The 70,899-nt window shown below is 38.9% G+C and overlaps 8 protein-coding genes across 12 annotated transcripts; all 8 read left to right on the forward strand.

Annotated features, from left to right (window-relative positions):
- The first annotated feature begins 8,296 nt into the window (after positions 1-8,296).
- Positions 8,297-9,936, forward strand: LOC118479487. The gene is made up of 5 exons (XM_035974030.1): positions 8,297-8,368; positions 8,936-9,099; positions 9,263-9,383; positions 9,470-9,741; positions 9,831-9,936. The coding sequence occupies exons 1-5, from the start codon at positions 8,297-8,299 to the stop codon at positions 9,934-9,936; spliced, it is 735 nt and encodes a 244-aa protein (XP_035829923.1).
- Positions 9,937-12,710: 2,774 nt separating this feature from the next.
- On the forward strand, positions 12,711-15,575 carry LOC118479488. Its single transcript, XM_035974031.1, has one exon. It carries the CDS (start codon positions 12,711-12,713, stop codon positions 15,573-15,575), a length of 2,865 nt encoding a protein of 954 aa, XP_035829924.1.
- On the forward strand, positions 15,572-17,303 carry LOC110944322 (ATP-dependent DNA helicase PIF1-like). The gene is made up of 3 exons (XM_022185983.1): positions 15,572-15,779; positions 15,890-16,711; positions 16,813-17,303. The coding sequence occupies exons 1-3, from the start codon at positions 15,572-15,574 to the stop codon at positions 17,301-17,303; spliced, it is 1,521 nt and encodes a 506-aa protein (XP_022041675.1).
- A 2,657-nt stretch (positions 17,304-19,960) lies between these two features.
- LOC110863709 lies at positions 19,961-21,891 on the forward strand. Its single transcript, XM_022113052.2, has 5 exons — positions 19,961-20,150; positions 20,236-20,399; positions 20,483-20,926; positions 21,542-21,598; positions 21,722-21,891. The coding sequence occupies exons 1-5, from the start codon at positions 20,004-20,006 to the stop codon at positions 21,795-21,797; spliced, it is 888 nt and encodes a 295-aa protein (XP_021968744.2). The 5' UTR covers positions 19,961-20,003; the 3' UTR covers positions 21,798-21,891.
- Positions 21,892-26,025: 4,134 nt separating this feature from the next.
- Positions 26,026-38,393, forward strand: LOC110864529 (protein NRT1/ PTR FAMILY 7.3). Of its 3 annotated transcripts, none has more exons than XM_022113618.2 (5): positions 26,026-26,169; positions 26,793-26,904; positions 35,564-35,781; positions 35,863-36,422; positions 37,136-38,393. In XM_022113618.2, exons 1-5 carry the CDS (start codon positions 26,140-26,142, stop codon positions 38,007-38,009), a joined length of 1,794 nt encoding a protein of 597 aa, XP_021969310.1. In that variant the 5' UTR covers positions 26,026-26,139; the 3' UTR covers positions 38,010-38,393. The 3 variants fall into 3 exon arrangements, with proteins under 3 accessions (XP_021969310.1, XP_021969309.1, XP_035830242.1); XM_022113617.2 differs by having other exon boundaries at positions 26,033-26,169; positions 26,790-26,904; XM_035974349.1 differs by lacking the exons at positions 26,026-26,169; positions 26,793-26,904 and adding an exon at positions 28,575-31,673.
- A 7,726-nt stretch (positions 38,394-46,119) lies between these two features.
- LOC110944323 lies at positions 46,120-47,196 on the forward strand. The gene has a single exon (XM_022185984.1). It carries the CDS (start codon positions 46,120-46,122, stop codon positions 47,194-47,196), a length of 1,077 nt encoding a protein of 358 aa, XP_022041676.1.
- Positions 47,197-50,333: 3,137 nt separating this feature from the next.
- Positions 50,334-54,093, forward strand: LOC110864530 (ribose-phosphate pyrophosphokinase 1). The gene is made up of 8 exons (XM_022113619.2): positions 50,334-50,565; positions 51,966-52,124; positions 52,382-52,630; positions 52,724-52,867; positions 52,948-53,115; positions 53,332-53,401; positions 53,545-53,626; positions 53,705-54,093. Exons 1-8 carry the CDS (start codon positions 50,434-50,436, stop codon positions 53,883-53,885), a joined length of 1,185 nt encoding a protein of 394 aa, XP_021969311.1. The 5' UTR covers positions 50,334-50,433; the 3' UTR covers positions 53,886-54,093.
- Positions 54,094-55,382: 1,289 nt separating this feature from the next.
- Positions 55,383-60,185, forward strand: LOC110864531 (tobamovirus multiplication protein 2A). Of its 3 annotated transcripts, none has more exons than XM_022113621.2 (7): positions 55,383-55,500; positions 56,519-56,783; positions 58,219-58,318; positions 58,905-58,985; positions 59,063-59,167; positions 59,243-59,455; positions 59,925-60,185. In XM_022113621.2, exons 2-7 carry the CDS (start codon positions 56,551-56,553, stop codon positions 60,030-60,032), a joined length of 840 nt encoding a protein of 279 aa, XP_021969313.1. In that variant the 5' UTR covers positions 55,383-55,500; positions 56,519-56,550; the 3' UTR covers positions 60,033-60,185. The 3 variants fall into 3 exon arrangements, with proteins under 3 accessions (XP_021969313.1, XP_021969312.1, XP_021969315.1); XM_022113620.2 differs by having other exon boundaries at positions 55,397-55,496; XM_022113623.2 differs by having other exon boundaries at positions 55,415-55,492.
- Positions 60,186-70,899: the final 10,714 nt, after the last annotated feature.

Below are 70,899 nucleotides of genomic sequence, written 5' to 3' on the forward strand. Positions count from 1 at the left end.
CATGTTAACAAAATCTATGTAAAAATCAAAAAATAAATATTCTAAAAAGGATATAATTTTTTAATAAAATACATGTACTTCATAAAATAACATCAAAACACTTTAAAATAGATTACAATACGAACAGTAATGATTACAGTGTCGCTAAAACTGACAACGAAAAGAAAAGCAAGAACCTAAACGAAAATGTTGGTTGAGACTTCGTATTCAACGCAGTTTCTGTAAAATAGATTATGAATCTCCTCTAAGAGAGCTCATTTGTCGTTTAGGGTTAAATGCCTATGCTTAAGCTGGAAATCTTTATGTTTTAATTGCTTAGTAGTAAAATACGAGCCCTTATGGCAATAACCTACAAGTAGCAAAAACTGATCAGCTAAGTAAGAATGATCGAACCTGCGACCATCCATATCCGTTTTTCACATCATTTCCATTTTAAATACGCAAATTTACACATCACTTTTTCATTTTTCGCATCTCCATTTTAGACACGTTTGGTTCATTGCGAAGTTTTATCAAGAAGAATGAAAAGACAATACATAAAATATGCTTTATGGGTGTATATGCAAGGTTAATGAAAAGCCATATAATTTTTATCAAGTCACAAACCCTTTTCATAATATTTACAACAAACAATACATAGGAAACTACCTAATTTAAAAAGAAAAGTTACAAGTTAACCTGAAGATATTTTGAGTTAGCATTTATCCAAGTGAACTACTATAGAATAATTCATATATAATATGACACCGTACGTATATTCCATTATTGAGAGATGAGCTAGTAAATGCATAACGTGGCCTTGATGTTGTCATAGCACTTGCAAAGACACCTTGAGTAGTTGCGTGGTTTGGTTTCCTTTAAAATCTCCTTTTTCATTATCTACTATTGGTACGATGTTTATGCTCAACAGTTGTAATCTATTTAGCACAACAAAAAAGGTATGATATTAAAGTAGGTAAATCACATTTTTATGTGGTAAAATGATTTAAATTGTATAGTCGTTTTCAATTCTCAAATCCCCACTTATTCATAACATTTGTAGTAATAACTCATCAGCAGGTGTCTATCGATGAGTTGATCCGCTCTTTACCTTGCTATTATAGATTGGTTCGGTAAAAGTTTAAACTGAAGCAACCTCGAGCCAAACACAAGCCTAAATTAAAGCAGTTTTGATTAATAAGTTGAAATTTGAACTTCATACGAGTATGATTACGCGCGTGAGCCTAAATGAGCATATCAGTTATTTAAGTATGATACTTTTTATAATATGTAGTTGCATGATATATATGTGTGTGAACGCACACATATATAATACAAAAAATATATGTTGTATATAAACGAGTATAACATGATGTAAGCTTGACCTTTAGAAACGTGACTCGAATCAAGCATGTGTTAACCTCGTTTAACTTAAACGTCTTGAGCTTGATTACCACTCCTTGCAGCAAAACGCTTTCGAGTAATTTATAAATGACTCAATTCATATGCACCACTAATCACCAGTCGTCCCATTTGTATAATTCTTAACCAAAATATAAAAGTATCAACATCCGTTGCAAGTTTTAGATGATATCTTAAATATTGGGTTATTGGTCGCAACCACCCCCAACTATCACTTTAACATCCGTCACCCCCAATTTAACACTTAATTAGTATATTCTGTCACCACGTCGTTAACTGATCACTCATTTTTTATCCTGTTACTATACTTTTGTGGGTGTCATAGGGATCTTAGGAAGGTTTTAGGAATCTTAGGACACTCCCAAAAGTATAGTAACAAGATCAAAAGTTAGTGATCAGTTAACGGCGTGGTGACAAGATACACTAAGTATTAAGTTAGGGGTGGCAAGCATCAAAGTGATAGTTATGGGTGACAGCGACCAATAGCCAATAGTTATGAGTGATAAAATCCAATAACCCTAAAATATTAGTTATCCTTGCATAATTTAATCAAAGCTTTGCATTTGATGATATGGTCTAAGCTACCAATAAATTTTATAAAATATCTGCCGATAATTTAAAAAAAAAATTGATAAGACTCTTATTTTTCAATAATAGAGCGTGACATAAAACGATAAGAAAGATTGCATCACAATGGAGGAAAAAGCACCCAAATCAGAAGAAGAAAAGGAAGTGATTGTGAAAAAAGGGCCCATTTATTTAGGTATTTTTAGTGCCACAACAATTGAAAAAAGAAACACAATAATTTTTTTTTTTTCCAATTATTATGTAAAATTTAAGATATTATGACTTGTGATTATAGCCACTGTATTACTTTTGTACAATTTTACTTAAATTATTTTAATCAGGTTGAAGATTATCATTGTCACTTTTTTTTCATATCTTTCTTATTTTAAATGTGATTGGAAATTTGCAAACATGTAATTTAAATGATTTCTAAGGAGTAACTTCAACAACAGTTTTATTGTTTAGTTAAATGTAAAGTTAGCACAAAATATTTTGAAGATGAATCTTAAAGTGATGGTATATGGGAATTTATCAAAACAAAGATATCAACAAAAACTAAAATAAAATAAAACGGTACAAGAAAACTCAAATAATTAAATTTAAAACAACTACCACTACTTTGAGTCTTTGATAGCAAAAGAAAAGTGTTTGATATTTAGAAAAATCTCAACAAAACAAAATAAATAATATATATGGTCAGAAAAATAGTTTTTTTTTGTCGACTTTGTTAAGGGAACATATCGCCTCTATTAAAACTTTGGACGCTCACTTAAAGTACAACTTCTTTTGTGTTCTTTTACTCGTATTGGTTTTAATATTCATTCACTAGGTTAAAACTCCGTGTATTACACGTGTTGCATAAATATAATTTTATATAATAAACTAGGTTAGAACCCCGTGTATTACACGGATTGAATAAATATAATTTTATATACTAAATTAAAACAATTATTCTTTAAAAATCTCGTTTATTACACGGGTTGAACAAATGTAATTTTATATATTAAATAATAAAAAAAATTATATCTCTAAGAACCTCATGTATTGTATTGAATAAATGTAATTTTATATACCAAATAATAAAAACCAGTGTATTGTACGGGTTGAATAAATCTAATTATATATACTAAATAATAAAAAAAAGTTATATCTTTAAAAACACTGTGTATTACACGGGTTAAATAAATGTAATTTTGTAACCTTGTATATTACACGGGTTGGATAAATGTAATTTTATAAACTAAATAATAAAAAAATATATCTTTATAAACCCCGTGTATTATACGGGTTGAATAAATCTAATTATATATACTAAATCATCATCATCATCATCAGTAAATCCCACAAATAGCAAAGCTAAAGTAGGGTCTGAGGAGAGTAAGATGTAGAGGCTACTTTCAGTAAGACCCCCGACTCGATAATAGTTTTGCATCAAGCTTTGGACATAATGCACATAACACTTAGCAACCGGGACAAAGACCGATTAGTGCATGTTCCCTTTTGTCTTTCTGCTATCAACGCCACCACATGATGATGATGCATGATTAACCGTCCGCCGCTTTTAACGTTATTTTCACAAATTTAGTGAAATAACGTTAAAATTAATGCAATTTCACTTTTGCCCTCCGAGCGTCCACACATATATACATTATCAAAAGTTAGATTAGATTATATATGAAATTAAGTGTATAACAAAAAGTATTTATAAATTTCACGTAGAATTAATTGGAATCCTTTATTAAAAGTAGGTTAGATTATATATAGGCTTATACGTGTGAGTAATTGTGATTATTGAATGGTTGAATTTTGAGGGTTTTGAAATGTGAATTTGATTATGATAGATTATATTTAATTTTAAAACTTCTAGAATGATTGTATCAAATAAAAGGATTATGATTTCCTAGAAACAAATATAACTGAGTTTTTTTTTTCTGATCATTTTGAACATGAGCAAATAGAAGATAGCATCTGAATAAAAAAATAACTAATTACAAATTACAAATGTGAAACCCAATAATTTTACTTTTGTCTCATTTAAACGGAAAAGATAAGTACAAACTAAATTTTTAAAAAAATGCAATATGAAAATAAGAGATAGAATAATCAATATATTTTTTTTTCATAAAATATGAGATAAGGGTAAACTAAATAAAAAAGTGTCAATTTGGTAAATAATAATATTAAGTATGAAAAGGTAGCAAATTACAAATGTAGACATCTTCAATGAATAACACGTGTCCAAAATCAGGTTTCTTTTATTATATAGTATAGATAATAAAAGTCTTTCTATACTAATAAATGAAAATCTTTTTTGAACAAATGTCATTTTCTGGTGTTTTCTCACCTTATTTCCTATTTATCTCTCATATTAAATAATAATAATAATTTTGAACAAAAATATTATATAAGAATAAATATTTAGATAAGGATAAAACTTTATGGTGTGTTCTCACCTTATTTTCCTATTTATCGCTCATATTAAATAATAATAATTTTACACAAAAATATTAGATAAGAATAAATATTTAGATAAGGATAAACATTTGTTTTTATTATGATCGTATTAAACAATAATAATAATAATTTTAAACAAAAAATTAGTTAAGAATATATACCTAACAAAGTAAAATCTATATATAATTAAAAGTTTAGTTACATGTTAGTGTTTTAAAGCCAAAATTAATGATGTTATAAATTCATCAATATTCATTGAAAAATATATTCCAAATTATAAATTTCAAATACATTTAAAACAATATTCATCAAAAAAAGAAACCCCAAAATCATAACCCGCATCCATCACCCACCATCTACTCGGTCCATCTTCCTCTCTACCTGCCCTTCTTCTTCGTTCCCCAATTGCAGAAACCTCGGCCCCCAGTAGCAAGACCCTTGGCACTTACCGTCGCCCCTCCGTCCGCCGCCCGAACCTTCGCTGCCCGGCGTTCGCCGCCCGCCGGCCGTTACCCGCCGCCCAGCCCAACCATCTCGCCTGAAAGAGGTAAGCTACTGATTTGAAATGCTTTGATACTTACAGTTATCTTTTTAACCATAGATGTTTCTAATTTGAATACATGTTTTGGTCCGATTTGATTTAATTGATTTTGTGATTTAGTAGATTTAGCCATGGGGTTTGTGGTTACATCTCTTAACTTTCATTGTAACTCGGATCTTGCTTGCTTTTGAATACAAAAAGGCCCTTCTGTCAACCTGTATGCTTCCATTTTATTGTTTTTGCTTCATATTTAGTAATAGTTTTGTTGTGTTTAGTAATTGATAGGACATCTTTTTGGTGTCATTTGCAGTGAACTTGCAGCAGTAAGGTATGGACCACAAATTTATGATCGCTGGCAAAACTAAAAACAAATGCGAGAAAGGCCCCAAATTTATTCTTTTCAACAAATGATTTGAGGTTATGAATCCCCCATGGTTAAGCAAGCGCCTATGGCGTTTCTCAACTCTCGCTCCACTGTAAGTATTTGTGTTCTTTATACGCATATGCAAGACTTGATTGATTTGGGAAATTGGTGAATTGAGATTGGGATTGAGACTGAGATGGAATTGCAGGAACAAAATAATAAGTCCGACTCCATCCACGTTATTCCTTTTAATTAGGGTTTTGCACATGGAAAGCGTTTTTTGGTGATTTCACATTGAAGTTTGAGTTTCTATTTTATAAATAGATGTCTTTAGATTCCACTTTTGGTTATTCTAATTTGCTGTTTTACGATTCTGCTTTATGCTTTTTTGTATTTGCTGTTTGTGACGAAGGTTATTTTGGTAGACCTGTATTCGATTTAATCCCTATCAACGTTCCTAATACAATCCTGATTTGAATATTGATAACTATTTAGTGTTTTGTTGTGTGAGAATTTAGAAGTATACGTTTTCTACTGAAATTGGTTTAATTATACAACCATACAAGCATGGCTGAGGTTCTAGCGTATTTCACGCAAACATTGATACCTGTTTCGAAACCGACATGGACATCCAATCTTAGCTCCGAAGATGTGCTGTCCGAAGTCGTGTTATATTCCACGCAACCATCAATACCGGAGTGGACGGAGCGTGTCTGGTGTCGATACCGGAGAAGACGGAGCGTATCTGGTGATTATTCAACCCTCATACTTTTCATTATCATACATTAAAAAAATATGGAATGTTTTTTTTATTTACCTATTTTTTTCCCCCTTTTACAGGATCTTTATCCCCCATCCCTAACCAGTTTCTAAGAGGGTGATCCCAGCATTAGTTTTTGATTCCCACAAACATCCCATAAAGGTTCTGGTTCTATAAACGGCTTCGACCTCATCTCTAAAGACGAAATAACATAAATATGTCTAATAGTTAATATAGAGGTAAAGAGGTGTGCAAATGTGCCAGTTCGGTTAATTTTTTAGCTGTAACTGTATCCGTGCCCGCTAGCTTTGGTTAAGAAATTTTCTTAAACATAACTGGACCTCGGTTCGGTTAATGGCGATTATGAGATTCGGTTATGGTTCGGTTTAGGTTGGTTTTAGTTCGTTAACCAATCTAAGTTTGAACTCAATTTAAAATAAATAAATATATCAGGCAATTATTATAAATAAAAGAACACAAACAATGTGCATGCATAAGTTTTATTCAACACATATTTATATAGAGATTTTGTAGTTTTAGTGATGGATATTCATTAATAAGACTATTTGCATATGATAAATGCATGAACATTCAATGAGTCTTTTTACATACCTCCATAATATACGGTCGGATTTAATTCCATTGATTAGTCACTAGCTTCTTCATAGGAAGGTGAATGGGCTGATATTCTATTATATGAGCTCCTCCTTCCCTATTGTTGTACTTCCATATTCACACTTGCTACTCTACTATCATGGCTACCTCTCTTAGTGTCAATACAGCGGGAATTGGTGTTGGCAACCAGATGGCACTTACTGACCTCCGTGAAGGGAGTACCGGTCCCATCACTGTTATGGTCTGTAGAAAGTGGGACGTAACAAATGTCAACGGACGCTACATGAGCACGGACTACGTCGTCAGCGATGTAAAGGTACCTCTCCGCTCTTTTAACTCCCATACTCTTTTCCTTTCACGCACTTCATCGCTACTGAAAGTCTATCGTTTGGTTTGCATAGGGAGGTATGATTCATTGTACCGCGCGGAATAATATTGCACACTACTTCTTTGACAAAATCAAGGAGGGGGGTGTATATTTACTAAAGGGTTTTACGGTCCAACGCACCGATCAATACCGTATTTTAAAAGACAGCCCCTTTGTTATCTGGTTGAACGGCTCCACGACTGTTAAGAGGGTTGACGATACGAGTGGTTCATTTACACGCTACCCGTTCTTACTTACCGCTTTTGAGGACCTCGAACCGACAGAGGGCAAGTATTTTGTAGGTATGTTTACTCTTCTCATGTTGGTCATACTGTTGCTTACTTTTTTATGTTCAAAAATCGACTAATAAAAGGTTAGACTACTTATTGGTTACTAACTAAATTCCAAATTCCAATAGCCGGTCCATGTTTACATTTGGCTGCTGAATAGTATCATTTATAACAATGGATGGCTTATTACATTGTTTTGTAGGCCTATTAATAGCTGAATATTTTTTCCCCATTGATAGTTACCATTGAGAGCAGTAACATGGTTCAATCAAACAATTGACCCGGATAAATTAGTTTTACGTAGTTGACTTTCGCTCAGACCTGAGTTGGTCTACCTAATAGAGACGTTTCTAATTCAGCCTAATTTTTGATGCGCTTCAGATGTTATAGGATATGTTACTGAGGTTGGCCCCCAATCTGTGAAGGCATCAGGTGCTCGCGCGGTTGAGTTTAATCTAAACAACGAACGGTAAGTGCCTCATCCTTATTGCCCAATTGTTCTTGCTTTTAACCTCAGTTAAGTGTTAAGGTTTTTGACTTCTTTTGATCCTTACAGCATTCGCCGAGTTAGAGTGACGTTATGGGGAAATTTGGGTGATGCTCTGATTAAGAAGAAGGCCGAAAACCCGGCTGTCTATTGCCTTATCCTTACTTCCATGAGTGCAAAATTTTACCTGGGTACATTGTTTCCCTATACGTTAATTATTGTGTGTATTACTTGAAAGGTCTTTAACTGACTCAACACACTACAGGCGTCCTTGGCTTGGCCAGTTCATCGTCAACTATACTCATTGATGGCTCCGATGTACCCGCCCTGCAAACTTTTAAGTCATCTGTAAGGTATCGGTGTAGCCTTTGACATGCACACTTTAATTACCTTATTTATACGATCATTGCTCCAACTGAATATGAACGTATGCTTCCCAGCTGTGTAGCTATGGAAGATAGCAGCGACCCAGTCACCGAGGATGTGGTCTGTGTTGGTACCCTACAAGAACTTGTGGACAGGGTTCGTGCCGACAAATAAAAAAAAAGGTATTTAGTCATATTAAATTTAAAAGAATATACTTTAATAAACTCTCATACTCTCTATTGTGTTTTTAAACTTTTATACATATTTCTTTGGGCCTCAAGTTAATCATTGCCTCATTCCACGTTCACCAGCCTTTAATTGAAACCTCAAAATATGCCCAGCGTATGTCAAGCCAACTATTATTCTATACAAACCATCCACCCTCATAGTTAGCATCCGCTTTAGATTTCAAGATTCACCCACGTGACCAATACCAGCGCCACCATGGCTCCCGCGTTAACCAACGCCATTGGCCTCACACCATCCTCCTTTCTCCAGCTTTTACTATAAAAAAAAAACCCACACCAGCTGGGGGTCTTGCTTTTTTGTTCATGAACTACTAAACAGAGTTGACTAACCTCCCAATTGTGCGTAGGTAGGGCTTACCCTCCCCAACATGACCTACGCATTCACCTACTATGTGTGGGAAACACCGTACATACACCCCCTCCCCAACACCCTGTCCGTCTCACTTAACTATTCCTCTTATTTTGTCCGTTGTAGGCCATCCTTTTCCGGAATGTTGTAGAAATTACGTCTATCAGAACCAAGAACAGCTGGTATCTTTTCACGTGCTCCGGAAGCCAGTGTCGTAAGGGACTAACGAGAGAGGAAGGTTACTTCGTTTGCAAGGCGTGTAAATCAAAGGTTGATTATCCGAGAACGAGGTATATACTTCAACATCTCAATCACAGACTCATTACTTTGTTCCCCTTTCCATTTGATATCATGATTCTTTGTTGGCCGGTGTACTTTGGTGCCCTTCTACCTACACTACCAACACAACTTGGTTTCGCCACCCATTGTTATTGAACTACTCTACCATGCTAGGTTTCGCATTCAAGCGGATGTAACTGATGGAACAATGAGTACCGTTGTCACCCTCTTTGATGAAGTTGCTGAGAAGCTGGTTAAGAGGACTGCAAAATCCTTAGTTGAGGAACAGTTGACGGTATTCGTGCTTCTCATTACAGCGTGGCTTTGAAGCATACGTGAACCTTCTACGATAACTTTCCGTCTTTTGTACTTGGTATGCAGGATACTTCTATTGATTCTCCCATACTACCCTCCGCCCTCGAGGCCCTTATTGGAACAAAGCACACTTTCGAAATTAAGAGCCACACCTACTACCGTTATGGAGAATATGAGAGCTTCAATTGCGGCAAGATTGTTGGGCCTGATATGGATGAAACAGGTGGGAGTGTGAATGTTGTTCCGTCGGATTTGGATGGAAGCCCATCTGCCACCCTAAAGCGTGACTCGAACCTCCCGCCCCCAACCCCCGGATCTGGACGGAAACTTAGAAAGCTGTAAGTTGGACCTACCAATCGTACCCTGTTTCGTATGTTCACATGTACCCACTTTGCACCAATACATGCATTCCCATGTTTCTTTGCAGCTGCATTCAAGAATCAGATGACGATGCTGATGAGGTGTCCATTGACTGTACGGGAGTTAATGATATGGTGGACGATAGCGACGATGCTAAGGAGGGTTCCCTCTGATACGACGATGCTCTTTTTTTGTCTTCTCCAAGTGTTTACAATTTTGTGACTTCCTCTTTTGTGTTTACAAATAATGTGGCAATGCCTTTGTGTTGTGCCCAGACCAAAACTGTGATTTTTACATTTTCGCGGCATGTGTTAATTTTCCACCTTCCCGGTCTCTTTGGCATCATATAAAACCTACATGAAATTTTATCTAAGATGTTGAATGCCGCATATAGATAAAAACAAACGTGTAAACGATAACCGTGTCACCCTAGAATCTTTACCGACACCTACCTGGAAACTTGCATTACAAACAGCAATGGAATAGGCAACTTATGACTTGTGCTAAACAAATACCTTATGACATATGACCTTTCCTGACTGCCTGTCCCTATGTCTGTTATTTGGGTAAAAAAAACAGGTGTGTTCCATGAATAAATGTAAAATTTAAACCAACTTTGACGTGCATTCTATAAGGGTTATTTGCGGTATGAACTCTGCCCTTTGCCTTCACGTTTAATTAGTTAGCAGCCCCCCCCCCCCCGCAACCAACCAAATCGGTACAGGTGCATGTTTCACTTTTCATTTTTGGGCTGTGTGTTTTGTAACATTGTATGTAACATGCAGCTGCCTGTGCATCCCTTCGTGATGCTTAAAGACGCATTTACTTTTCATACATGTTCGCGTGTTATGCCTGAGGGGATGACCCAATACGTTTGTGGGCTACAACTGCTTGACCAGGCTGGAGTGCGTAGAGGTATCAAACTTATAATTACATTCTATCCCCCCACCCCGCATATGGAGTTTTAAATACTGAATTGTGGCCCTTTCTGATACCTCATAAAAGACGAGGTTTGCAGGTTATGGCCTGCCAATTCTGGTGTGGTTAGTGATTCGATAGAGGCCCGCCTTTGTTCCCATACGTTGCCTTGCGGAAAGATACAAACATATTACGCTCTTACGTTGATTGACAGCTGCATCAATGATGACATCGTCGGTAACAAACATTCTATTCATATACAAAGTCGTAACTATGTGGGCCTTAGTGGGAAGGCGATGACATACTGTGGGGCTACCCTATCTAGCATAAACACAGTGACTCCCTCTCGTGACCCCGACGCAGGTTAGTTGTACTGTTCCTGAAAAGAAAATCATTTGGCTATCGTGTTCGCTTACCGGCATGCGTGTGGCCACAAAGTAAACCTGTAAATAGCCTGCCAACAGTTTAAGCCCTTCAGTTTTGACACCCCTCCTCACAACCCACACTCAATGTATTGAAATTGACTTTCATAGTTGGTTATTTAGACGCTGTCTACCCGCTATACTTTGTTTAACCTATCTGCGTATCCTGTCACTTTTACAGGTGGCACCCAGGTACAATCGACGACTGTTGAACCGGGTACTGGTACTACCGCTAAAGTGGGAGCAGGGGAGACAATGAAAGGTTACCCCATATACATAGCTCTGATTGTTTTTTACGTACGGTATAAGCCCATTACACCTGACTTTACATATAAAATACTTTTAAAACAAAAAACTTAGCTGTGACTTTGAATATAAGCCACTTTTTAAAACAAGTGCTGCACTATGGGGTACATTTAAAAGTTACATTTTTAAAAACTAATTTTCTAATACTTCTGTATACGAACGTAATTAACTTACATAAATAATTTCTACAACCTTCTTAACAGTTCCATCCCAGCAGGGTCAACATCTTTGTCAGTTGTTTCAATTTAAATTCCAACAAACTACATGTGATCTAGAACTCGCAACGCTGTCCATATTTTAGCCCAGCAAATTCTGATCCAATAAATTTATGATTTACCCTATTTTGCAACCGAACCACGGATTATCAAATTAATAGACTGAATCAACCTGATCGCATGTTTCGCGCGTTTTCCATTTCTGTTGAAAACCAGCCGAAAAAAAGGGAGAAATACATATAAAGAAAGCAAAATACAGTCCCAAAATAACCGGAAATCCATTTCGATTATTCGACTAATGCATTTGTCAACGGCTTTCTACATGGTAGACAAACCCATAAATACTTTGTCGTACATGTTATAATCCGTAAACTTGCCTGAATGATGTGGGAGGTCCTTTGGATAAACAGAAATACCTCCGCATGCCATGTAAACTGATTGTTTACCGTTAACAAAGGTTGACTGTAATATTTTCCCCTGAATTTTATGCTACAGGTAAAACCATCGTACGAGACGACACAGCGGATATCCGGCCTGTTTTATGCCCACCGCCAAGGCATTCTTCCTCCCAGTCTACCCAAGGTCTGCCCTGTTATCTACGATGTTTACTACTGCCCTTTTCCATTTCTGTAACTATTACATTTTTCCCAGACAATATTTCCTGCACAACACAGCATTCTCATCAGAATACAGCTGGTCCATCACGTCTACGCTCTTCTCGGCCTAAAAAAACAGAAGGTACAACTCCATCACTACCCTTTACCCGGCATTACTTTTACCTTTTCTACCATACAACATCAAAATAACGTTGCCGCATTTTATTATGTTACCAGGTGTTCGTATACGTACCCCACGTAGGGCAGCGTTTGCATCAACAGGTATTGTCCGACTCTATTTCCTACACGCCTATTTCCTAAATATACACGATTTGTTCCCTCTTGCACCTGTCTATACTTTGTTGTTTGCCTCGCTGCCTTGAATGTGTACGTTGTGATACGTTTACCTGATAAAAAAAATATAGGTGCGCATGTTACGTACGAAAGCCTCGGCCGTCCAACCTTCACATGCCATAACTGTGCAGCGTTCATGTGGTATGAAGAGAGGAATAAAAATACAAAGTCCTCTGATGGGACGACTTTCTCTTCGTGCTGCCAGGATGGCAAGGTTTTGCTTCCTCGCCTTCTTGAAGCTCCTGAACCATTAAGATCATTACTTGATTATAACGACACGGGGACAGTTAGATTCAGAGAACATATTCGAGTGTACAATAGCATGTTCTGCTTCACATCATTTGGGGGAAAGATTGATCATGCTATAAATAGTGGTAGAAGCCTATACACCTTCCGAATAAGCGGACAGAACTACCACCGAATAGGGTCCATGCTGCCAGTTGAAGGTGAACAACCCAGATATGCTCAACTATATTTCTACGACACACAGAACGAAGTCAATAACCGTATAGCTGCTTTGTTTGGGGATTCCCGTTCTCACAGCACATGTGATGAAACAATTGTTGCATCCCTCATCAGGATGCTGGACAACCACAGTTCTTTAGCTAACGCCTTTCGCATGGCACGCGACTGGTGCATTCAAAATGAAAGCAACAATTGTCATCTACGCTTACTCGGCCAAGTAACAAATAACCCACAGTACAACCGACCTAACGTGTCTGAGGTTGCTGTTCTTATCACAAACGACTTTGGAGAAAACACCGAACTACGTGACGTTATCGTCAGTACACAAAACGGCACGCTACAACGGATATCAGAATTACATCAGCTATACATGCCTTTACAATACCCGTTATTGTTTCCGTACGGAGAGACCGGGTTCCACGAACGCATACGTTACCACGACAACACTGGACGTCGGTCTACTAAACGACAATGTGTCACGATGCGGGAATACTACTGCTACAGAATCCATTATCGCAACAATGAAGGCACCACCCTCCTAAGAGGCGGTCGTTTATTCCAACAATATTTGGTTGACTCATACGCGGCCATCGAGGAACACAGGTTGCGTTGGATGAGGAATAACCAGAATGAACTCCGCGTTGAACTCTACCATAATGTTTGTGACGCTGTGACGCGTGGGGATACAAATGCCAAGGCTATCGGACAACGCATAGTTTTACCAGCAACCTTTACGGGAAGCCCAAGATATATGGTCCAAAATTACCAAGACGCCATGGCTTTGTGCCGTGCTTTTGGGAACCCCGACCTGTTTGTGACATTTACAGCTAACCCAAAGTGGCCTGAAATCGAAGACATGGTCTCTCTCATACCAGGCCAAAAGTCTCATGAACGTGCAGATGTTGTATCACGCGTTTTTAAGCTAAAACTGTCCTTTTTGATTGAAGATATTATGAAGAAACAAATCTTTGGCGTCTGCAAATCAGGTAAACTTTGTAATGCCTTGCCTCTCTGTTTTGCTATCAATTCTCCCACAAATACTAACCTTTCTAAACTTTTTAATTCCCTTCTTTTTACTCTCTCTGTCTTTCGCAATTTGCCGCACTGGTTATATACAGCTGTTTACACAATTGAGTTTCAAAAAAGAGGCCTACCACACGCGCACCTTTTAATATGGCTTGAACATTCTGCCGTGTCTCACACGCCTGCTGGAATAGATGACTTGATTTCAGCCGAGATCCCATCGAAAATTGACGACCCATCCGGCTATAAGGCTGTAACAGATTACATGTTGCATGGCCCATGTGGGAATGACGCTCGTAGTGCTCCGTGTACAACAGATGGAAAATGTATGAAACACTTCCCAAAGCCATTTTATCGAGAAACGACAATTGACGAAGACGGCTACCCGGTTTATCGGCGTCGAGATACAAAGATTTTCTTTATAAAGGGTAAAACGAAACTCGACAACCGGTTTGTCGTTCCATACAACCGTTATCTCCTTTTAAAGTATGAATCACACATCAATGTTGAGTGGTGCAACCAGTCCCGAGCTATAAAATACCTTTTTAAATACTTAAACAAGGGGCCAGACAGGGCTACAATGGTTGTTCAAGAAAACATTGGCAGTGATGGTGAAAATCGTTCACAAAAGATTGTTAAGGTTGATGAGATTAAAAACTATTTGGATTGTCGGTACTTATTGCCGTGTGAAGCTGTGTGGAGAATGCTTGCATTCCCTATACATTACTCATTCCCATCCGTCATGAAACTAACGTTCCATACACCTAACCAACATCTACTCACGTTACGTGATTCTGACAGTTTGCCAGCCCTTTTAAACCGTGAGGGGATACGAGACACAATGTTCACCCAATGGTTTGCGTTGAACAGCAGAGATGCAGCGGCAAGAAACCTTACGTACGCCGAGATACCAACAAAGTACGTCTGGCACGATGATAACAAGGTATGGAAAACGCGGTTGGAACGGCCAGCAATTGGGCGGATCGTGTATTGCAATCCAGCAGCTGGGCCAAAGTATTACTTAAGGATGTTGTTAGGGATTGTGAGAGGGCCCCGAAGTTTTGAAGAAATAAAAACGGTCGACGGTATCGTATATGAAACGTTCAAAGAAGCCTGCTATACGTATGGCTTGCTTAATGATGACAAGGAATGGAATGACGCTCTCTCAGAGGCTAAACTATGGGCATCCGGCTCCCAGCTACGGGAGTTATTTGTTACCATGTTATTGTTTTGCGAAGTGAACCGCCCATCGCAACTGTGGTCACAGAATTGGGAAATACTATCAGATGATATCTTATACATGAAACGTAGACTCTACATGTTCCCAGGACTACATTTATCAGACGACCAACTTAAGAACTACTGCCTGATTGAAGTAAATGAACTGTTGGAAAAAAACGGGAAATCATTGGTGGATTTCCCGGATATGCCACAGCCAGATACGTCGCTCCTCGATAGGATGGATAATCGTCTAATCAGAGAAGTGTTGAGTTACAACAAAAAAAAAAGATGACAGACGAGCACGAACAATTATATGCATCACTCAACACGGAACAAACGGCCATCTACAACACAGTCATTGATTCTGTTACCACCCACAAAGGAGGGTTTTATTTCGTCTATGGTCCGGGTGGGACAGGCAAGACTTTCCTATACAGAGCCATCCTGTCACGTTTGAGATCGATGGGACTAATTGCTCTTGCGGTTGCATCTTCAGGTAAAAAAATAATTCTGTCATGTTGTATAATTATTCTCATACTACATTATCTATGTGGTTGCGCACGCAACTCCATTTTTTTACTAACTTTACCTGGCCCCACACATCAGGTATCGCGTCCCTTCTATTACCCGGTGGTCGGACAGCGCATAGCCGGTTCGCTATCCCTTTAGAATTACTTCACAATAGCACGTGTTCCATTAAACAGAATACCCAATTGGCACACCTTTTGCAGGAGGTATGGTTAATCATCTGGGACGAAGCACCAATGATGCAAAAATTTGCATTTGAAACACTAGATAAAACACTTAGAGACATCTTGGGGTTTTGTTCCACCACAAACAGGGAACGTGCCTTTGGTGGCATGCCTATCTTACTTGGTGGTGATTTCAGGCAAATCCTTCCCGTCATCCCAAAGGGAAAAAGAGAAGATGTTGTTCAAGCATGCATAAATAAATCGTATCTGTGGAAAAATTGTGAACTCTTCACTCTCCACCGTAGTATGCGTGTCAACGAATACACCTCAACGGGTGTAGTAGACATTGAAAGGCAACGTTTCAACAAATGGTTGTTAGAAATCGGCGATGGAATTGTTCCCTCGAAAGCCAAAGAAGGTGAAGATGAACCAACCTGGATCGAGATACCCGCCAGGTTTATCATTGATAGTTGTGGCCTTCCTGTGGACTCGATTGTTAATGCTGTCTTCCCGTCGTTTACAGAAAGGCAGGGCGATGATGATTTTTTGTGTGAAAGAGCAATACTAACCCCCCGCAACGTAGACGCGGATGAAATCAATGCTTACATGTTTCGGCAATTAAGACAGACCACAAAGACCTACAAGAGCTCCGACGAAATATGTCGTGCATCCACGGATGTATTGGAACAGGAACAACTCTACCCGTCTGAATTCCTAAACTCTTTGACATTCCCAGGTACCCCCCTCCCATCCCCCACCACACGTCACAAAAATAATAGTTACGAATAAAAAAAAAAAAGCCACCGGCCAAATCCTTTAATTATTTGACATTGACAGGTATGCCACCGCACGCTTTGGATTTGAAAGAAGGTCTCCCTATCATGCTTTTAAGAAATGTGAACCCGTCCCAAGGCTTATGTAATGGCACCCGTCTGAACATCACAGACCTTGGGAAATTTGTTATCAAAGCTAGGATACTTACCGGGTCAAACCGTGGAGATACTGCATTAATACCAAGGATAACGCTTTCATCCACTAAATCAAAATGGCCATTTATTATGAAAAGGCGCCAGTTCCCCGTAAAACCATGCTATGCTATGACGATTAATAAAAGCCAAGGGCAATCATTAAAAGTTGTTGGCCTCTACCTACCCCGACCAGTGTTTAGCCATGGCCAGCTATATGTCGCACTTTCACGGGTTACAACACCTGCAGGTCTAAAGATTGTCATCGTCGGAGATGGCAACGGTGGCATGACAAACCATACCAGAAACATCGTTTACAAAGAAACATTTAACAATTTGACTACCTCAGAGTGGCGACAATAAACAATACCTAGACCTACCGTGTATTTTTGGGCTGCAAAAAAAAAACTTCCGCCTCCACCACCGTTAAACCAACATAGTGACTGATACATGCCCTAAACTCTATTCTTCCCACCCGTTCCAACCACAACAACTATATACGAGACACGTTAAGTATTATGCGTCTAGCCTCCAAGGCCCAACTATTCATGTAGCGTGTCAATAAGGACGCCGCAACAGCTATATATACGCCCCATGCAGTACGAATGTAAGTCTGATCAGATTCCACTAAATTCCAAAAACTGATGTTCTTTTTATTTCTTAGCTTTAATGTGTGTGGAATTAACTCAGATACATGGTCTGCTTGGTTTATTTGTCTGTTTTAGTAAACAATGGTAACGATGGTTCGAAGCCTACTAATTATTACTGGCATAAACACATTGTCAGGCACACATTTTTGGGTCACGGGTGCCACCTGTCATTAGGAGGGTGGAGGTCATATACTTCCGTACGAACTGTTGTTTCAAACATTTTAACCTGTCATTATAGCCCCATCGTGGATCCTCATGAGCTGGTTACACACTTACACATCAACGGTTTATGAACCTTATACTATTTTGTTTACTGTCATATCCAACTCACTATAACATTCACTCTAACATGTTCATGGTTATATAGAAATGTGAGCCGACTATGAGGGGGACTCAAGGAACTCTTATTATCACTTCAACTCCTCAAATTGTCGGTTTTTTTACTGGACTTTGGCATAATATCAAACGGTGAATTCTGAAACATGTTCAGCCCTGGTAAGTCATTATTATTAAACATTATTTTACAGTGGTGTCTTCCGTTGGGTGTTTTGTGGTTTTATTTTCTTTACATTTGTACTTGATAATGGAACTTATGTTAATGCTATGTGTTATTCTGGCCAGGTAATCATTATTTGGTTTCGAAACTGATATGGGCATCCAATATTACATCCGGAGATAAACTAACCGAAGTTCTACCGTATTTAACGCAACCATCAGTGACGGAGAAATCGGAACCTACCTACTGCTTATTCAGCCTACATAGTTCATATTACCATATGTTCTCAAAAAAGAAAATGGCTAAAATGTTTTTTGTTTGTTTCTTAAAACTGGTTTCTTTCCTCATTTCCAGGAATTATATATCAGCCATACAGACGAAAGCCCAATTGGTGCAGAAACCGATAAGCTGTGTAAAAGCCGCCGTTGAAACAATGGGACACGGGGGTCTACACCTCGAACTATTCAACACAGACAAACCCGGACTGCTGGGGCAAGTGAGACGATTGTTACAGCAAACGAGATGAAAGTAACACATGCAACGATGACTAACACAGTGGGTGCGTCTGTAACCATTTCCGGTGCAACGGCCACTGCTGGAAACCCGGTATTGCTTGGACATTGTTGCTTAATGATGGAACTGCTTTAAATTATACATCTTAATGTGCTTATGCTGCTTTCTTATTTGGGCGTATTGCGGTTTTAGCTTGCTATTCACTTCGAAGATATGCTAACCGAATTCCTGTCGTGTTTCACGCAACCATGCATATCGGAAAAGACGGAGCATAACTGGTACTTATACAGCCTTCATAGTTCATATTATTATACATTACACATGTCATTCATTCAGACTATCTATTTTTCTATTAAATTAAATAATTTAAAATTTTAAGGATACATGTTAATTATCAATTCTTAATTAAAGGATAATATTAAATCAAATCTAATCCTTATTAGTGTTCTTTGGGTAGGATCAGACAGAGTACCGTCTTTATCTTCATTGAAATGAGACATGCGTAGTCCTGCATGAAGACATATTCATGATCCTATGATTAAACATTATATTCTGGTAAATAGCATCTGAACTTTATGTCTTTATCCTATAAATATAAAAATGCAACTTTTCGCCTTAACAATGAGCCTAAGTGATACCGGTAGTTCAGCCTTCAGAGGCTTTGAAACATGTTTCAATATGTCTTTACTTGACCGTGTAGAACTTTGCAAAGTCAAAGCTCGAGTTTTGACCTGAACATGGCTAAACTTAAACATGAGTACCGTGTATATCTGACGGTTTTGAATATTTAGGCCAACGACGGTCACGGTTTAGAGTTTGGTGAAATATATAATACAATATGTATTGTCAATAACGGTCACGGTTTATGGCGAGCTCTGTTGAACGGTTGAATAAAAGCGGTCCGTTTTTAGAGGCCTTTGCTGAACTCGGCTACTGATTTATTTGTTGTTGGAGTTGTTGTTTGCATCTGCTATAACTGATTACTATCAGGTACTCTAAAATAATGCCTAAGTTTATTTTCCGTATAATACAAAAGACAACCAAAGCTGATTGAAATACTGAGATATCTTGCTAACTCATCCATTTTATTTAACCCTATAGCTTTATGCATGTCTACACTTCTCATATTCAATTTGCATAACATGAAAATAACCTGTACCGATCAATTATTAACCCTTTACTACTCAAATGATTGCCATTTAAGACATACCGGTAATCAGTTGAGAGGTCACATAATAATTACTAACAAATCAAGGAACTATAGAAATAAAAGATATTAATTTCATGACATCGTTAACTATTCTGTAACGGTTTTGATTAAATTTTCATTCAAATGAAAACTGCCGCAGGTGATTCGAAGAGTCTACGATTCATGTGACTATAAATACATGGCTACATTCATCCATGAACCCTTTCATGCTGCAACCGGAGACTGCAAATCGCAAACCATCTGCCAAAATGAAGAAAAACACTGCTGTTGCTAACTGTTCAGAAAGTTTATCGAAGCTTGAAGACATATTACGCCACGGCCGAGAAAATAAACACCACACGGTATCACCCCTTTCTATAATTTCAACCGTTTCCCCCGTACCCATTATTGTCCATACATAAAAGATGTTTCTTCTAATCCATGCAGAGTGCTGAGTTCAATTGTCGCGTGGTCATTAAAGGCGTACGTAATAGCGAGCAATGGTTTAGACTTATGTGTAGAGGCGGGAAATGCATGAAAGGTGTCTTTGCTGATCAAGGGGAGCTCTGGTGTGCTGGCTGTGAAAACCCAGTTATGTTCCCTCGGGCAAGGTTTGGTTTTGGTATTCTATTGTTATCTTCGTTGCCAAAAGCCTTTGTACACTTTGACATCAAAAAAAAAAAAATTTTCACAGGTACCATCTTGAACTTGATGTCCTGGATTCCACGGCAAGTGTAGTCATTGTGTGTTTCGATGACACTGCACAGATACTAACCCACACCACTGCTCAGGATATACTCAATGTGGAATCGGGTCTCACGCGTATCAACACCGTTTATTCCGAAAACACCCCGGCTAGCTTTACTCCAGTCATAATACAGAACTCTAATGGTGGCATCTCAGCGCTCCCAAACTGCTTGCACTCACTGGTGGGCACCACCCGAACCATCCAAGTCGACACATCCACATATTACAATCATGGCACCTTTGAGAGCTTCAACTGCAAACGTGTACTCCCAGACGAAACAAGCTGGCAACCTGTTAGACCTACCAGTCCTGCTCCCATTACTAGGCTGGATAAAGGAGTGATGACAATACCAACACCAGTTAAGCTCAAAGAAACGAACAGAAAGTCCATGTAAGTTTCTGTATATCCTATTTACTTGATACAATCACTGAACCACAAAACTACATCTCCAACTGTGGTTTCTTTTTAGAAAACGTCTAACATCAAATATTATATACTACAGACATCATATTTATTTCTTGAAGCCTCGCTATACAAATGTTACTTATTAAATGGAAACCATATGAAAACAATAACAATTATATTTCTATAGTAACATTGAAAAAAAAGGACAAACCTTATCTCATACAAAACCACAAAATGCAATGGTCGAAAATTGAACAGTCAATACACCATTTCCGCCCGAATGACCAACGTTAGTTTGGCCAGAAACATGATCCTTATAAGTGATCAGCCTATTGGACGCCCAGCTACAAACACAGTAACGAACTACAACATTGGACTTGATATAGGCTTCTTCAATTTAAGAATACATGCGAGCACACCCCTAACTTCCCACATTCCGTAAGGTTGCCTTTATTTACGTCTATTACGATTAAGTTTGTAGTGGTTTTATTTAAACTTCTCTGTTCTTTTAGATATTTAGGTTTAATCATTGGGTCATGTTTTTCCTCCTATTTATACACGCCAAATAACTGCATAACATTCCCTTTCCTTCTTCCACAGCCCTACTTATGCGGGTTTTGAATCAGATGGTTCTATGAATAACACTCCCTGTGAAAGGTACGTTACTTAACCACCATTACACTCTATCAATTTTTGTACAACATAATGTCATAGGAGCTACTAATATATGTGTAATCCAAGTTAAACTTCTTCCTAATATTTCCCTTCTTTATAACATAGCCCCACTTATGAAGCTTCGTATTCAGATGGTTCCGTAGGGAGCGCACCAGGTGAAAGTGGACCGTCAACTACATAGCCATGCATGAACGCCTTAGGATTTCTTGAATTGTTGAATAAAACCGGGAACTCCGTAACCTACTTTTAAGCTTTTCCCCCTATAATGTATGTTTTAAAACTTGGCATACATGCTTACTCTTAAATGGATTATGCAACGAATTTTCCTACTCTATTCACGCCTTACTTTTTTGTGACAAGTCATGGTACATGGTATTAGCACATTTCGTAAGCCTTTTCTTGCATTGTCTTTCTACTAACTATCTTTAATCCATACATAAACATTTTCCCCACCTACACAACCAAAAATACACTAACTTTTGGTCATGCCGTGCATCGCACGGGCCTGCCCTCTAGTGTTATAATAAGTAAATAGTACATTAAAATTCATTTTTAAAAGATACATCTTGACGAATGCATGTGTTAACATATGACATTATATTTTATTAAACACGTGCATATATAAGTCATTTAAAAAGATAGGTTTTTATAGTTTTTGAAAAACAATTTTTTACTTCTTTTCAAAAAGTAAAAAAAAAGGACTTTTATCAATGGCAAACACTTTGTTAACTTATTGGTTTCTTGAAAAAGCCAATAAGTCATTTCCAAACTCAGGGGCTGTTTGAAAACTTTTGAATGGTTAAGTGTTAGGGGTTGTTTGTTTACCTCTTAATAAGGCTTTTAATGGTTCAGACCTCTTACTGGTTCAACACTTAATGGTTCAGACTGTTTGTTTCACGAGCAGATGTCTGAATGGTTCAGACATTTGCCTTTGAATGGTTAAGCATTATATAAAGTCTGAATGGTTAAGACCTCTAATCTAAATTGGTCAGACATTTACCTCTGAACGGTTATACAGGCCCTTAATGGTTCAAACCTCTTACTGGTTCAACATTTAACAATTCAAATGTTGCCAAACAACCCCTTAAACCAATAAGAGGTCTGAACATTAAGTGTTGAACCGGTAAGAGGTCAGAACCATTAAGTGCCAGTATAATGCTTAACCGTTTAGAGTCAAATGTCTGGCCAATTCAGATTAGAAGTCTTAACTATTCAGACTCAATATAATGTTTAACCATTCAGAGGCAAACCAACCATTTAGAGATCTGCTCGCGAAACAAACAGTCTGAACCACTAAGTGCTGAACCGGTAAGAGGTCTAAACCATTAAAAGCCTCGTTAAGAGCTAAACAAACAACCCCTCAATCTCAAACATCCTCTAAATAGGTTTTTGTGAAAGAATTTAGCCAAATCCAAGAGACATTCCATGTGTTGAATCCTTTTGACTATTTTTGTTCAAACTCACCATTTTTCTACTTTAATCATTTTAGACACAATTGGGTAATATTTCCTTTCAAACATGTCCTTATCATTAAATTACCCATTTCACTAGGCTTAGTTTAGATTGGAATGAGCTAGCTACTTGTTACTCAACAATTTGCATCCATATGTACATTTACAAAACAAGCTATTTCACTCAAAGTGGTCATTCCATTTATGATTTAGCAATTTGAACGGTGCTTCCACCTATGATGTTTATTTATTTTCTACATTTATTTACTTCCGTATAAGTGATCAATAATTTCTTAGCAACATTTCACCAAACACCCTATATATTCTTAAATTATCCAATCATCCTTTTATGCATACTTCAATATATATTTCAAACTAGATAGAACTATAACCGTAATTGATTTTCAAATTTGGTTAAAATTACACTTAGGTTAAAAGTTCATTAAAGTAATTGTCAGTTTTCACAATTCTTCAATTTCCTATATCAAAGCATGAGTTTATTTTTCTAAACGTTTGTGAGTGTTACACACATATTTAAGAAATAATTTGGTATCTAACAAACAACTTTTTAAACTTTAATATTAGATTAATCTTGACCCGTTTTAAGCAATTATGATTACATGCATATTGAAATCTTGTTGGATTTCTAAATTAAACATATATAACAAGTTCTAAAAATCTTTTATAAAAAATCAATTGTAACATCAAAATTCATTTACTTGGGATGGGGACGTTAAACGGTGCAGAGGCGGTGCTTCACAGTGCGAACAAGTTTCTCAACTTCTTTCATACAGATGGTTCCTTAGCCTTGCTTACTGTGGACTTCTCCAATGCGTTCAACACGGTTGACCGCACAACCTTCCTTAAAGAGGTTCATCAACAGTGCCCGTCAATTTATCGATGGATCCAATTCCTTTATGTCCAGCCTGCTCGGTTGTATGTTGGTAATGAGTGTATTGGAGCTACTACCGGAGTGCAACAAGGGGATCCCTTGGGGCCCCTTCTCTCTTCCCTTGCCTTACACCCCCCTCATTCTCCGGGTGCAGGACCGTTGTAACCTCACGTTTCATGCTTGGTACTTTGATGATGGGACGATTATCGGCAACGCGACTGAGATTGTTAGGGCCTTAGATATTATTAACGAGGAAGGGCCATCCTAGGGCTTTACCTCAACATTAAGAAAACAAAGGTTTTTTGGCCGACATGTGATGAACGGAAAGTTCAGGACGGGCTGCGGACTTGTCAGCCTCATTTAATGGTGGATGCGGCATCCTGGTTCGATGATGGTCTCCGGGAGGCTATAGAAGACATAGTCGTGGGTGGTGGCCCCTTCTTTGGGGACCCCTAATGGCGTTTGGCATCTCTGCCAATGCGTCTAGGTGGTTTGGGCCTCCTCTCAGCTCGAGATGTTGGGGTTTATGCTTTTGTGGCGTCCAGAGCTCAGTCTTGGGAACTACAGGATCATATCCTTCAAAACAGTGGGGTTGTCGGGCTCGACGGGGACTATCTGCAGGCGCTCGAACGATTAAATGTCTCTCTCCTAGACTTTGATATCGGCGGTTTCTCTAACAAGGACACCGCCCTCTCGAAGCCACAAAAAACTTTGGCGAATGCTCTGTTTAGCAAAATAGCTCAAAGCCTAGGAGAAAATTTTGATTTTTCATCTCGTCAGAAAGCGGTGTGGGAGTGCCTGAAGGGTCCTCATGCTCAGGATTTTTTGACCGTTATCCAAATTGAGGGGTTGGGACAATGTATGTCAGCAATAGAATACAGAGCAATTCTTAAATACCGGCTGATGATCCCTATGTAGCCAGAAGATGAAACTTGCCCGATATGTCGTAAAGCTTGTATGGATAAATACGGAGAGCACGCAGTGCATTGTAAAGAGCTTCCTGGGTTCAAATATCGGCATGACTGGGTGCGAGATGTTTTGTGGGACATCCTGAGAAGAGCTGGGATTTCGGCAGCTAAGAAAGAGGCTCCTGTGAATTTCCTTACTGACCCTATGGAAGGGAGATCTACCTTGTAACCAGCGGATCTGCTCGTCTTTGGTTGGGCTAGGGGAAACATGCTTGTGTGGACCTCACGGGGGTTTCCCTTCTGGTTGGTTTAAGGGAAAACAGGTTTGTAGCTGGACAAGCAGCAAGAAAGACAGAATCGAAGAAAGTTGATAAGCACGCTAAAGCTTGTGCAGAGAACCAACATGTTTTTGTCCCTTTTGCTTTTGACACATTTGGCTCCCTAGCGCCAGAAACTATCCAATTCCTGACCAGGGTCCAACAGGTCATACACAACAATTGCTCAGCCTCAGGGGGACGGGGTTTTGCCTTTGGTAGATTAGGGTTTGCAATTCAGAAAGGGGTAGCGGCGCAGCTTGTTGCTCGTCTACCTTCTGTTTTGATGTAACTTGGCAAGTATGAATGAAATAAACTATTTTTTCGAAGAAAAAAAAATATATGTATGACTTTTAGCAACACCCTTATGGAGACTAAACGTTGTCACTATAGGGGGGGGGGGGGGGCGCTGAACTTTTCACTCAGTAGTGTTGTTATGTATGTACGTTTCGTATATAATTTTTTAGGTATATACGTTTTTGACCCCCGGTTTTATAAAAAAAAAATAAGGTATATACTTTTAGGTCCGGTGACTTTCGACCCGCCGGTGGAAATTTTCAAGCTTCGGCAGTGTGTTATCGAAAGCTTTCTAAAAACATTTTGTTTTTCTGAGTCAAGAGGGACAGGTACGTTGAATCGGGTTTTATATAAACACAGTCTAGTGTGATCGATCTACAATGACTATGCAACTGAACACAATATAAAGAGTAACGATAAATACTAAACATAGAAATTTTTATATTAGTTTTAAATAAAAAGTATATACGTGTGGTTGAAAAGGTTTTTTTCATCGGATTGATCTACACCGTTGATTATCATAAAAGAATGTCTATAAAACCACCTCCCTGTTCTTCCCTTGTTTTATCATCCATCTCCCCCACAACCCTCTTCACTCTTCACCCATTTGTCTGTCTCATACAAACTCTCTCTCTCTCTCTCTCTAACTTCATCAACAGAAATGGAGTCTCTCAATATATCTCATACAAAGGTGGCTCAATTCTCCTCTCTCTCTCTCTCTCTCTCTCTAGAACTGTTTCATGAAATATTTTTATAAAAACTATAACAGTTTTTTATCATATGCATTTTAAGTTACAATTTCTTTGATTTGATCTTACATAAAAATCTACTTTTAAAATTCATATATTTTTGGGACGTGTTTGTCTTATTATTTATGAGATGTATAATAAGATAGACAGACAGTCTCAACTCTCAAACACGCACACTAACTACTAAAAAATGACTTAAAAAAAAAAAAAAAAAAAAAAAAAAAAAAAAAAAAAAAAAAAAAACCTTTTTTGCATGCATTTACTGATACCAAACATTATGCAAGCAATACCCTCATTCCCAAACATCCTGTAATCGTACTCTTTATCAACCAGTACCAAAATGTTAGCTAGGTTATAAGTTAATTTACAAAATTCATTCATTTGACATATGTTACAAGCCAGCTAGCATGTGTTCGTTACAATGTCAGAAACACATCACACGTGGATTATATCAACACAACACAACACATATTCAGTTTCATGATTTTATAAAATAAAATATATCATGAAATATTAATGGTTTAGAAATGAATATTAAATAAATAAATAAATAAATAAATAGCAGGTGATCAAGGGTGATGAAGAGGCAAGCACCATGGATGGAACTGTTGATTTTCATGGCAAACCAGCTATCAAAGCAAAAACCGGTCGATGGACAGCTGGCACTATCATCCTTGGTACGTAACCTACCTACTTTTTTTTATTATTTTCTGAAAATAAATATATACCATATAATTAAACTTGATATTATACTTTGCTTATCGATCTTCATACCAATATATTATTATTTAACTGTTATATCGGATAAGGGAACTTATCTATCCATGTGTGCATATGCATATTGAAGTTTGTTTTTCATTTTTTCTTTTTGTTTTAAATTTCCTCATAAGTAAATGGAGTTATATCATGATATTTATAGTGTTTATGTACCATATAGTCAGTGGGCGATCTAGAAATGAAACTAAGGCGTAACGTTTTATAAATAAACCGTAACGAAATCGAAAAAGCGTCAATTTTTTCCAAAATTTACACTAATTTTTCCGCGCCAAGCCGTAGCAGAGGTTGCCCCCCGGTAAGCCTTATGTCCGCCACTGCATATAGTCCTTTACTTTTAGGATTTTTTGTCATTTTTATTCAAACGTCTGATTTTTTTTTTTGTCAAAATCGTCTATGAGATTTTGGATTTTTTGTCATTTTCATCTAAATGTTTGATAGAAAAAATAAAGCAAATTAGATATTTGAATGAAAATGACAAAAAATCCCAAAAATGAAGTACTATATTGTACAAAAAAAAGTTGTTTTGGATGAAAATAACAAACATGCCTAAACCTCATTTTGGTAATTTACTCTTCCATTTAGTGCTTGAATATTTTTCTATATTTTAGAGTGAGTGTATATTTATATTAAAATATAAATTAATGATGATTTTTATGAAAGTTTGGAATGGTGGAGGCTTATTCTATCCTAACAGTTTGATAGCTCTGTGTGTGGGTATATATTCATTTAATTAATTGATCAAGAAAATGCATTTATCAAATAATTAATTACGTAATAATTTTAAAGGAGGTGCAAAAAATCTTGAAAATGACACGAAATTTGTTACTTTAATAGTTTAATAAAATTACGATCTATTTTTTCATAAATGAAACACCGTTCTTCTTTTTTCGTAACATAAGTCATCGTATAAGAGCTGGGATCTAAAATGTTTCGGCTTACACAAATCTCATATCATTTTGTTATGTTGTGTTCATTGTAGAGAACTGTATAGTTAAATGTGCTCATGTTAGGGTAATTCACAAATGTATGACCTTCTAAAAAGTTTTCACTCGAGCTAAACATCTCGTAAGCATAACGGACAATATTGATTAATATGAGAGATCAGATCTCACGTAAAATAAGATTATAATTATAAAACTATATAAATGGAAACATGCGCCGTTAATATATACCTATAAATCAAGTAATTCAAAATTGGAAATTTTTATTGGTTACGTAACCAAACTGGAAGAAAAGAAATTAGTATTCGATGGGTAAATAATAAAAATAGAAATGGATAATGGCATAGTGGGTATGTGTTTGGTTGGGTGGGGAAAAGCATGCAAAAATTGAGACGTGACCGACACGAGAGGGGTGAATATCTTGCATGAGGAAGCTCATTAGACCACATGGCAAGGTTACCAACATTTTGTGTGATCATCATTCCAAGTCACGAGATGTTTTAGGGAATCCCGAGGTCTCAATAGTACTAGAAACATGGTATATGTTTTAGAGTAGATAATGTTTTTTTTTTTGAAAGGCCAACTTCATTAAAAACACTCCCAAGCCCGAAAACCGGACCGGGAACCCACCAACCGAACACAAAAATTACATAATTACAAATCTACACCAATCTAGCCAAGAAATACTACTACCTTTAACTCTATTTTTGTACCATAAAAAACCCAACGATCTAACTTCGCTAAAAATACTATCAACCTTGACATTGACGGCCGAGAAGATCGCCTTATTACGCATTAACCAAAGGCACCAGCAAGCAGTGAACATGATACCGTGCAGAGCTTTCTTTTCCTCAGCGCTAATCGGGCAAGTTTTATGGTACTCCAACAAGTCTTTGACAGAAAACGCGAAGATGGGAGGAACCCGACACCAAGAGCTGATTTTCTGCCACAAGACAGCCGCCATATAACACGACGTGAATAAGTGAGAAACCGTCTCCTCCTCCGAACTGCAGAAAGGACACAAGCCGTCACCGACAGGAACATTTCTTTTCCGTAGCTCATCCGACGTGGGGATCCGGCCCAACTCCGCTCTCCACACGAAAAGATTGCACTTAATAGGAATCCACCTACACCAATCAAGCTTGAAACTGCTGTCCGCACCATCTAAACTGTCCAAATAACTCCTAACCGACTTTACCGAAAAATCCCCCGACTTGTCACCCTTCCAACTCCACCCGTCCTTTCTCCCAGACACGATGACCGAAGAAACCAAAGCCCGTAACTCCGAGAATTCAGAAGCTTCCCCATCCTGATCCGGGTCATGTCTCCACAACCAATTCCCTTCAACCCTCTCGCTGACCAAACACGTTTTAACCATCTCGAGAGAAAACAAACGGGGAAAGGCCTCCTTTAGCGGAACATCCATTAACCAAGGATCCAACCAAAAGAGAATCTCATCACCTCTGCCAACGTTACCTCTAAACATCTTGCGGATACTCGAACCATCAAGAAGCGGTTTGTTGATAGCAGCCACAATACTCGGCCAGACCCCACCAGCCGATTTCCTAACCGGCAGAAACGACCATCCCGAACCTCTAGAGTGAATTGCCTCAATAACTTTAACCCATAGCTTGTCCTTATCAGACTTAAATCTCCAAGCCCATTTGCATAAAAGGGCCTTGTTGATATCTCCAAGCTTGCTGAGCCCCAAGCCCCCCCTTTTTTTGGGCCTGGTCACAACATCCCAGGAGACCCAGTGGGTCTTATTAGCCACATTCGACCCACCCCACAAAAATTTTCTAATCATTCCTTCAAGGTCCTTCAACACTTTCACCGGGGCTTTATACAATGAGAAGAAGTAACACGGGAGACTTTGAAGAACCGAACGGATCAACGTGGTTCGACCACCCATCGATAAAAGAGCCGATTTCCAAAGAGCTAGCCTGGACTCAAAAATATCGTACACCGCCTTCCAATTATTGACCCGATTCATATTCGCCCCAACCTTCAAACCGAGATACTTAAAAGGAAACGAATCCTGATTACACCCAACCACATCGGCCACACTACCAACCTCCCCATTATCCACCCCAACACCATAGAGACTGGACTTACGAAGATTGATTTTTAACCCCGAACAAGCGTGAAAGCACCTAAGAATTCTGACAACATTCAAAGCATTATCGGTATCCCACTCACCGACAATTAGAGCGTCATCAGCAAAGAACAAATGCGAGATCGTAGGCCCGTCGTCAGGAAGAGCAATCCCCGAAAAGATTCCAACATCCGCCGCTTTATCCAAGATTCGGGAGAGACCTTCCATTACGGCCACAAATAAAAAAGGAGACAAAGGATCCCCTTGCCGCATTCCTTTCTCACAACTAAACTCGAAAGTCGGGGCACCGTTGACTAGCACCGAGGCGCGAGCGGAAGACAAAATGCCCCAAATCCAATTACACCACTTTTCTCCAAACCCCATTTGGCTGAAAATATCCACTACGTATTTCCAGTTGATGTTATCGTACGCCTTTTCAAAGTCGATTTTAAATAAAAATGCCTTTTTACCGCGTCTCTTGAGCCACGAGTGAACTTCATTAATAACCAATGGCCCATCGAGAATGAGCCTACCACCCAAGAAAGCCGATTGAGAATCCGAAATCACCGAACCGAGAACCTTCTTGAGCCGATTAGCAAGGATCTTTGACACCACCTTGTTAACTACCCCCACTAAACTGATCGGACGGTAATCATTGAGCCCCATCGGGTCTCTCAATTTCGGAACGAGCGTGATGAAAGAGGAGCCACATCCGAAGTTGATTTTACCCGATTCGAAGAAAGCCGACATAAGACGACTGAAATCCTCCTCGAACAACCTCCAAAACGTTTTAAAGAAACGAAAGTTGAAGCCATCCGGGCCAGGGGCCCTATCATCCCCACATTCAAACACCGCTTGTTTTATCTCTTCGACACTGAACCGAGATTCAACCCAAGCAGCCTCGTCAACTGTGATTTTTTTCAAACTAGGGCACACCAACCGAGGCCGATCACTGCAATCTTCCTTAAACTTAGACTTAAAAAAATTGAATACTTCCTTCTTAACTAACGACGGCTTGGAGACCCACTCATTCCTTATTGACAACCCGTGAATAACGTTACTCGCCTTTCGACCATTAATCATCGAATGAAAGAACTTAGAATTTTCATCCCCTTCTTTAGCCCAACGAATACGAGACCTTTGCTTGAGGTCCATAACCTTAGCAAGCTCCATCTCCGCAATAATCCTTTTGTTTTCCGCTAAAGCCCAATCCTCCTCCTCCGATAAATCCCTATCCTCAAGAAGAGATTCCAAATCCTCTAATTCTTGTTTGGCCATGTTTAGAATCTCCCCGTCTTTGGCTAACATCAAATCCCTCCATTCCTTTATTTTAGACCGAACAAACCCAAGTTTTTTAATCAACCATACGTCAGGATGAACCTCCGGAGCCGAGAAGCTATTACAAGCTTCCTCCACCACCTCTACAAAATCCTCTTTCCCCAACCACGAGTTGAATATGCGGAACGGCCGAGCTCCAAAGTTGACAGATTTAGAAGAAAGAACGATGGGACAATGATCGGACCAACGATTAGGCAGAATCTCAACACGAGCCTCTGGCCACTCATTGAAGAACTCGGAATTGACCAGGAATCTATCAAGTTTGCTAAGCTTACGCCTATTCTCGGATTGCCAGGTGAATCTCCTACCTCTCATGTTGTATTCGATTAACCCAGCATCAAATATAAAAGCATTAAAATTGTTGGCACATACGGGTTTGAAAGAACAGTTTCTTTTTTCTTCACGGAACCGGACAGCGTTAAAATCCCCACCAACAATCCACAAACCCTCTCGAGATTGAACCAACTCACATAAAAGATCCCAAACCTCCTTTTTAGCCTGCACCCCCTGAGGAGCGTACACATTCAAAACATTCACTACCCGATTGGACCCTTTCAGCTTTCCACTGACATGAATAAAATTCCTGTGCTTGTTGCTCTCTTCCACAGACAAAACATTCTCATCCCACATCGATACTAAGCCTCCCGATAACCCCGTGGAATCGACCGACTCCATACCAAAACTATCCCTTCCCCAAAACCTCGACAAAGTAGAACGGGAAACATTACCTTGTTTAGACTCTTGAATAGCCACGAAATTGATGCTATACTCCTTCCTGATAGACTTGATCCACCCCTCCTTATTACCGCCCCCCAACCCACGAAGATTAACCGAAAGAACATTCATGACGAAACCCCATTAATACCTGAAGAATTAATCACCTGCCTGATAAGAACTGAGTGACCCTGCAAATCGACTCCGATTTTCGACCCAATCTGAATCGTCTCCTCCACCTCCTTGTCAACACTAGATCTACATTCGGGGAAAACCCCCTCCTGCTGATCCACTCCAACGCCATGAACGCTGGCGGCCTCTTGGTCCCCTTCAAAACACTCCTCCGACGACGCCCTTTCGTTAAGATCTATATTGTTATCGATGCCAGCTGCCATGGAGGGTTCTGACACAACAGCTTCCCCTCCCTTCGAGGTAAAACCAATAAACCCAAACCCCGGGGGGAAATCAATTGGTTCCGATCTACCTCTTTTTTTGGGTCTAAAAGAATCAGGGGATAAATCCTTTGGGCTACTGGACTGGCCCATTCTACTCCTAAGGCCCAACCTGGACTTCCTTGAGGACTTACCCAACCCCACCTCACTAGGCCCCACAACAAAATTAGAAGAGGAAATATTCCCCGACAAGGAAGAGGGAACATTCCCACCAGCCTCCACCTCGGGATTGACAGCAGAAGACAAAAATGCCTGGGCCCCATCAACATAATCCCTACCGCCGCCCACATTAACTGTTTCCTCGAAGCTCCCACCCCCCACGTACACTCCATGTTCCCCATGCACCTCATCACCTTCTGCATGGGAGCCCGAACCGCCTGAACCCCTCTCCTCCGGCGACTTCTCATCTGCCCCTAGCCCTTCCGACGTATGGGGAACCCCTACTTCTACCTCGCCGGAAGATTGAACATTATCAACAGGAGAGAATTCCGATGACGGAGAATCAACATGAACGGACTCTGACATACGTCTAGCATAATCTGGCACCCATACCTCCTGATCTTCCTCTATCCCGATTCTAAAAGTTCTATTTCTCCATCTTAGCACAACTTCATCGTTGATCTTTCTCGAGTTACCGACTAAGACCCCAACCCTGATGAACGACAAATCCTGGTCTTCCTCAAACGCCTTAGGAACGTGAATAACTTTGCCAAATCTATCGCCCACCTGGCTCAAAACGTCAGCATCCATAACATGCAAAGGAATACCAACCAGCTTCAACCAGGCAACCCTCTCAAGAGGAAGAGTTTGACCCTTCCACGGGTCGAGCTTGGAGAACCACAACTCCCAGATATTCTTACGATCCAAAAAGGCCTTCATCGACTCTTCATCATGAAACGAAATGAGCAAGGAAAGCCCACCAAGGTACTGAACATTGGCTACCACAACCTTGGCGATGTTAAGAAGCCTATCGATGTCAACCAGGGTCTCTAGGTTAACAGTTTTTCCCACCACCGCCAACCCGTAACGATCCTTAAACGCTTCCACCCTATCCGGGATTACAACAGCCTTCTCTCCCGATCTCATGTCAGCCCCCGGCTGAGCCCCAGGGCCTCCAGAACCACCGATCTCATTCCAGGACGACCCCACCACCTCCTTGAAACTCCTGAAATCTCGAACAGGGAAGTTGCCTCCACCACCGGACTTACCAGAAGGTCTAGCATTCTGCACCGGACCTTCCTTTTCCACTGCACCCCCCGAATTCTCCACAGCAAACCTTGCCACATTAATCTTAAGCTTTGAGTCTCCCATCCTAACCCCACCGAGGCTCCTTAGCAACTCCTGACAGTCCCTTACTCCTGAGAACGAGACGAACCCGAACCTGCTGCCTAGCTTATCCCTTTTCTTGGCTACATATGAACCAGCAACCTCCCCATAAGCTTCCAGACACCTCTTAAGTTCCCAAGGAGTGCAACCCTCTGGAAGATTCGTTACAAAGAACTTAACTTTACTACCAAACACATTCCCCCTATCGGCCATTGGAAACCCACAGCCGGAGAACAAGGCAACCTCGATCAACACACCACACGAAGAAGTGTTAACGGGATTCGAATCAGGCCAGCTGAACCAAAATACGAAGATCGCAGCCGATATCAGACCCGCTAAGCCAACCGGTGGAGGGCAACCGAGGAAGACCAAAGAAGATGAAAAGCCGGCCCACACTAGAAACCCTAACCCGAAGACAAAGGAGAACAGCAGCAGGTGACTTAGAATGACGGGTCAAGCCAAGTTCCGGCGACCCCAGAGTAGATAATGTTAATTTTACGGAAAATGTTAGATTTTTTTATAGTGAAAAATATTAGATTTTTAAGAGTTCGGTCCATACTAATTTGGATTTTGAAAGTCTGGTCCCATCTGAATTTTCGTTCAAGCCCTGACACTAGATGAGATTGAGGGTACGAGTTCCATGTCATAGATTTAGGAGTAGATTTCTTTTAGTGAAAAATATTTGAGTTTTAAGAGTCCGGTCCCTACTGATTTGAATTTGAAAGTCCGGCCCCCACTGAGTTTTCGTTTAAGCTCCGCCACTAGATAAGATTGAGGGTACGAGTTCCATGTCATAGATTTAGGAGTAGAATAAGGGTTAGTGTTTTTCCGTTGTTATAAAAAAAAAATCTTTACATTTTTACACTATATGGCTAGAACACTCAATCACTTGGAAAGAAACATTATTATTATTATTATTATTATTATTATTATTATTATTATTATTATTATTATTATTATTATTATTACTACACACCTTTATATTGATATGATATTGCTAAACGACTTTTCAAACGGTATGTTTGAAAACTTACTTATCGAAAACGATAATTGATGGGGAATCTGCCATATGTTGTGGAGGTCTAGATCAAATCCTGACATCATCCGACTTACTCTGATACACATAATTTACCATCCGACTTATAATAAACTACAAGGATAGAGTTGGTGTAAATTGGCCCATATATATCTACAACTAATTATAATTTGGTGTTACGTGTGAGGAATTGATCATTGATGTTACTTTGTACCAACAATTAATTCTCTATATGGTACTACTACATGCACTAGATAAGATCAATCACTTATATTTTGGGATGAATTTACACCACACACATAATTATACATACATCTACATCTATATCTACGTCTACGTCTTAAACAATCCAACACATAGACGTTTGCTTGTACAATAAACCATAGTCAAAATAACACGAGCCTCGTATCCTTCAAAAATTTATACCCACAAGCATTAGTAAATGATCGATATAGTCCGTTTTCGCATAGCACAAAAAGATTAGATATAAATTTGCCTGCTAAATAACTATATATAAGATTACAAGAAGCAAACATGAAATGAGACATTTTATTTTCAAATAATGTAGAGATTGCCCTTTTTAAATTAAATAATTACAAAAGATAAATTATTCAAACTACCCGTGACATATAATTTGCATGTTTTTTTCTTTAACAGTGAATCAAGGGCTAGTGACTTTAGCTTTTTTTGGAGTTGGGGTGAACCTGGTGCTGTATCTAACCAGGGTTCTACAACAAGGCAATGCTGAGGCTGCAAATAGTGTTAGCAAATGGACCGGAACGGTTTACATTTTCTCGCTCGTTGGTGCTTTCCTCAGCGACTCGTATTGGGGTAGATACAAAACTTGTGCCATCTTTCAAGCCATCTTTGTGTTGGTAAGTTCTTTAACTACCCTCGTCGTATGCAAGCCGTTAAATAACAAAAGAGTGAATTAATAAATTACAAATCGACGACAGGGCTTAGGAGGACTCTCAGTGGCATCAAGCATGTTCTTGATCACTCCAAAAGGATGTGGCGACCGGACCACTATATGTAGTAGCCACTCAAGTTGGGAAATCGGGTTGTTTTATATCTCGATTTACATGATTGCGTTAGGATACGGGGGATACCAACCGAATATCGCGACATTTGGAGCCGATCAGTTTGATGAAGAGGATGCTAAAGAGGGTTACTCAAAAGTGGCTTTTTTTAGCTACTTTTACCTTGCACTTAACCTTGGTTCACTTTTTTCCAACACATTCTTGAGCTATTTTGAGGATGAGGGAATGTGGACCCTCGGGTTTTGGGCGTCAACTGGATCCGCGTTTATAGGACTCGCGTTATTTCTTGTTGGAACTATAAGGTACCGACATTTTAAGCCGAGTGGGAACCCGTTAAACAGATTTTGTCAAGTGTTTGTCGCCGCATCGAAGAAGTGGAGAGTTAAACTGCCACAAGGTAAAGAATGTTTGTTTGAAGAAGAAAAGGAGACTTCATTAAGCACTGGAAGAAAGATACTTCATACACATGAATTCAAGTAAGCATGATGTTGTAAACCTATGACATTTGGTACATAATACAACCCATATTTGCCTGTAATCGGGCTGAGTCGAGCTGAGACAAGTTGAGCTCGAGCTTGGACTTTAACGAGCTAGCTCGGCTCGTTTATAATATCGAGCTGAAAAGTTGAGCTCGAGCTCGGCTCATAAAATGTTCGAGGCAAATCGAGTTGGCTCGTTAATTTTTTTTTAATTATTTGTATTCGTTTTACAAATATTGATAACATAAAAAAAAAAAAAAAATACTACACATATATGTATATGTATTTTTTATTTTTCTAATAATTTAAAGACCGAAAGGCATATTAAAAGTATTATATGTATAATTTTTGTTTATTTCCTATATTTTTTTATATGTTATTGATTAATTAAACTTAAAATGTTAATAATTCACCCCCTCGCACATTTTTTTATTTTAATACATTTAAAATTAAAGTTAATCTATATAAAATAAAATAATTCGAGCCGGCTGGCGAGCTCACGAGCCGAGCAAGGCCTAGCTCGAGCTCTGATTGTTTACAAATCGAGCCTAGCCAAGCTGGCTTGTTTACAAACGAGCTTTTTGTGTACGAGTTTCGAGCGAGCCGCGAGCTTTTTGAACACTCTACCCGTATCGACCCGTTTATAAGTTAATGGGTCAAAAGTACCACGACCTCTTACACTATAGCTAATGTTAGCTTAACTAATGCAGGTTTTTGGATAAAGCAGCATACATTACCTCGAGGGATTTCAACGACCCGAAAGAGAACACTCACAACCCGTGGACTCTATGTCCGATTTCGCAGGTTGAAGAGGTGAAATGCATACTAAGATTGCTTCCCATTTGGCTATGCACAATAATATACTCAGTCGTATTTACACAAATGGCGTCTCTATTTGTCGAGCAAGGTGCAGCCATGAAAAGTACGATTTCAGGGTTCCAAATCCCGGCATCTAGCATGTCTAGCTTCGACATTTTAAGCGTTGCGCTATTCATTTTCCTCAACCGAAGAGTTATCACTCCACTTGTCCTCATGTTCAAGAAGAAAGACTCTAAAGGGTTAACCGAGCTTCAACGAATGGGAATCGGGCTGATAATCGCGATACTATCAATGGTTTCAGCCGGTATTGTGGAATGTTTCAGATTAAAGTATGCTAATCAAGACTGCCCTCATTGTGATGCGTCGAGCTCGTTAAGCATCTTCTGGCAAGTGCCTCAGTATGCGTTTGTTGGCGCGTCCGAAGTGTTCATGTATGTTGGTCAACTCGAGTTTTTCAATGCACAAGCGCCTGATGCGTTAAAGAGCTTTGGAAGCGCGCTTTGCATGACATCTATCTCACTCGGGAATTATGTCAGTAGCTTCATCGTGACGATAGTTATGAAGATATCAACAGAAGACGACATGCCAGGGTGGATTCCAGGAAATCTTAACCGAGGCCACCTGGACCGGTTTTTCTTCCTGCTAGCGGGATTAACCGCGGTAGATTTATTAGTCTACATCGTGTTTGCTAAATGGTACAAGAGTATTAAACTTGAGGGGAAGAATGGAGACGAGAATGACAGTGATGATAGCGAAATAGTCTAAAGATATAAACGATGAATGACCCGAAATATAAATAAATAAAAATGGGATGGATTAATGAAGGCGACACACTGTGTAAATGGTTTTATTGGGATAAAATGGTTTGCGGTCGGGTTTAGGACAGGCGACAGGCGGACGTGACCCTGTTATTACATCTAATCTGGTATGGAAGTTAGGGATTTGAAGCTAATCGCGGGTGATTTGTCGTTAAGATGGTGAGTGTAGTTGGTTATGGGTTTATCGCTTCATGATCTTAGTTTCATTAGTTCATTCGGGTGTGCAACATGACACTGATTTAACATGTGTTTTGTCATTTGTGAGTTGGAGTCTGTATTTTGTAACAAAGTTATGCATATGTGAATGTGAGCTCTGTTTCATTTGATTTCACAATCTTCTTGCAGAACTAACTAAGATACCATTATTATAAGAGAAAAATGCCCGGATAGTCCCTGTGGTTTCGCCTTTTTTCACCTATAGTCCCCAACTTTCTAAAATTACCTGAATAGTCCCCAAGTTTTCAATTTTTGTTCCCGGATAGTCCCTATGCCTAACATCAGTTAGTTTTTTCAGTTAAGAGGGTGTGAAATGGCTAAAATACCCTTTCCTTAAAAGGGGTAAACCACAGAGACTATCTGGGCATTTAATAAATAAAAAATAAAAAATCTAACTAATAAAAAAATTATTTAATAAACTACATCTTTTAAGTGGGGCCCAACCCCTCTTCATCTCCACACCACCACCCACTTCTTCTTCATCCTCTTTCACTCAGACCCACCCCTCCAAACATACTTCATTCAAACTCTCTGATCCACTTCTCGATCTACCACTACCAAATGCGAACGTCACCCAAACTCACATATTTGTCTCCCACCTTCACCCCGATCTTCTTATCTGACTCATAAAAAAGGTCCATGAATCTTCAGCCAACCTAAACCTCTTAAACGGCGCCTCCAAGTTTCGAGCATGTACCCCCTGGCACCACCATCTCCTATACCAAAAGCCTGAATTTGATTGAACTCGAACTAGAAGGCATGTTAAATCTAAAGCCGACTGATGTAACCTAGAAATCGATTGTAGATGCACATCAGGCATGTTTAACTCTTCAATTATCTTATTTAGATCCAGTCATTATAAAATTTCTCATGAAAAAGATTAAACTTGAAAAACCCTTTGCCAATGATGTTCTATAATTAATGGTTGTTGACTTGTTGTATTTGTCAAAGTTAGCATATTTTCTTAAGCAATTTGTGGAATTTGTAAATGACAATTTGACTTTTGAGGTCTGAATTGAAGATCCAAAGCCTTTTAAAAACAAGGGATGGTCGAAAGCGGTGGCTGGCAGTGGTGACGGAGTTTTTGGCGGCGATTCTGGAACCCGACAACCTCGAGCCGCAATGGTGTCTTTGTTGCAGACGTGTAGAATGGTGTCGGGGAGTTTTTGGACGCAGGTGTTGCAGTCGGTGTTGGAGAGGTAGCCACGGCACTGGTAGAGGCCGGTGATGGAGGTGGTGGTGGGTTGGTCGGTTGTTCCGGCACTGGTAGAGGCCGGTGATAGAGGTGGAGACCGGAGGTGATGGTGGTGGTGGTACCAGAGAGAAAGAGAAGGGATGATCTGTTATTTACATACATATATATATATATATTATATATGTTTTAATAAGAAATGGGTCCTACAAAGATATATTATATATGTTTTAATAAGAAGGGTATTTTAGTCATTTAACACTCATTTAACACCAAAAACTAACCTTCATCCGTGCCAGGGACTATCCGGGAACAAAAATTGAAAACTTGGGGACTATTCAGGTAATTTTAGAAAGTTGGGGACTATAGGTGAAAAAAGGCGAAACCACAGGGACTATCCGGGCATTTTTCTCTTATTATAACTATAAACAGTGGCGGACCCAGAAATTTTTCCATGGGGGTGCGAAACATTTTTAAAAATTTTAGGCCCCTAGGTATATAAGTAAAAAAATCGGTTCTTATCGGGTCGGTTCGGGTCGGGTCATGCAAAACAAAAGAAATTGCGCCATAACGTCCCTACTCATAGTTCCTATCGCAAACAAATCGATGCATAAGTTCATCGCTCCATAACATAATGTTTCAATTTTAATTTTCAACCCTAGAAATCGTGTGTAATCACCCTAAAAATCATCTAAACAACATAATCACCCTAAAAATCATCTAAACAACCATAAACAACGTCAAAACACATGAAATTTCAAACCTATTTAAGAATTTTGTTACCCTTTGGTGTCGGACGGCGGTGGTTCGCGGCTGCTGATGACGTGCTGCTGTGGTTGCTGTTGTGTTCGATGATCGCTGGTAGGAGACGGCCCAAGAGAGGGAGGGCGGGAGGAATTCTAAGGGACTATTGAGCTTATTTTAATTATTATAGTTTGAACTTAGATTGAGTTTGGTTAATAGGCTAGTAATTAGTGGGCAATTATGTTCAATGAAATAGTGGGGTAAAGTATTGGGTATTTAGGAAGTTGGGTAGTATAAGTTTATATAATCTAGGTAGTTTTTTTAATTAGAGTTTACTAAAAAAATTTAAAATATAAATCAAAAACATTTTTTATCTAAGGTGTGTGGACGAAAAATTGCAAGGGGTGCGGATGAAAAAATTAAAGGGGTGCGGACGAAAAAATCCAAAGGGTGCAGACGGGATTTTCAACGGAAAATAGCACTAAATTTTTTTCCCCAGGGATGCGCCCGCCCACCTTGTGCTACATCTAAGTCCGCCCCTAACTATAAATGGAGTGAAAAATGGTTAGAACATTTAGGACAACAATTATAAACATTATAGGAATATGATCATCACTAGACAATAAACATATGATCCCTAAAAACAGGATTTAATGGATATTATCTTTAACAATCTAAATGAGAATATGTTTGTTGGGATTTTTCTCTACTTCATATATATAATAATAACTAGGTTAGATACTCATGTACTACACGGGTTTGAACAATATAAATATATAATACATAACTATATAAACTAGAATTACGACCCGCCGCAATGCGGCGGGGATTCTTTAGTTATAACTAAGTCGATTTAGGACGCGCACGTCATGTTAAACCTGTTAAACAGGAAAAAAACAGACGATGTAAAAACGTTTACCCACACACGCACGTTGCGTCGTGTTAACTCGCAAAATTTAGAACGAAACGTAAAAACGTTAAACCAAAGATGCACGTTGCGATGTGTTAAGTCACAAAATTTAGAACGAAGCATAAAGCGAAAAGTTTGTGGAAAATGAAAACTATAAAGGAACAAAGTTGAAAGTAAAAAAACTTGTGAGAATAGATTGTAAAGATAAAAGTTTTGTGTTAAAAGTAAAAAAAAACAAATAGTTTTGGGTTAAAAGTAATTTATGAAATACTTTTGGGGGTGAAAAGTAAAAAAATCAATTTTGTTTTGAAAAAACCCCCAAAGCCAAGGTTACAACAACAATATGCATAACCATTTTTTCTTTGAAAAACCCCCAAAGCCAAGATTACAACACATAAGTAAAAAAATCAAAGTAGTTAAATCGCAAAAGATGGAAACTTTTGAATTATAAGTGAAAAATCAAATTAATCAAAGGGGTTAAATTGTATAAGATAGAAACTTTTGAATTAGAAGTGAAAAATAAATTTAATCAAAGGGGTTAAATTAACAAAGATTAAAACTATAAACTTAAATTATCAAATATTAAAACTTTAAGGTTAAAAAGGAAACAATGATTAAAACTTTGAACTTATATTGTCAAAATTAAAACTTTAAGGTTAAATGAGAAAATTTCAATTTTTTTTTGAAAACCACCCAAAGCCAAGGGTACAACTACCCTTAGCCTAAAGTGGTTGCTTTATAATAAGGTTTTAATTTTAATAATTATTGTAAATGAAATTACATTAAATATTACTAATAAATGTCTTTTGTGAGTTTAACATTTCAAACAAAACCTAACTTCAATTTAGAGTATCTAAGTGACCACAACTTAGCATGCGAGAGCTTATATGTCCTTGAGCCCATTCCATATCAAAAGAGTCTCATGTTCAGGGTTCAAGTTCATATTGAGATAATTTCAGCTCCAGGCTGCATCTAATAATTTGTAATAGTGGTTAAAAAATTTGAGCCCAAAAAATTAAGAGTTTGTGGCGGGTTCCGGGAAAATGGGTTTGTGGCGAGGCAAGCGGTACTAAAAGCAGAGTCGAAGAAGGTGGAAAAGCACGCGAAAGCTTGTGAGGATAATCAGCATGCCTTTGTCCCCCTAGCGTTTGACACATTTGGCTCTTTGGCGCCAGAGGCAGTTCGTTTCTTGTCCAGAGTTCAGCGTGTGGTCCACAACAACTTTTCGACCCCTCAGGGGCGATGCTTTGTTTTTAGTAGATTAGGGTTTTCTATTCAAAAAGGGATGGCGGCGCAGTTTGTTGCTCCTCTACCTGCTATCCTTATGTAATTTGCCCTGATGATTGAAACCTAGATTATAATAGAAAAGAAAAGAGAAAAATGCCCGGATAGTCCCTGTGGTTTCGCCTTTTTTCACCTATAGTCCCCAACTTTCTAAAATTACCTGAATAGTCCCCAAGTTTTCAATTTTTGTTCCCGGATAGTCCCTATGCCTAACATCAGTTAGTTTTTTCAGTTAAGAGGGTGTGAAATGACTAAAATACCCTTTCCTTAAAAGGGGTAAACCACAGAGACTATCTGGGCATTTAATAAATAAAAAATAAAAAATCTAACTAATAAAAAAATTATTTAATAAACTACATCTTTTAAGTGGGGCCCAACCCCTCTTCATCTCCACACCACCACCCACTTCTTCTTCATCCTCTTTCACTCAGACCCACCCCTCCAAACATACTTCATTCAAACTCTCTGATCCACTTCTCGATCTACCACTACCAAATGCGAACGTCACCCAAACTCACATATTTGTCTCCCACCTTCACCCCGATCTTCTTATCTGACTCATAAAAAAGGTCCATGAATCTTCAGCCAACCTAAACCTCTTAAACGGCGCCTCCAAGTTTCGAGCATGTACCCCCTGGCACCACCATCTCCTATACCAAAAGCCTGAATTTGATTGAACTCGAACTAGAAGGCATGTTAAATCTAAAGCCGACTGATGTAACCTAGAAATCGATTGTAGATGCACATCAGGCATGTTTAACTCTTCAATTATCTTATTTAGATCCAGTCATTATAAAATTTCTCATGAAAAAGATTAAACTTGAAAAACCCTTTGCCAATGATGTTCTGTAATTAATGGTTGTTGACTTGTTGTATTTGTCAAAGTTAGCATATTTTCTTAAGCAATTTGTGGAATTTGTAAATGACAATTTGACTTTTGAGGTCTGAATTGAAGATCCAAAGCCTTTTAAAAACAAGGGATGGTCGAAAGCGGTGGCTGGCAGTGGTGACGGAGTTTTTGGCGGCGATTCTGGAACCCGACAACCTCGAGCCGCAATGGTGTCTTTGTTGCAGACGTGTAGAATGGTGTCGGGGAGTTTTTGGACGCAGGTGTTGCAGTCGGTGTTGGAGAGGTAGCCACGGCACTGGTAGAGGCCGGTGATGGAGGTGGTGGTGGGTTGGTCGGTTGTTCCGGCACTGGTAGAGGCCGGTGATAGAGGTGGAGACCGGAGGTGATGGTGGTGGTGGTACCAGAGAGAAAGAGAAGGGATGATCTGTTATTTACATACATATATATATATATTATATGTTTTAATAAGAAATGGGTCCTACAAAGATATATTATATATGTTTTAATAAGAAGGGTATTTTAGTCATTTAACACTCATTTAACACCAAAAACTAACCTTCATCCGTGCCAGGGACTATCCGGGAACAAAAATTGAAAACTTGGGGACTATTCAGGTAATTTTAGAAAGTTGGGGACTATAGGTGAAAAAAGGCGAAACCACAGGGACTATCCGGGCATTTTTCTCAAAAGAAAAAAAAAATTATACTAAAAAAAAGAGTGATTTTTTTTATTCAAACTCCTAAGTAATAAAACGAATATATAATGAAAATAATCAGGTGTTGCAGTACACAAACTAACAAATTACACCACAAATGGTAATTTAGTAACTTATAAAAGTTGAGACAAATGGTTCCTTCTAGAGCCATAAGATCCTTTTAGCTAGCATATAACCTGCATATGATTTATTATTAACAATAATTCACTTGTTTTGCACATAACTTCGTATCTAAAAATGCAGATAAAAACCGTAATGAATAGTTTAGTTTGTACTTTGTAGTTTACAACGAAAACTAGCTGTATAAAATCTGACCGAACCGGTGTTCAAATATCATCAAAACTAAACTTACCCTTTTACAATTATATATGAAAAATCCTATACAAGTGAAAACTGGGTGATACAAAAGATCCTAAAACTAAGGCTGCAAACGAACACGTGTTCGTTTGTTAAGGAAGTTGTTCACGAACTATTCATGAACACTTACCGAACGAGATTTTCTATTCGTGTTCGTTCGTTAAGTAAATGAACGTGTTCGTGTTTGTTTGTCAATTTTAGATATCGAACGTATATGACCGTTCATGAACACAAACTAATGTTCATGAACACAAACAAGCGTTCATGAACACAAACGAGCATTCATGAACAACAGTGATACTTATTAAATATTTTATTTGTTAAAACTGTGAATATTTAAATCAAATATAAAAATAAAAAACACTAGTGAACTATCGAATACAAATGAACACGTTACCAAACGTTCACGAACATAAATGAATAAACGCAGCCTTTGTTCATATTCGTTCATTTAAATAAACGAACTTTCAGCCGAACAGTTCATGAACTGTTCACTGAAAGTTCAGTTCGCTTCCAGCTCTACCAAAACTTAACTACTTTTTTTACAATTATAATTATATGTTATTTGAATAAATTACTTTAGTGGTTTTAACCACTTGAGTCCAAAATCAAAAAGTTTAACGCTCTAAGTCCCTGACCGCTCATTTTATAACGTTTTGAGTCCAATTTTGTTCATTTTATAACGTTTTGAGTCCAATTTTGTTATAAAAATTGGAATCAAAAGGTAATTGAACTCATAAGTAGGGTTGGCAATAGATATCTGTATAAGACACGATTACACTTGTTTATTGAAAAAGTTCACTACTTGGTTTTTCTTTTTTAAAAATAAATATAATTAGGAGGCTACAATCTATCATTTCTTCTCCTTGGTACATAAAACATACAACTGTGTTATAGACATGAGATATAAAGTAGTTAAACAAGTTGTATTCATGTTTAATACTTACGTTATTCGCGTCGTCGGAGACCTGTTAAACCCAATAAGACACGATTTGCTAGCCCTACTCATAAGGACTCAAATAGTTATTAAAAAAGCATCTAGGCAGGGCCGGCCCTGAGAATTCATGTACCCTGTTCGAGCTCGAAAAAACGTGCTCTTAGGCCTTAACGAAATTGGGTATTGAGCTCATTAAAGGTTTAAACATAATGATAATGGGCTAGTAACGAATCTAAACCATAAAAATAGTTTTGTAAGTGGGCCAATGTTGGTGTTTGTATTAGTATACCATATTAATTTATTTATTTTTACATTTACATATCGGATTTTTTTCTAAAATAACGTGCCCTTCGAAATATCAGGCCCTGACCGGTGGTCCTTCCCGCCCACCCTAAAGTTGTGTTCCCGAGTTAAGTTAAGGGGAGAAAAGAAATGATTCTCTCATTTTCTTTTCTCTTCTCTCCGTTTCTTTCCAAATTGGAAAGATTAAATTTAGGCAAAAAAACCTCTCATTTTCTCTTCTCTTCTCTCCTTTAATATAACTTTGGAATACAACTAAAAATTATTTCTTTCTAAATCTTTTCTTTTCTCTCATTTAATGAAACTCAGTAACACAGTGTAAAGGCCGCCCATGCGTCTAGAAAACGTGCTGGATTCAAATCAAATAGTTAAAACCACTAAAAAAATGTAATTTACTCGTATTAATTTATACGACAAAAATCCTTCACCTTCAAGGCTTCCTTCCAATCACAGTCACTGCTTCTTCTTCCCTTTATCCGATAATCCAAAAAGCACCAAACTTTGTTGAACATCAAAGGTGGATCTTTCTTCAATCTTGATCTTGTAACCACCATGAAAGTATCTCTAAAACTCGAAGATCAAACCCAAACCCATAACCCTATCCACTTCAAAGCCAAAATCCCCATCGCCGTCTTCGGAATCCCCTTCCTCTCCGGCTTCTCCGCCACCCACCACCACCCCTCTCCGTCCTCCGACACCCTCTCCCTCTCCCTCCGCACCCACTTCCCCTCCGGCCCCTCCCTCAAACTCTCCTACACCACCCCCACCTCCACAACCACCCCCACCACCGCCACCACCACGGCAGCACCTTTCACACTCACTCTCAAATCAGGCATCAGTCTTTTCGGCTCCCCCAACAATTCCCCCCTAATCATCTCCGCCAATTTCTCCTTTTCCCCTCAAAACCCTAACCCTAACCCTAATTTCGTTCTCCAATTCAAACCCCAGTTGGGCTCATTCTCGCTTCGTAAATCGATTACCTCCACTGTTTCCAACACTAAGAAGAAGATCAATGGTGGGAATGGTGAGAATGCAAATTCGTATGGATTTGTGCCGTTGGATCGGCCGAACATATGGAAAGATTTGACGGTGGAATCGGGCGGAAAAGATTCGATCTTGTCGGGTTTTTTGGTGTCGGCGGATACCGAATTGCCCGTAACTAAACGGGTTAAGGTGAATTTACGATGGGGTGTGAGCGTTCCAAACGACGATAAGCAATTGTCATATTTGCCGTATTTACGGGTGAATAAGATTAAGGTTGAGAGGGTTGAATTTGATGATGTGAAGGAAGAAAATGTGGATCAAAAGATGGGGATTGAGGGGGAGTTTGAGATGTTGAAGGGTATGTGTTCTTGGATGAGTAGAGAGTTGAGTGATTTACGGAGGGATAACCGAGAGATGAGACGTACGTTGGAGGATGTTAAGTCGCTGCAGCCGTTAAGAAATCATAATGGATACAATGCGGGTAGTGGGAAGAGCAAGAAGGCGGCGGTTGAAAATTCGGACGGGTTTGAGCAGTGGAGGGCGAAGAAGGCAAATGCGCAGAAAGAAACGAAGCAGAATGCCGGTTCGTGTGATGTGGAGAATGAACTGCAGAAAGCGATCAAGGCTGCATCGTCGTCGCAATGAGGTTTAGAAATTAGAATACATGTTTGTTTTCATATATCTTATGATGATTGAGCTTTTTGTTATTAGGTGTTTATTGTATATAATTTTTCATGCTTATTGATGGTTTCTTAATAAGAATTAAACCTGCATCGAAGTAAACCAACTGATTTTGATCGAACTTAAAATAGCAACTGCCTCTTAAGCGGTCTAATGTTCGTTCTAATGCTATGCTTCTGTTTGGTCATCTGCCTCGACTCGGTCTGGCCCAGTTTTTTACCATGTACAACCCTAGACGTGAAGACCAACAATCGTCCTTAGTATTTTTTTAGCTGTAAATAGTATTTTGCAAGACACGAGCTACACCGCTCAGTAAGTTTTGTTTTGGAAATTTCACTATTTTTGCAATTAGCTGCTTAATCAAATGAATAAAAGGCGCTTAACATGTATCATAATGGAAAGCAACAAAGCGTTTTTCGGTTGCCACTGTTATAATATAATGTGTTTGATGCATCATTATATACTTGTGTACCGAAATAATTACAATAGTGAATCAAACGTGTGCGTTAAAACAAGTTACAACAATGATCAAACGCGTAAGTGTTTGACCCACTGTAATATACTTCTACATCAAAACTCATTATGTGGCGAATCAGTTTTTGCGAAGTCTTAACACACTGGTATAAACTTGTGTGAGAACATGTTACAACAATGCACCAAATCGGCAAAATTTGATGCACTGATTATAATGTTTGACTCGCCGTTATAAACATGTGTGTCAAAAGTCATTACAACAATCTATTAAAATTACAAAGTTTGACGCACTATTGTGATGATTTTGACGCACAAACCATTATTTTGCCTGTGGCGTTGTCTTTTGTTTTGTTTTGACGTCCTTATAATGTGGTTTGATGAATTCTGATAATCAATAATATTTTTAAAATGTTTTCATAGTTACGCTTTCTAAGCAAAGTATAATACTCGTATCGAATTACCAAAAACATAAAATTCTGGATTATATTATATATTTTTTAAAAGTATTAGATATATTAAATATATTTAAATTGATATAATAAGTATTCTTTATTTAAATATTAACAAAAGGTTAAAGTATAGAAAGTTATAATCTTTAGATTTAATTTTTTTCCATACATATTGTTTCTTTTAACGACGAATACATACATTTTCTAAAATCTACTCTTATAATTCACGAACTACTTTAACAAAATTAAACACCTGCCATCACACTAGTAGAAGAAACCATTTGTCTATGCATATTATTTTTTTTTAACGGCAAAGAACGACGTGCCAACCACGGTGACACCGGGCACTGTAGCCAAAGTCGACTACTCGACCTCCGCCAGCCCCTTGGCTCTCCCAGATGCGCGGAAACCCGACATCCACCCGCCCGAAGGCATGACAGTGGAATAATCGGTAAAACCTCGCCTCTCATCCAAGACGAACCGGCACCACCCGTATCCGCCCTTCACCTGGATGCTACAGAGAATAATAGGAAGAGTGAAAGTCAAACCTGGATCACAAGAAACATCAATTTTTTTCCTCCAACCACCCCACCACTATCACATTGAAATCTATGCATATTATTTAACATGCACTTTCTAGTTCCCACAAAATAAAATACCACTATATACAAAGACTATAACATTAAAACTAAAAACATTTAAAAATTTAAAAAGTAACCTTTATAAAAGATAAATTGCAAGGCACAACAAATTCTATCCACAAACAAATCTCATCCTCAATTTGGTATTTTCCACCTTCAAGTGGGGAATCAATGACTCATATCATATACAAAATAAACAAAATCATATCTCCTATTGTACATATACAAATTATTATGATAACTATGTTACTAAAAATGTTTTTGACGTGTGTTTTAACAAATTATTATGATAACTACGTTACTAAAAATGTTTTTGACGTGTGTTTTAAAGTAACCGTTATTATTTCAATAATTAATAATTTGATTCTTGAATTAATTATGATAACTATGTTACTAAAAATGTTTTGACGTGTGTTTTAATAAATTATTATGATAACTACGTTACTAAAAATGTTTTTGACGTGTGTTTTAAAGTAACCAGTGGTTGGGGGCCAGTTTGTCCTCCTAGAGGTCACCGGTTCGAATCCCGCTTGTGGCGAAAGGGGGTAGGACACCCGTGCGCAATGATGGTGAAAAACCTACCGAGGAGGGTTTGATCCTGAGCGTCACTCCGGTTTTCATCCGGCTGTTACTCTAGCGAGGCAACTCGTGTAGAGGCAGTACGGTTTCCGGAGGAAAGCCTTCGACCCAAGACTGGCTAACCCAGCGCTGGCCTTGCTATCTGGGCCCACGTTCTTGGCGAGGGTCCGCGATTTGCGGATGTGACAATGGTCACCATTAAGAAGTTCACCTTTCAAAAAAAAATTTTGATTCGTGTATTAATTATGATAACTATGTTACTAAAAATGTTTTGACGTGTGTTTTAAAGTAACTGTTGATGGTTAATAACTAGTCGTTGCCCCCCCCCCCCGCGTGCGCACGCGCGTTGTAGTGAGGGGGTGTAAAACCATGCTACCAACTTTGCAGTGAGGAAGTAAAACCATGCTAAGCAGCAACCAAACGACGACCAAAACTGGGAAAAAGCATAAAATAAAAACACGAATTGTCTAACATCAAATGGCTCATGTTACGAAGTCGAATTTATACCGACATGTGTTAAAAAGTTGAGAGGATAAAAAACTTGAAGAACCAAATGTGACTGCTAAAAACCATGCTAAGTAGCAACCGAATGATGAACAAATTCAAGAAAAACATAAAACAAAACTAACAAAAAAACACTCATTTAACTTTTGTGACAAATAGTAAAAGGACCAAAATTTTATTACAAAATAAAAATCTTTATATTTGCAAAAAGAAAAATACAAAAAAAAAAAGATAAAAATATCATTATTCATTCTAATCCTTGAATAGATAATGTTATGAATTAATATATAGATAATTTGATTCGTGCGTTAAAAAAAATATATATAACCATTAACCAATGGTTGGTTGAGGTTTGCTAACTTTTATTATGCCTTTTGGCCTTTTAATCCCTAAAGCGACGTCGTTTCAAAATGCCACCTGCGACTACATATATATAACAACAGATCACAAGCAGGCAGTTTCAGAACAAAGTATCACCATACAAAATAATATTGCATTTCATTTCATTAACCAGTCGTTATTCAAAACCCTAACCTCCGTTTCACGCAGCATCAATGGCGTCTCTGCTGCCGTCATCTCCGTCGTCATGCTCCACTTCTTCGTCGTCATCACTTCTCTACCCGCGCTCCTTCAGCCGTCGATTCATCCACCATTACTCACGTATCCCTGCATCTCATAACACCATCGTAACTTTACTTACTTTTCTCTTATTTATTTATTTATTTTTAAATTGAATTCCTGTTTTCTCGGAGTAAATGATGAATATAAATGGAGTGTTGTTGTAGTGACGTTTGTGTTTTGCTTTGCTTTGTTGATTATTGCAATTTGTTTTTGTTCATGTGTTGCTTGTTTATTCTCGTTTAGGTTTGATGATTTGGGACTTATTCGAGTGGTAACGGAAATGATGCATTTTTTTTTTTGTTTTATTTATATTTAAATTATTATTTTTTATGATTTGTTGTGTATTGACTGAATATCATATTGAGGAAACAAGCAAACATACACAATTGCAGAAAAATAATGAACATGATAATATAACGTGGTTCGGTCAAGGTGGCTTATGCCTGCCTACGGGTTTGCAACTAAGGTTTATCTTTTATTAGATGCTCAAAGAATTCAGTTATATCATGAGTATGTATAAGACTAGAATACGGTTTATTACCATAGTTGTTAAAAGCCATCGCCTTTTGCGCCTCGGCCCGATTTCCAGGCGAGGCGAGACAATTGCGCCTTAAGTCAAGGCAATTGCACTTTAAGTCTTCAGGTGATGGTTTAGGCGCAGATTCCGACGAGACTCCTAGATCCGGAGAATTTCCGGCCAAATTCTCTAAATTCCGACAAAATTCCACCTAGATTACTAGTTTTATCTAATGAAAACTACTTTTCTATACTAATATTTTATAACTTTCGGTACTAAATAGATGATAGTAAATAATATATAATATCTTTAGTTTATTTTATTTGAAGAATAATGTTAATTTTCTAATACATAAAATATTTTTAATTTTTTTTCATTGAGCGCTTTACTTTTCACAGGCCCTCGCTTTTTTTGCGCCTAGGCCCCAGGCGAGGACTATGCACCTTGAGTGCGCCTAGTGCCTTTAATAACTATGTTTATTACATAGTCAACAAGAAACAGATATGAGCTTAAATCAAGTTTAATGAAACCGGCACCTTCTCTTTTGTTCTCTTTGTCGATCACTCAAGCCCAAACAAAGGCTTTTACTAACACAACAGTTAAGAACAACTTGTTATGTCAAATTATTGTTTAGAATTTTCAATTTTTTTTCGTGAAAATTAGTGAACCGCTGGGATTTGAAATAATCGAGATTAAAGCTCCACCTGTTTGATTTGTTCTTCAGATTGTTTTGCAATAATATTGAATGTATATATGATGATTGATGAAGGACAGGGCCTATAGATACCTTGCACTGTGTAACAGATAATCCTTACTAATATCAAATCATTAATATACTTTGAGGTTTGCGTGTTGTTTGTTAGAAATGTAGAGGTGATATGTTTTGTATTTGGAATAATGTGGTGTATGAGGTTAAGAGATTGATTGAGATTTTTTTGTATGTTATAGAGGTGTGAGATTAGCAAATCGTTGAGCGGGAAGCCGTTGGTACCGATTATTAACGACGGGGTGCTGCCGAACTTCATGCAAGCAGGACGCATGAACAATACTGTTATTAATGGAAGGCTTAAGATTTTCTCTGGCACTGCAAATTCTGAACTTTCTCAGGTATTCTACATTTTTATTCATTTTGACACATACACGCGTATACATACGGATATATGCTAATTTCCATGATTTAATGGTATGGCTACTCAAAATGTGACAATAAAATACTAAATTAGCCATGAAGTGTCATGTTACATGTGACATTGCAGGCTATGTAACCATCAAAGAAGCCCAAAGATATCATGACACATGACATGTTCCTTGATTTGTTTTTGCTTAAGTCTGTTATATTTTCTCATGTTTCTATTTCGTTTTAGGAAATTGCGAGGTACATGGGTCTTGATCTTGGAATGATCAAAATAAAACGGTTTGCAGATGGTGAAATTTACGTTCAGCTGCAAGAGAGCGTGCGAGGGTGTGACGTGTATCTTGTGCAGCCTACCAGCCCTCCTGCTAACGAAAATCTGATGGAGCTTCTAGTGATGATCGATGCGTGCCGAAGAGCATCAGCCAAAAACATCACAGCCGTCATCCCTTACTTCGGCTACGCTAGAGCCGATAGAAAAGTGAACCCAATTTTCCTTTAATAGTATACAAAATTACAAATCCACGTATATATATGTATTTATGTTTTGCTGACATGTTTTCGATTGATTCAGACACAAGGGCGTGAATCTATTGCCGCCAAACTCGTAGCAAACCTTATAACCGAAGCAGGTGCAGATCGTGTTCTTGCTTGTGATCTTCATTCCGGGCAATCAATGGGTTACTTCGATATTCCAGTGGACCATGTGTACTGTCAGGTAATATTCAACTTCTTCGTATGTTTAGAAACTTGTTCAACTTATTTGCTGATAACGACCCGTTTATTTTGTTCCACAAGCCTGTTATTCTCGATTACCTTGCCAGCAAGTCAATTTGCTCCAATGATTTGGTAGTGGTGTCGCCTGATGTCGGTGGAGTTGCTAGAGCGCGCGCTTTTGCCAAAAAGTTATCCGATGCCCCTTTGGCCATTGTTGACAAAAGACGCCATGGACACAACGTAGCTGAGGTAGTTATAATCTACGACCACATATATTCAATCTTGAGTAAAATGCCATTTTCGTCCCCTGAATTGCCATTTGGATCCAGATGCAGAATAACAAACCCTTGGATGAAAGTTGCTAAACTGGCCAAACCTAAGGGGCAAAAATGGCATTTTACTCTTAAATCTTTATCTAACTATCTATCATCTGTTATGATTTATCCAATGAACATATAATTTCAGGTAATGAATCTGATCGGTGATGTCAAAGGAAAGGTCGCTGTGATGTTGGATGATATGATTGATACTGCTGGTGAGTCATCTAATATGTAATATATATATATATATATATATATATATATATATATATATATATATATATATATATATATATATGTATATATGTATCACTTGTATCTTGTATAACAGTTTTTTATATTGTATGTTATTTTTCAGGAACTATATCTAAAGGTGCAGCTCTGCTTCATGAAGAGGGAGCTAGGGAAGTCTATGCTTGTTGCACTCATGGTGTATTCAGGTGAATCATATGTTATTTTATTTTATTTGCAACTTTTTATTAAAGTTGAATAATATATTTGAATCTTTATGATTACAGTCCCCCTGCGATTGAGAGGTTGTCGAGCGGTTTGTTCCAAGAAGTGATTGTTACAAACACGATCCCGTTAAAGGAACAGCATTACTTCCCACAGCTAACTGTTCTGTCAGTAGCAAATCTTTTGGGGGAGACCATTTGGCGTGTTCATGATGACAGCTCTGTAAGTAGCATCTTTACATGAGCTTCGAGAATACCTATAGACACAAACAAAACTGGAGCTGGCGTTCGTTTTTGGTTTTGAAATAGATTATTTTCGGGATAAGTGGGCCTTGTGTTACGTTGATGCTTACTTATAACCTGATTGGGTTGGTCATTTTTGCCGTTTTGGCTGCGTATTTCATGGAAATGCTCTTGGTTGAGTTGAAATCGGCTTTCACTTTTTGTGTCTCGTTTTTTATTGTCTTTACAAGTGGGACAAAAGGCCTGAACTTGTTTTAATTGTATAAAAGGATAAGTTAAGTTACAAAACTCAGTGGTCTTAGAGAGATACAACAACCGAAGAAAAAACCTGTTATATTATTATGTAAGTCATAAGTCATGTATAAGATTTACAAGTTATGAAGAACGGTTGCATTGTTATTGTTAATAAATAATAAGGGACATGTTTAGCTCTCAAAATAATCATGTTTGGTTTGAAAATAAGTTGGAATGTTGTGATCGTACCGACGATTGTGGCAGTCGTGGTTGGGTTGACACATATTTCTGTGGAATGGAGAAAACAAGAACCTCGCAGTCAGACGATAAAGTTAAAGCTTTGCCTAGTTTCTTTTTGGCCACAAAAACACCATTGAGGTGTATGTTTGAGCTCACTTCAATTATGACGAGCTTCTTTCCGAGCACTTGTTGCTCATTTTGAGCCATTAACATGATGGATCAAGCCAAAAGATAATGTTGCATGCTTTCCTAATGAAATCTCACATATCTACAGAAAAGTAACCAAACTGCATACCGTTGTGGGTGTGGAAGCCTTGCCACACTGGAGTGGCGCGGGGCGTCTCTGCAGCCAGACTTGTGGGCATGGGGCGAGAAGTTTGTGATGTTGGTTGCTGGAAAATGAAGGCTGCAAGAGGGAGAGAAGAAGGGGGTGTGGTAACCACATGGGGCGCTATTCAAAGAAGTTGAACGATGGTTGCTTATGTGGCGTCTATGTGGCACCACTTTTTGTCCCCTTGAAGGCTTGAAGCCCCAATAAAGCCCCCATAACATATAGTCTTAAACTAGTTCTAATGCCATACACAAGTGATCAAACCGATACGCGTTGTAATGTAATAAGAGACAAACTATGTAATATCATCATACTTGAATACATTTACTAGTATCGCTCAACCAGTTATTAAGTAAATCAAACTCAAGCTTAAAAAGTTGAGAAACTTTCGATTAGGTCAGACTATATGCACACCACTAACATATTAATTGCACACTACCGACATATCATACAAGCCATATGAGGAGTTATACAACGCCATATGGGTGTTATACTGACTCACCGTACATGGCATAATGTTTATACATGCCCGTCGTACCATATTACACTGACAAATAAGCGACTGATGTGACAAAGCACTACTCTTTTGGTTTTGTGCCAAACATGCAACAAAAATAAAGTGGACATAAAAACTTTGATGTGAGCAAATAATCAAAGGACTATAAATGTAACATAAGTTGTGAGTTTCATTTTGGCGGTGTCATTATCCCATTTAATAATTTCCCAATTCGGATAATAAATACAAATAGGGCTGAACCAAATTCTGAATTTTCGCCATTATCATATCATTCATTCCTACCTGTGTAAGTAAGTACCTCTAATCTCCTCATAAACAAGAATTCAAACACGGTTAGAGCTTAATTTCATTGCGTTTTCCTTCAATTAATCGAAAAAAAGTCACCAATTGAATATAGATTCATGATAATCATAGCAACATGAAGAGTTTAATTCGATTTTATTAACATACTAAAGTCAACTGATGAACAACAATTTATTTATTTATTTTTTGTTGATTTTGTTTTGTTAAAATTGGATTTTTGTGTTCTGTTTGTTAAGAAATATACGTGTTCACAAACTTTTCATCATGAACACTTGCCAAACGTGATTTTATGTTTGTCTTCCTTTGTTAAGGTAGTGTTTGCGTTTGTTTGTTAATTTTAGGTGACGAACGAAAACAAACGTTGGTTAACACAAACTAATGTTCATGACACATATGGAAACAAACGAACACAAACAAGCGTTCATGAACATAATATATAATACACTGACACTTATTAAATTTTTTATTTGTCGAAATTTTGAAGTATGTAAATAAAATATAAAAACTAAAAACACTAATGAACTATCGAACATACACGAACACGTTCACGAACATAAATGAACAAACACAGCCTCAGTTCATGTTCGTTCATTTAACTAAACGAACAAAATTTCTTGTCCGTGTTCGTTTGTTTAATAAATGAACGAACACAAACGAACTTCCCGCTGAACGGTTCTCGAACTGTTTGCTGAACGTTTGGTTCGTTTGCAGCCCGATAAGTAAGTATAAATAAATAATCTTGTACTTGTAATGTCACTTCACGACAATCCTGGTTGCAGCCAGTGGACGTAAGTCAGCTTAGACCTAACACCGAACCACGTAGGGTGTTCTTTACTGTATGTAGTTTATTTGTGTGTGTGTGTTTGCAACTCGATCATTAAATAGATTTTGTAGTGTTGGTGTTTGTCAAATTTGCAATTAGTGATGTATTTTTATCATAGTAAAAGTAATTCTAGTATCTTCATTCTTGTAGCATCTAACCTATTTTCTTGTTATGTGACATTTGCAGTTTGAGCTACCTCAGGGGGAAATAATACAAGGATGGCTTGTAAGGGGTTTTTGGAATGCCTGTTGAAGCTACTAAACTTCTTATTGACTCTTTCGGGTTTAGCGATGGTGGGCTATGGGATATACTTGTTTGTTATGTACAAAAACGCAACTGATGATGCCGATATTGTACGACCAAACGAAGAAATGACACAATTTGGACGTCCTATGCTAATGGCTGTGTCATTGTCTAGCAACGACTTTTACGATCACTTGCCTACTGCTTGGTAACTTGCCTCATCTACCTTATGTTAGGAGACTAGCCCCTCCTAGATTGGGCCGACTATCTACCTTTAATTCCATTTTTATTTATCTTAATTACGGGCTCTATCATCGTGCTAAACAAGACATGAGCTGAGATTGAGTTCGAGCTCTCTTAGTTAAATAAGTTGAACTCACGGATCTACTTGTTTACATCATAGTTGTCAACGGCACCAGGCGTACTCAAGGCGCAAAGGGTGAGCCTTGAGCCTAGGTGCAAGGCGATTATTAAGCGAGGGCCTAAGATAAGCTAGTCGCAACCAATTTTCGGGGTTTTAGACATGTTTTAGGCTTGTTTAGGGGTAGTTTAGGCTTGTTTAGGGGTAGTTTAGGCGTGTTTCAGACCAGTTTCCCAGAATTTGCAGAATTCTGCTAGAGTTTACAGAATTCTGCAAGGCGTTTTCCCTGCGTCTCATCTAAGGGCCTAGCCACACGCCCGAAGGGCTTCTGACAAAATGGGTTTACACCAGTTAGTGCCTTGTTGATTTTTCTCGCATGAACAAACACCACCCATCTCAGCTATCGTATCCATATTTCCCCAGTTTGTTTCCTGAGACACTGTTTGTATTACATCCATATGCATATGCTCTGCATTGGCATTTTGTCCGCATTTAGACAACACACATATTGTTTGTTTGCCAGTAATTGGTGTAAACAAGCTGGGCAGAGCCCAAGCCTTCCACTACCCGAGCTCGGCTCGTCATGTTTTTCAGAAGCTCGAGCTCGGCTCGGTTTGAGTCTACTTATATAAGCTCGAGCGCAGCTCGCGAGTAAAACCCAAAGCTCGAGCTCGGCTCGACTCCGCTCGAGCTATTTTGAGAACAATCTCAAACGAGCTAAAAGCTCAGCTGGAGCTCGCTTCGATATCGTTTACTATTAGTCTATTACAAAGTATCCTATGGGCCTACGTTGAAACCGACTTGGGCTTTTTAGAATTGGGTTATAATTATCATTATCATTATTATATTATATATAAAAAGCCTAAACGAGCTTTGAATTTCAGGCTCGAGCTCGGGCTTGATAACCAAACGAGTTGTATATCAGGCTCAGACTCGGGCTCGGCTCGTTCGAGCTTGTAACCAAGCCGATCACGAGTAGCTCTTGAGCCTCTGGGCTTGTTTACACCCTAAATGCATTTTAAAACAATAACAAGTAGTTTTCTGCATATTATCTTCAGAGCTATAGAATTTCCAGAAATAACTAACTGAGAACATGATATAGTTATTTTGTAGGCTATAAATTTGCAGGGTCCAGGTGTTACGGAAATGCGTAACTGAGACCTTTAGTATTATGAGCTCACTGTCAGTTGAACGTTCCTACTTAAACTTTCATAGCTTCCCCCCAATCCCGTTGACCCACATGAACTATTCAATTAGTAACCAATGCTGTTGTTGGGTGCAGGTTCATTTATCTTTTTATCGGCGTTGGTGCAATCCTCTTCGTCATATCTTGTTGCGGGTGCATCAGTGTAGCAACGCGCAACGGATGTTGCCTAACCTGTGTATCCTAGTTTTTATAAACCGTTTACATTTCTATACGCAAAGGCCGAGTATTGGTTTCCTCGTTGCAGGATCATTAAAATGTAATGCATTTGTCTTTTTAGAGTAAATTACAAAAATCGTCCTTTATGTATGTCAATTATTGCAAACTGTGTCCTTTATCTTCAATAATTACAGAAAACGTACTCGATGTTTGCATACCTTTGCAAGTTATGTCCTTTAGCCCTAACTCAGTTAATTTTTGTAGTTAAATCTGACCAAGTGGACCCCCATATGAGGGTATTTTTGTGGTTAAACCTGACCAAATGGACCCCACGTGAAAGTAAAATGACCAAAATACCCTCATGTGGGGTCCATTTGGTCAGATTTAACCATAAAAAATAATTGAGTTAGGGCTAAAGGACATAACTTGCAAGGGTTTGCAAACATCGAGTACATTTTCTGTAATTATTGAAGATAAAGAACACGGTTTGCAATAAGTGACATACATAAAGGACAATTTTTGTTATTTACTCGTCTTTTTAAGTAAAATTGCTATTATTATTATTTTTTCTTTTTGTGTTTGTTGGACTCCTTAAGAACCTGTAGTACTCTGTACTTTTGATATTATTAATCTTAGTCGAAGTGGGATGTGCTGCTTTCATCTTCTTCGACAAAAGCTGGCGATCAGTGAGTTCTCTGAGTTACACCTTCATTTCCGACATGTTTCGGATGCATCGTCTAATCAAATGTAAACATTTTTTCAGGATATCCCTATAGACAAAACCGGAGAATTCGACACAATATATCATTTCCTAAGGAAGAACTGGAATATCTGTAAATGGGTTGCACTTGGAGTTGTTATATTACAGGTAAGGAAACTTAACGAATATTATAGACAACAGTAAATGATTAATAATCGACAATGATTACTTGTGGATATGCAGGCTCTGGTATTTTTGTTAGCGTTAATGGTACGCGCTGCAAACGCACCAGCGGAATATGATAGTGATGACGAGTACATTAATGGTCCCAGACGGCAAAGACAACCTTTGATCATACGACAAGAAGTTCCAGCAACGGGTATTCCTGTTACTACAGGACCCCTTGATAGCCGTCCCAGCAGAAATGATGCTTGGAGTGCACGTATGAGAGAAAAGGTTCATCCTTTTTCTTTCCTATTTAATAAAAATCATAGTTGTTAATAGCGAATAGCGACAAATAGCGACAAGGGACCTATATGCTACATAGCGAATAGCGACAAATAGCGACCGCTATTTTAGATAAAGCGATACACTAGAAAAAGAATTTTGAAATTTTTTATATGTATATTATATCAAAATACCTTGGTATATATGCTATTTTACATGTATATTTAACAAAAACTTAGAAATCCAGCTATTTTATAGCTATATCTAATTGCTATTTAAATTTAAAAAAAAACTAACTGTCGCTATTCACGCTATTGGTCGCTATGACCCAAATAGCGACATTTGGTCGCTTCGCTACATAGCGCGCTATAGCGGTCGCTATAGCCGCTATTGACAACTATGATAAAAATGTCATTTTTTCTGACCCGTTATTAAATAAAACACAACTACTAAATTATTTTTGTTGGTATGATCCCAGTACGGGCTTGATACATCGGAGTTCACTTACAATCCGAATGACCCAAATAGGTATCAGCAAGGCACCACACCACCAACAGAAGAGAAGAGTCGATGTGCCATCATGTAAGCCAAACGACCGAAATATAGGGTGTGATATATTATTATATATGGATGTTGAGTAGAAAAACATGATTTGTTATTGTATAGTTTGTTTAAAACATAGATTGACAAGTGAGAAATTGAATTTATGTAATGTAATATATCTTAGTTTTTGAGCTCATTTGTGGAGTTAATAGTTTAAACAAAGAGTTAATTGCCCGGATGGTCTCTGTGGTTTCATGTTTTTTCACATTTAGTCCCCACCTTTTGAAAATTGCAGGTATGCTCCCTATGGTTTGTTATTTTGTTACTCGGATAGTCCCTGAGTATATGTCAGTTAGTTTGGAAATAGCAGGTATGCTCCCTATGGTTTGTCATTTTGTTACTCGGATAGTCCCCTGAGTAAATGTCAGGGGACTATCCGAGTAACAAAATGACAAACCATAGGGAGCATACCTGCTATTTCCAAAAGGTGGGGACTAAACGTGAAAAAACATGAAACCACAGGGACCATCTGAGCAATTAATTCTTTAAACAAATAAGGGGCCTATTTGAGACTGACTATTCAAGTGTGGATAAGTTTATATTTTGTTGCCCTCCTCCATCATGAGTTAGTTAACCTCTCACACCAGAAACCACCCTATGCTACCACTGCCACCGCCATGACTGTTGCCTGTTGTCAGCCGATGAGTTTGCCGATTTGCAATTTGAAGTTTACATATACTAATCATCTTTTGAGAAATTTATATAGTATGAATTTTGTAAGTTGGTAATGCTATATACTTTACCAAAGCATTATATTTTACATGTATAGACTTGTGATCACATGGAGATGGAGATGGAAATGGGGATAGGAGGGACGTAGAAGTATGGAGGTTGATATCACCTATCAAATAGCGTGTCTGCCTTTTTAGGGGTCAGGAAGCGTACAATAATGAAAGCTTCAAAGAAAAATAAGTAGGGCTGGCAATAGGTAACCTGTAGGTAACCTGCTAAGACACGATAACCAAAAAGTACTTCATGTGATTTTTTACATTTTTTATAATAATCAAAATTTGAAAGTTAGGATCCATTATTTCTCCAACTAGCTGCATAAAATATACATCTGTCTTATAGACATTGGATATAAAGTAGTTAAACGAGTCGTATTCATGTTTAAAATTTTTGTTGTTCGCGTTATCAGATACCTGTTAAACCTGCTAAGACACGATTTGTCAGCCCTAAAAATAAGCAAAGAAATAAATTTTATTTTATAATAATGATAACAACAACAACAATAAATATTTTTTGGATTAATTTTTGCCTTTTTTGTGAATTTTGCTTTCATTTATACGTATGTATAGTTTTGTACTAACGGCTCGCAACTAGTAAAGATAAATCATTTCCTAATAAATTTATAGAAATAACATCAAATCATTTTTTTGTGGGTCCATGTCATCATATTACAATTTTGTTTACCAAATCTTAAATTTTACATGTAGTCGTGAACAAACTCTTGATCATTTGGAGATGGAGATAGTGTGACAACTCGAATTTCCAAGATTTCCATTTCACATTTATTGCACGTTCATTGTTCGTGTAGTTAATTATTTGCACAATTGATTGCTATGGAATGATATACGTGTTGATGCAATAAATCGTATTGTGTGATTGTGCATGGTTGTTTGTTAATTGTGATAGACTTGTCAAATATGTGAACCTGGTGGTGAAACTGTGAAATTGATTGAGATGGTGTACCTTTGTAAAATAGAATAATTGAGGGTGTGAAGAGTTATTAGTGAAAACTTAATTATACTTAACCCTAATCCCCTTTTCACTAATCATTCTCTCAAAATCAAAACACGTACTTGTAACTCTCTAATCCTCTAGTAAGCATCATCACCATCATCATTGGCACAAGATAATCATCACACTTGATTCCTCTTTCTCTAGAATCATTCAAGGTAATTGTGTAATCATTGTTAATTGATTGTTGATTGTATAGATTCTTGATTTTGTGTTTCATACAAACCCTAATTCTTATGTGATAGTTCTGAGCTTTGATTGATTCCTGTTTATCATGATTTATTATGTAATGATTATGGTTGTATGTTTATTCGACTGCCTAATGCCAATCCGCTTGATATGATGAACATGTAAATCGTTGAATTGATTCTGCTATGAATGTATGAGGTAGGGTTTGATCGTATGAACATCAGAACGTAACCGTTCTAATCTTATTGATTATGTGAAATGTTGGAATGCACGCATGATGGTTGTCTGAGTTTTATCATGATAGTCCGAGTTTCATAGGAAGCATTAAGTCCGAGCTTATATACATAGCACACCTGGTCCGAGTTTAAAAAGAAGTAAATGCCCGAGTTTTTGTGCTTGTGGATCATGTCCGACCTTTGCATGTTTAAGTAATGTCCGACCTCTTTGAGAAGTTGTATCCGAGTTTTTAAACAAGCAAGAGGTCCGAGTTTCATGTGTTGAATAGGTCCGAGTTTCTTACTTTGATGATGTCCGAGTTTAATTCATATGGCTGGACCGAGTTTAGTTATCATGCATGGTCCGAGTTTAAGGCATTAGGGAGGTGGTCCGAGTTTGGCTTGCAACAAGGGGGATCCGAGCTTTAAACCCCACCCCTTGGTCCGACTTTTATGTGAAGCCTCCTGTCCGAGTTTGTTTAGGGACTTGTTTGGTCCGACTTTAATCATGTATATGTCCGAGTTTCCTTTAAAATGTTATATGTCCGAACTCATTGACTTGTTATTGCTCCGAACTGTTTACTTGTATGTATGGCCGTGACAGTGAGCAACCAAATTCATAATGTTATTGCCTGATGAGCTGTTATATTAAGGATTATGCTTATGATGTGATTTCATGTTTATATACAATCTGAGTTGAAGGTGATACGTAATCTAAGCTTCCTGTTAACACTAAGTCTAAACCCTGGAGGGTGAACATGCTGCCTGCTACCTGTTAATTGTTACTGCATGTTAAAACATTGCATGTCACTGAATAATACTGCTTAGTACTGTATGATATTATAACTACTACTGTGTGATATGATTCTGCAACTTACTGGTTGAGCATCAAGAACCTGTAAACCCTAATTGAATATCGACGCTCATCATGAATTCATGTGCAATATACCCTAGGTCGTGTGTATCGGACTTAGAGATTTATAAACCCTAGAAGCAATAACATACCGAGCAAACCAAGGTGAGTTCACACTCTTACTAAGGCATGGGATTCCCAGGGCTTGGGAATGGGATTGAAGGAATAAGGTTGAATAGATTCGTACTGACACTAAAACTAGACTACCATACCATTGTCCTCGGTTGTGCAGGACACATACTTACGCTATTCACTGTCCTCGGTTGTGCAGGACACATACTTACAATCTACGTAGACTTATACTTACTACTATCCTCGGTTGTGAAGGATACTTATACTTACTACTATCCTCGGTTGTGAAGGATACTTATACATACTACTATCCTCGGTTGTGAAGGATACTTATACTAAATTACTATCCTCGGATGTGAAGGATACTTATACTTATTACTATCCTCGGTTGTGAAGGATACTTATGGTTACGAATAGTCTAGTGGTTATACAACATGGGAAGCCCCCACAAATAGAACGTACTAACGGCCCAGTAGAGCCACCTGTTACAAACGAACTTACTATTACACATTTACTTTCTGTGAACTCGCTCAACTAGTTGTTGATCCTCTGTTACATGCCTTGCAGGTCGTTAGGTATATGGAGCTTGCACATGGAGGAGCAGGTCGTTGTGGGCTTGGATCGTGATTATCCTGTTAAACACTTTTGATTATTTGATACTTATTTACGATGGGTTTTTATTAATACGCTTCCGCTACACAATGATATTTTACTTATGTTTTGGAAACACCTTTCATATGGAATTGGTTTGGTTTATGTTGCAATCACTTTTACTTTATACAATGTTCTATATGATTGGTGGCTTGATCCTGGTCAGTCACGCTCCCAAGCGGTGATACTCCGCAGGTGGATTTTGGGGGTGTGACAGATTGGTATCAGAGCCATTGGTTATAGAGAACTTGGTTTTAATATGGGAAAACGTTTTTATTAAAACTAGACTATAACCAGAACAGTGCTCTCAACGATCCACAACGACGCTTCGCTCCACGTGCAAGACTCGACATACTAGCTAATAAGGTTTATGTTTATTGCCTACATGCTAGAACTACATAGAACTTTGCTCGTATTATGCTAGATTACATTGCTTATTATACGTCGTTACTTGAGAACACCTATGCGCTTACACTCTTCTGTCATCGCACTACTCGCGAACCATGCACACTTATGCTACTTTTACTACTCGATCATGTTTGGACGTGTTAACATGACTCAAGCCCAGTTGACGGCTCTCATTAACGAACAAGTTGCTGCGGCGCTTGCAGCCGCACAAGCGGGAGGTATAACCTGCTATTCCAAACCTATCCTAGGATGTTAGATCCTACTCTCGTGACCCAACTCTCGCGCTTAACCTTGATCTATCTTTCTCGCGCAACGGGTCAGAACGCACAGCAACCTGTCTGCACATTCAAGAACTTCATGGACTGTCGTCCAAGCACATTCAGTGGCACAGAAGGAGCAGTGGGACTACTCCATTGGTTTGGGAAGCTCGAGTCGGTATTCGAGATGTGTGAATGCCCTGAGGCTCGCAGGGTCAAGTACGCCACTGGTACTTTGGAAGGAATCACGCTAACCTGGTGGAACACGCAAGTACAGATACTAGGGTTGGAAGCTGCTAACGCCACCCCCCTGGAACGAATTCAAAGAACGCATTAAAAAGGGAATACTGCTCGCGTGATGACATCCACAAGTTGGAAGTGGAGCTTTACCATTTGAAAATGACGGGGTCAGAAATTGAAGCTTATACGAAACGGTCGAACGAACTGGCCATCTTGTGTTCAACCATGGTGGACCCTCCAAGCAAGCGTATCGAATTGTACCTCAAGGGTCTAGCCTCAGAGATTCAGAGCCATGCTACATCGGCAAACCTCGACAATATCCAAGACATTCAGCGTCTAGCTCATCGCCTTGCGGATCAGGCAGTGGAACAGAACAGGCTACCTAGTTGTATCATCGCTATTACTACCGCTACCACTTCTGCTACTCCCGCTACTCCTAGTGACAACAAGCGGAAATGGGATGGGTATTCCAGCCAGGGTTCAGCTACCGTTCGGTCTCAAGCACAGCAGCAGCGCAAGAATAGTGATCACGAGAGCCGAGTCAGCCAACTTCTGGTGGTCAGGGGCAGGGTGGATATCGGGGAATTCACCCAATGTGTAACTAATGCAACAGACACCACGGTGGTTAGTGCAACGAGGGACGTTGCCAAAGGTGTCTCAAGATGGGCCATGAAGCTAAGGATTCAGGAGCCCACGGCCTGCAAATCAGAATCGCCAGCAGCAACGGCAAGCAGAAATCCTATGCAAAGAAAAGATTGTTCGCATTCCTCATTCTGGTCAAGAACCTCTCGAAGTTCAAGGCGACAAGAGTGGTGCCGTGGTTGGCATCACCTCTTTCTTGAAGGCTCAGAAATGTTTGTGGAAGGGTCACACCGCAATTTTGGCTCTCGTTACTGACGCATCAACGAAAGAAAAGAAGTTGGAAGACCATCCAGTTGTACGCGACTTTCCTCAGGTGCTTCCTGAAGATTTACCTGGTTTACCGCCTCATCATCAAGTCGAATTTCAGATTGAGCTCGCTCCAGGAGCAGCACCTATAGCTCGCGCACCGTATCGCTTAGCTCCAACTGAGCTCGAAGAACTTTCAAAGCAACTACAAGAGCTCTTGGATAAGGGCTTTATTCGTCCAAGCTCTTCGCCTTGGGGAGCTCCAGTACTATTCGTGAAAACTAAGGATGGCACTTTCAGGATGTGCATTGATTACCGCGAACTGAACAAGGTCACAGTGATGAACCGCTATCCTCTTCCTCGTATAGATGACTTATTCGACCAGTTGCAAGGGTCAAGTTACTACTCCAAGATAGATTTGAGGTCAGGGTATCATCAGCTGAGAGTCCGGGATGAGGACGTCTCCAAAACCGCATTCAGAACTCGCTGCGGTCACTACGAGTTCCTTGTCATGCCATTTGGGTTAACGAACGCGCCTGCAGTTTCCATGGATCTTATGAACAGAGTGTGCAAACCCTATTTTGACAAGTTCGTCATTGTATTCATCGACGACATACTGATCTACTCCAAGAGTCAGGAGGAACACGAGCAGCACTTACGTCTTATCTTGGAACTTCTTCGAAAGGAGCAACTGTACGCAAAGTTTTCAAATGCGACTTCTGGCTTCGTGAAGTCCACTTCTTAGGCCACGTAGTGAACGAGGACGGGATCCATGTTGATCCATCCAAGGTAGATTCGATCAGGAACTGGCCTGCACCGCGTACACCAACAGAAATACGCCAATTCTTGGGTTTGGCGGGTTATTACAGACGATTCATTAAAGACTTTTCGAAGATCGCGCAGCCGCTTACTATGCTGACACAGAAAGGTGTCACCTACCGTTGGGGAGATTCCCAAGAGACCGCTTTTCAGTACTTAAAGGATAGGCTTTGCAGTGCACCTATTCTCTCATTGCCGGAGGGCACAAATGACTTCGTGGTTTATTGTGACGCATCGATACAGAGTCTTGGGTGTGTGTTGATGCAACGAGATAAAGTTATTGCCTACGCTTCGCGGCAACTCAAAGTTCAGGAACGGAATTATACGACGCACGATTTAGAGCTGGGAGCTGTTGTTTTCGCGCTTAAGATATGGCGACACTACCTGTACGGTACCAGGTGCACGATTTACACCGATCACAGGAGTCTCGAGCATATTCTTAAGCAAAAGGATTTGAACATGCGTCAACGGAGATGGGTTGAACTTCTAAACGACTACGAATGCGCCATCAAGTATCATCCAGGCAAGGCCAATGTTGTGGCTGACGCCCTCAGTCGGAAAGACACTCTACCTAAGCGCGTGCGAGCGCTACAGCTTTCGATGAAGTCCAGTCTTCCTGCACAGATACGAGCTGCTCAGAATAGAAGCATTGAAACCCGAAAACGTCAAGGCTGAAGCCTTACGTGGTTCAAGGCAGCGAATGGAACAAAAGGAAGACGGCGCCTACTATGTAACGGGGCGTATTTGGGTCCCACTTTATGGCGGTTTACGCGCACTTGTGATGGATGAAGCGCACAAGTCTCGCTACTCGGTACATCCAGGGTTGGATAAAATGTACCACGATATCAGAACAACGTATTGGTGGCCAAACATGAAAGCTCTTATCGCAACTTACGTCGGCAAGTGTTTGACTTGTGCGAGGGTTAAAGTCGAATATCAGAAACCATCAGGTCTACTTCAACAACCGGAGATACCACAGTGGAAAATGGGAAGAGATTTCCATGGATTTTGTTACCGGCTTACCCAGATCCCAGCGTGGGAATGATACCATATGGGTGATCGTGGATCGACTCACCAAGTCTGCACACTTCCTGGCTATAAAGGAAACGGATAAGTTCTCCACTCTCGCAGACATCTATCTTAAAGAAGTTGTTTCGAGGCACGGGGTGCCCACCTCCATTATTTCGGATCGGGATGCACGATTCACGTCAGAACTATGGCAAGCGATACACAAATCTTTCGGCTCACGATTAGACATGAGCACAGCGTATCATCCTCAGACGGATGGGCAGTCTGAGCGCACGATCCAGACTCTTGAAGACATGCTTCGGGCATGTGTTATTGATTTCGGCAACGGCTGGGAAAAAGCATCTTCCTTTGGTGGAGTTTTCATATAATAACAGTTATCACACCAGCATTCAAGCCGCTCCATTCGAAGCATTGTACGGACGTAAATGCCGGTCACCTCTCGGTTGGGCAGAGGTGGGGGATAGTTAGATTACAGGCCCAGAAATGGTAGTTGACGCTACTGAACGAATTGCGCAGATACGACAACGGATGGCGGCAGCTCGCGATCGCCAGAAAAGCTACGCAGATAAGCGTAGGAAGCCATTGGAATTTCAGGTCGGGGACCGGGATTTACTCAAAGTTTCACCCTGGAAGGGTGTGGTTCGATTTGGTAAACGAGGCAAACTCAGTCCACGGTATGTTGGACCGTTCGAAATCACTGAAAGAATAGGTCCAGTAGCCTACAGACTGAACCTACCAGCTGAACTCGGTGCAGTTCACAATGTATTTCACGTGTCGAATCTGAAGAAGTGCCTGTCAGATGAGACCCTCATAGTCCCTTTTTAAGGAACTCACTATCGACGAGCGGTTGCAGTTCGTCGAGGAACCAGTTGAAATCACGGACCGGGATGTTAAGGTCCTCAAACACAAGAGAATCCCTCTTGTCCGAGTTCGTTGGAACTCCAAACGTGGCCCAGAGTACACATGGGAACGCGAAAACCAGATGACAGAAAAGTACCCCCAGTTATTCGAAACCAATGCAACCACTACTGAGGCTGAAGCTACTACTACTGAATTTCGGGACGAAATTCCAAATCAACGGGGGGATGATGTGACACCCCAGGAAAACCAGTGAACGATATAACTTACCTAGCTTCCTCAGTGAGTGCATACCAAATTTCGGGACGAAATTTCTTTTAAGTTGGGGATAATGTGACAACTCGAATTTCCAAGATTTCCATTTCACATTTATTGCACGTTCATTGTTCGTGTAGTTAATTATTTGCACAATTGATTGCTATGGAATGATATACGTGTTGATGCAATAAATCGTATTGTGTGATTGTGCATGGTTGTTTGTTAATTGTGATAGACTTGTCAAATATGTGAACCTGGTGGTGAAACTGTGAAATTGATTGAGATGGTGTACCTTTGTAAAATAGAATAATTGAGGGTGTGAAGAGTTATTAGTGAAAACTTAATTATACTTAACCCTAATCCCCTTTTCACTAATCATTCTCTCAAAATCAAAACACGTACTTGTAACTCTCTAATCCTCTAGTAAGCATCATCACCATCATCATTGGCACAAGATAATCATCACACTTGATTCCTCTTTCTCTAGAATCATTCAAGGTAATTGTGTAATCATTGTTAATTGATTGTTGATTGTATAGATTCTTGATTTTGTGTTTCATACAAACCCTAATTCTTATGTGATAGTTCTGAGCTTTGATTGATTCCTGTTTATCATGATTTATTATGTAATGATTATGGTTGTATGTTTATTCGACTGCCTAATGCCAATCCGCTTGATATGATGAACATGTAAATCGTTGAATTGATTCTGCTATGAATGTATGAGGTAGGGTTTGATCGTATGAACATCAGAACGTAACCGTTCTAATCTTATTGATTATGTGAAATGTTGGAATGCACGCATGATGGTTGTCTGAGTTTTATCATGATAGTCCGAGTTTCATAGGAAGCATTAAGTCCGAGCTTATATACATAGCACACCTGGTCCGAGTTTAAAAAGAAGTAAATGCCCGAGTTTTTGTGCTTGTGGATCATGTCCGACCTTTGCATGTTTAAGTAATGTCCGACCTCTTTGAGAAGTTGTATCCGAGTTTTTAAACAAGCAAGAGGTCCGAGTTTCATGTGTTGAATAGGTCCGAGTTTCTTACTTTGATGATGTCCGAGTTTAATTCATATGGCTGGACCGAGTTTAGTTATCATGCATGGTCCGAGTTTAAGGCATTAGGGAGGTGGTCCGAGTTTGGCTTGCAACAAGGGGGATCCGAGCTTTAAACCCCACCCCTTGGTCCGACTTTTATGTGAAGCCTCCTGTCCGAGTTTGTTTAGGGACTTGTTTGGTCCGACTTTAATCATGTATATGTCCGAGTTTCCTTTAAAATGTTATATGTCCGAACTCATTGACTTGTTATTGCTCCGAACTGTTTACTTGTATGTATGGCCGTGACAGTGAGCAACCAAATTCATAATGTTATTGCCTGATGAGCTGTTATATTAAGGATTATGCTTATGATGTGATTTCATGTTTATATACAATCTGAGTTGAAGGTGATACGTAATCTAAGCTTCCTGTTAACACTAAGTCTAAACCCTGGAGGGTGAACATGCTGCCTGCTACCTGTTAATTGTTACTGCATGTTAAAACATTGCATGTCACTGAATAATACTGCTTAGTACTGTATGATATTATAACTACTACTGTGTGATATGATTCTGCAACTTACTGGTTGAGCATCAAGAACCTGTAAACCCTAATTGAATATCGACGCTCATCATGAATTCATGTGCAATATACCCTAGGTCGTGTGTATCGGACTTAGAGATTTATAAACCCTAGAAGCAATAACATACCGAGCAAACCAAGGTGAGTTCACACTCTTACTAAGGCATGGGATTCCCAGGGCTTGGGAATGGGATTGAAGGAATAAGGTTGAATAGATTCGTACTGACACTAAAACTAGACTACCATACCATTGTCCTCGGTTGTGCAGGACACATACTTACGCTATTCACTGTCCTCGGTTGTGCAGGACACATACTTACAATCTACGTAGACTTATACTTACTACTATCCTCGGTTGTGAAGGATACTTATACTTACTACTATCCTCGGTTGTGAAGGATACTTATACATACTACTATCCTCGGTTGTGAAGGATACTTATACTAAATTACTATCCTCGGATGTGAAGGATACTTATACTTATTACTATCCTCGGTTGTGAAGGATACTTATGGTTACGAATAGTCTAGTGGTTATACAACATGGGAAGCCCCCACAAATAGAACGTACTAACGGCCCAGTAGAGCCACCTGTTACAAACGAACTTACTATTACGCATTTACTTTCTGTGAACTCGCTCAACTAGTTGTTGATCCTCTGTTACATGCCTTGCAGGTCGTTAGGTATATGGA

The sequence above is a fragment of the Helianthus annuus genome, chromosome 6 (assembly GCF_002127325.2).
Source record: "Helianthus annuus cultivar XRQ/B chromosome 6, HanXRQr2.0-SUNRISE, whole genome shotgun sequence".
NCBI lineage: Eukaryota > Viridiplantae > Streptophyta > Magnoliopsida > Asterales > Asteraceae > Helianthus > Helianthus annuus.

Excerpts from the sequence above, each read along its gene's own strand:
- LOC110864531 (XM_022113621.2), top strand. The coding sequence starts at position 56,551 with ATGGCTTGTAAGGGGTTTTTGGAATGCCTGTTGAAGCTACTAAACTTC. Across the intron at positions 58,319-58,904 it reads ACGGATGTTGCCTAACCTGT|TACTCTGTACTTTTGATATT; the intron begins GTATCCTAGTTT and ends AAGAACCTGTAG. Across the intron at positions 59,168-59,242 it reads TTGGAGTTGTTATATTACAG|GCTCTGGTATTTTTGTTAGC; the intron begins GTAAGGAAACTT and ends GTGGATATGCAG.
- LOC110864529 (XM_035974349.1), top strand. The coding sequence starts at position 31,415 with ATGAACCTCCGGAGCCGAGAAGCTATTACAAGCTTCCTCCACCACCTC. Across the intron at positions 31,674-35,563 it reads GCCTATTCTCGGATTGCCAG|TGAATCAAGGGCTAGTGACT; the intron begins GTGAATCTCCTA and ends TTTCTTTAACAG. Across the intron at positions 35,782-35,862 it reads TTCAAGCCATCTTTGTGTTG|GGCTTAGGAGGACTCTCAGT; the intron begins GTAAGTTCTTTA and ends AATCGACGACAG.
- LOC110863709 (XM_022113052.2), top strand. The coding sequence starts at position 20,004 with ATGAACCCTTTCATGCTGCAACCGGAGACTGCAAATCGCAAACCATCT. Across the intron at positions 20,927-21,541 it reads GAAACGAACAGAAAGTCCAT|CCCTACTTATGCGGGTTTTG; the intron begins GTAAGTTTCTGT and ends CTTCTTCCACAG. Across the intron at positions 21,599-21,721 it reads AATAACACTCCCTGTGAAAG|CCCCACTTATGAAGCTTCGT; the intron begins GTACGTTACTTA and ends TTTATAACATAG.
- LOC110864530 (XM_022113619.2), top strand. The coding sequence starts at position 50,434 with ATGGCGTCTCTGCTGCCGTCATCTCCGTCGTCATGCTCCACTTCTTCG. Across the intron at positions 53,402-53,544 it reads TGATATGATTGATACTGCTG|GAACTATATCTAAAGGTGCA; the intron begins GTGAGTCATCTA and ends GTTATTTTTCAG. Across the intron at positions 53,627-53,704 it reads TGCACTCATGGTGTATTCAG|TCCCCCTGCGATTGAGAGGT; the intron begins GTGAATCATATG and ends TTATGATTACAG.
- LOC110944322 (XM_022185983.1), top strand. The coding sequence starts at position 15,572 with ATGACAGACGAGCACGAACAATTATATGCATCACTCAACACGGAACAA. Across the intron at positions 15,780-15,889 it reads TCTTGCGGTTGCATCTTCAG|GTATCGCGTCCCTTCTATTA; the intron begins GTAAAAAAATAA and ends CCCACACATCAG. Across the intron at positions 16,712-16,812 it reads AAACTCTTTGACATTCCCAG|GTATGCCACCGCACGCTTTG; the intron begins GTACCCCCCTCC and ends TGACATTGACAG.
- LOC118479488 (XM_035974031.1), top strand. The coding sequence starts at position 12,711 with ATGTGGTATGAAGAGAGGAATAAAAATACAAAGTCCTCTGATGGGACG.
- LOC118479487 (XM_035974030.1), top strand. The coding sequence starts at position 8,297 with ATGGAAGATAGCAGCGACCCAGTCACCGAGGATGTGGTCTGTGTTGGT. Across the intron at positions 9,384-9,469 it reads TAGTTGAGGAACAGTTGACG|GATACTTCTATTGATTCTCC; the intron begins GTATTCGTGCTT and ends CTTGGTATGCAG. Across the intron at positions 9,742-9,830 it reads GGACGGAAACTTAGAAAGCT|CTGCATTCAAGAATCAGATG; the intron begins GTAAGTTGGACC and ends GTTTCTTTGCAG.
- LOC110944323 (XM_022185984.1), top strand. The coding sequence starts at position 46,120 with ATGAAAGTATCTCTAAAACTCGAAGATCAAACCCAAACCCATAACCCT.